Source organism: Astyanax mexicanus, chromosome 19 (genome assembly GCF_023375975.1).
Source record: "Astyanax mexicanus isolate ESR-SI-001 chromosome 19, AstMex3_surface, whole genome shotgun sequence".
Classification (NCBI taxonomy): Eukaryota; Metazoa; Chordata; class Actinopteri; order Characiformes; family Acestrorhamphidae; genus Astyanax; species Astyanax mexicanus.
The window spans coordinates 29,724,936-29,785,883 of NC_064426.1; the positions used below are offsets into that span (position 1 = coordinate 29,724,936).

The following is a 60,948-nucleotide window of genomic DNA, read 5'->3' on the forward strand; positions in this document are numbered from 1 at the left end:
TACTAGAATTACCACTGAATAACCAAACAAAACAGAAAACAAAGAATTAGGAATCTGACTGACAAAAAAGAGCAGAAACACACGAACTGTAAATACACATGGACAAACAGGAAACACCTGAGACAGGTTAACAAGAGGGCAGAGCTACAAATGAAACACAAGTGAAAACACATAAGGCGGAGACAAAGGATGTGTGCAAGGATGTGACAAATCGATTTGATTTATAGATTATTAAAGCAATACTCCTCTAAATAATAACCTGTTTTTACCTTCCTTGAATTTCTTGTGAGGGATTTAATCTAAAATCTCACATTGTCTTATGGTTTTGGCATATATTTTTTCTAATTCAGTAAATTTAGGTTTTATTAAGAAATAATAATGCTCAAAACAAGCAAAATAAAACACTTTTAGCAGATTAAAATAAATATTAAGATTAAAAAATAATAAATTAGAAATAAAGTAGAAAGAAATACTGACAATAATGCATTAGATGCAATAAAGTTTTAGATATTTAAACTAGATTTAAGAGGTACGTACAAAAGATTAACCTACGGCTCCCTCTGCTGGAAAAGGTTAAATATAACATTTATAATAGACCTTTATTATAAGAATTATATCCTTGTATAAAATGAGTGAAATAATAAAAAAAAAGCTTCATAATGTAATTTGTAATGCTTTGTTTTATTTTAAAAACAATTAATTAAATGATCACATGTTCAAATGAGGGGTGGGTTCAGGGAGGGCTGGATTCAGGGAAGGGTTCCTGTCCAATTCATTTTATCCACTTAAGCTCAGTACATTGGAGCTAGGAGCTCGTGCAAATCTGGAAAAGAAAGCATTAAATATATATATTTAATGAAATGTGATAGGTTTCGCACATGCACTGTAATCAACAACTTTACAAACATTACCCGGAGGAGCTGCATGTGTGAACACAAACATGTGTATCAATTGTACCAAACATTATCCTATCCTGACTTTATCCTAGAACAAATGAGTTCTTAAACAAATTGACAATTTTTTACATATGAATCAGAAATCATAATACATTTATACATTTCATTTCATGGCCTCTAATAATAATGCTCAAAACAAGCAACACAAACAACTTTCAGTAGATTAAAATACTTTTAACAAGGAAAAAATATAGATTTTTTTATGTTTCAGATATTTAAACTACATTTAGAAAGTGGGGAATGCTGATCCATATTGATGCGATTGAATCCTACAATTCCTAATTATTTTTTTAGGAATGTGATATTAAACATAACAAGCTATGTTTTGTTGAATAAGGCATTAGAATATGGGTAGATGGTTTTAAATATGCAATATTTCATTTTATGATCTCTGGGCTGAGCATTTTCACTAGTTGATAAGTGTGAGTGGTGGAAGGAAAGGTGAAACATGATAGTAACGTAATTCAAAAAATAAAAAGTAATATTTAAGAAACGGAGACAACTGAATTCTCATTATCAGACTACAAAAAAAAACAAAACAAAAAGAATTTCCTGATTTGAAAAAAAAAAAAAAAAAATAGTTACCTTTTTTCTTTTTTTTTTTTTTTGGTTCCCGTCAGGGTTCTGCTGCTGCTGAGTTTCAGCTGGTGATGGATCCAGTGATTCATTCAGTGTTAGTTCGGTTATTGACTGGTGCAGATCTGAAAAACATACAGGATATGGAAAAGCAAAAAAACATGATAGATTGAATGCAATGTGATTAGTTGAGATTACATGTTTAATAAGCACCTTTCATACATGTACCATAATCCAGAAAGTGTTCAGACATTACCCAGAAGAGTTGTATGTGTGAACGCAAATGTCTGTATCACTTTCTGTATGTGGACTTTATCTGAACTTTATGCTGCCAGCTCCCTGACACAAAGACCAGGTAATGTCTGAATGTGATACTGATGTGCAAGATTACAAAAAAACAAGAATTTATCTACTTTGTCTATTTATAAAACAAAAATGTACTGCTTTTCTCTGTTTTCCTCTGTGTTAACATCCGTCTCTCTGAGCCCTGCTGCTGAGGCTCAAAGGAATCAGTGAAATTATAATTACATCTACCTGTAATCTTCTCTACAGATCTGGAAAAAATTAAGAGACCACTTCAGTTTCTGAATCAGTTTTTCAGATTTTGCTATTTATAGGTATATTTTCGAGTAAAATGAACAATGTCATTTTATTCTATAAACTACAAACAACATTTCTCCCAAATTCCAAATAAAAATATTGTCATTTAGAGCATTTATTTGCAGAAATTGCAAAAAAAGGCTGAAATAATAATAATAAGGTTTTCAATTTGGTAAAATCAAAGAAACTCATCATTTTAAGTGATTTTTTCCAGAGCTGTATATCATGTAGCATTTTACCTTCTGTCTGAGTATTAAAAACACCTTCTGAAGTGGTCATAAGAGGTTCAGCCTCAGATGTAGGTCTCACGTCAGTCTCTGAAGATTTCAGGAGTCACAGAAAGACGAAGATGTAAAAATAAAGAAAAGTAAAAAAAAATAAAAATAAAAAATCAGTGAGTCAAGAGCAAATATAATTTAAAACAATCTACACTGTTAGAAATAGAGGTAACAAAAACTATTATTTGCTTTATTAGAGCCACTTTGCTTTATTTGGATATCACATAGACTTTTCAATTAGTGTTTTTTTTTTATCTACTTTTACATTAGAAAAACATTTTGAAAGCTCTAGAAAATTTCCTAAAATATGTATAGAACTTTTACATAGTGTTTATAGCTTTTAGCATGTTTTATAGTAACAAGACATCACTATTTAAAAAATAAATACACTGTTTTTCTCTGTTTTCTGTTTTCCTCTGTGTTAACATCCGTCTCTCTGAGTCCTGCTGCTGAGGCTCAAAGAAATCAGTGAAATTATAATTACATCTACCTGTTATCTTCTCTACAGATCTGGAAAAAATTAAGAGACCACTTCAGTTTCTGAATCAGTTTCCCTGATTTTGCTATTTATAGGTATATGTTTGAGTAAAATGAACAATGTCATTTTATTCTATAAACTACAGACAACATTTCTCCCAAATTCCAAATAAAAATATTGTCATTTAGAGAATTTATTTGCAGAAATTGCAAAAAAGGCTGAAATAATAAAAAAGATGCACCTCAAATAATGCAAAAAAAAAAAGTTCATAATCATAAAGGTTTAAGAGTTCAGAAACCAATATCTGGTAGAATAACCCTGTTTTTTTATCACAGTTTTCATGCATCTTGGCATGTTCTCCTCCACCAGTATTACACGCTGCTTTTGGATAACTTTATGCCTGGACTCCTGGTGCAAAAATTCAAACAGTTCAGCTTGGTTTGATGACTTGTGAACATCCATCTTCCTCTTGATTATACTTCAGAGGTTTTCAATTTGGTAAAATCAAAGAAACTCATCATTTTAAGTGATTTTTTTCCAGAGCTGTATATCATGTAGCATTTTACCTTCTGTCTGAGTATTAAAAACACCTTCTGAAGTGGTCATAAGAGGTTCAGCCTCAGATGTGGGCCTCACATCAGTCTCTGAAGATTTCAGGAGTCACAGGAAGACGAAGATGTAAAAAATAAAGAAAAAAAAAATCAGTGAGTCAAGAGCAAATATAATTTAAAACAATCTACACTGTTAGAAATAGAGGTAACAAAAACTATTATTTGCTTTATTAGAGCCACTTTGGATATCAAATAGAGTTTTCAATTGGTGTTTTTTTTTAATCTACTTTTACATTAGAAAAACATTTTGAAAGCTCTAGAAAATTTCCTAAAATATGTATAGAACTTTTATATAGTGTTTATAGCTTATAGCATGATTTATAGTAACAAGACATCACTACTGCAAGGGAACCAAGAGAAAATTGTTGATTTATTTATTTATTTATTTATTTTAATAAATGTTAATGGAAACAATAGCGTGTGCATCACTTTAAACGGTCCTGTTTATTTACAAATAAAATAACTTAAGTTGTTACGTAAGAACTGAAAATTATGATCAAGAATCGCTCTTATAAATTTGATGAATATTGAGATTATTTTTTTTCCAATATTCCCCTGCCCTAATTTTAGCTAAAAGAAGAAAAAAAATAGTACACAATATCAGCTGGATGTATAATTATATATAACAGAATAAACATTACAGAAATATATATATTTTTTATTCTTTTGATGAGGAAGTGAGAAAAGGGGGAAAAAATAATAATAAATCGGGAAGGTAGAGAAACAGGACAAATCAACATACATGAAGAAATGTTGAAATATATAAACAAATGTATGTATAGATAAATTAATAAATAAATGCAGAATTACATCAATCAATAAATAAATAAATAATTAATGTATTCATTTATTTATTTATCTATACAATTATGTATGGATGTATTTAATAATTATATATTTGTTTATTTATTTATTCATTTAGGTTACGTTATATGTGCATTTATTTATTAATTCTTATATCATTTTTCGTCCTCCAAATTCCACAGAAATATTTCTGGAAGGGTATTCAAACGACACATATAAAATACTTGTAAATACATTTCCTACATGCTTTAACAGTTATAATAATAACGTTTTTTTTAATAATAAGTCTTTTAGCCTGAGAATTTACATTTTTAGTATTAAATGTAACGTTATAAGATGTATTAACGTTATATGTGTGCGCTTATCTCTGTATTTTCGGAAAGAACAATAATGTTGGTTCCAACAATAAACAATATTTGTCCTTGAGCTCATCAATGATTAATAAATGTGTTTTAATGTTGTGTATAATTACAATAAAATAATAATTTGTATTTAAATAATTTGTAGCTGATTATCAGCTAAGTTATCTATAGGCTCGCTAACGGTTTTCTGCCCGCCATAAAATTGAAATTTACTACAGGAGGTTTAACCACAGATGACTGGTGATTTAAAATATGTTATAAAGTGAAAATGATCACATTTACCGTCTAATTACTATTAATTATATGAGTGTTTATTTTACTCTGTAGAAAATTGTTCTTACCGAGTGAAACTGTTTCCAAGCTGTCCATCCATTCACCCTCCTCCTCCTCCACCGCCTCTTTATCCTCCTCCTGCTGCTGTTCTTCTTCACTACTGCTCTCATCTGTCTCCTCCTGCATCTCATTTCTAACGAGAGCCTTTATCTCCTCCAGAAGATCCATGTTATCTGCTCTCCGTCCAGAAGAAACTTCACCAGCTGATCCTCGCACTTTCACACCGCTTAGAATAATAATGAGTTTCACAGCTATCCAGCCGTTACCGGGTTACCATAACGGTATACAGCTGTATCATTTAAATATAAACAAATCCATAATAACTGACTTGTTTTTATTTATTAAAAACTCTATTTTATTATTTATTTTTCTGTATTAGTATATTATATATGTATTTTTGTATGCAGACTACTGTAGAATACTGTAAACAATGTATTATTCTAATTAATCTTTAATACTGTATTTTAGCGAATATAGTCGCTGTCCAGTAAAAAAAAAAAAAGAAAAAATCCTAAAACAGCAACTTTACAGGAGAGATATAACCTTTTTAACTTTCAGTGGAGGTCCATGTAAAGAGTGATTAAGAACTTTTGACACAATATAAGGTATTATACAGTAAAACAGTAAAAAAAATCGACAAGAATTTATATTGGTTTTCATTAGACAGCGAAAATGTGTATATATTATTGCGTTAATTAGCAAAAACGGATAAACATATCTATATATGTGTTATATATATATATATATATATATATATATATATATATATATATATATATATATATATATATATATATGTTTGTGCCAATTAACGTTTCATATTATGCTTTTTATTTTTATTTTTTACTAATAACTGTATTCATTATTTTAATTTTAGCATAAGGTTGAGTAAAATATATATTTTTTCATTTTTCATATATTGTTATGTCCAGTGTTGAATGAAGTACACAAATCATGTACTGTACTTCAGTTAAAGCAGAGATATAAAAGGTAAAATTTTACTCCAGTAAAAGTAATTCTCCCTTGATTGAAACCTCCACTTGAGAGAAAAAGAATATGTCTGTATCTTTTAATAGAATATAATTCATTAGGTGACTACACATGGTTAATATAATTGTCTTGAACACAAACCACTGAAGGCAAACAATACAACTAAAAATGTTTAAAAAAAAACATGCAAACATTAAAACAGTGGGAGTGGGAGAGAAGGGACTGACGTTAATTAAGATATTTATTGACTCATATAAAAGGAACACCAACCGAGGTCTAATTTCTAGGATCTACTCATCGTTACAGCTGGAAAAGGGGTTTTCCACAATGTATGTCAAATCAAGATGGGAAAAAGAGGCTAACATAATGTTAACTGAGGATGATTGGACAAACATATGTAGGACATTGTCTACTACCTCTAGCGCAAGTCTGTGGAGGGAATTTACTTGGAAAAATGTTTTAAGAATTTTTATAACTCCAAATATCAAAAAGGTACAAAGCAACAATCCTGCATATGGTCAGTGCTGGAGGATGTGTGGCAATATGTCTGCTGGTCCTTTCCACATATTTTGGGATTGCCCAAACATTTCAGCATATTGGGTTGATGTGGTAAAGGAGATTAGATCAATACTCAATTACGAACTTGATTTCAATTTTAGTGTCATTTATCTGGGAAATGTACCAGACGAATTAAGAAACCAGGATAGGTATTTGTTACAAATACTATTAGCATGTAGTAAAAAAGCACTAACTAAAAAGTGGCTGAGTAAAGAATCCCCAACTCTTTCTGATTGGGTTGAAATTGTTCAGGAGATTTATGTCATGGAGAAAGTGACCTTTTCATTAAGACAATCAGCTAAAAGATTTAAAACATACTGTTGAAACTGGAAATCCTACCTGGCTCTGAGCTGATTTACATTTTAGACCTTCTTTTGTTATTGTGTCTTCAAATGATTTGCCTTTATTTCTTTGTCTACTTAATATAAATATATGTATAGCATTTAAATGTCCCTTTGAAGAACCTTGTCAAATGCCTGATCTGCCTTCTCTGTTGTTTTTTTGTTTGTTTGTTCTTTGTATGTTAAAAAAACAATAAAAAATAAAGTAAAAAAAAAACATGCACTGCACTGCAATTTTGTACTAATTACTAAAACTAGTTCAAGTTGTTTTAAGTATGTAATATAGGTAAAAGTTTATTATTTTGTGCACTGCTATATACCTTACAGTAGTAGAGTTTAGTATGCAATTGGGACACAACCCAAGACAGAAAGCCTTTGGATACATAAGGTTACTGATATTAAATAAAATTATTATAATACGGCAAACACCTAAACAACATTAAACACCTGTTACAGCCCAAGTCTATGCAAATTTGAAGTCTGAAGTCCTGTCATCCCTTCTGTCTTAAAGGAGAAATTTGATGTAAAAAAGACTTTTGTTGTAGTAAAACATGATAAAAAAAAGTACTTACTGTTAAAATTTCTGGACCTCGAAACGCTGTGGGAGAACGGAGGTGTGCTATTCATCAAAGGTAAATAATTTTTATCATGTTTTACTAAACCAAAATTCATTTTACACCGGAGTTCTCCTTTGATAAGTATTTGTACTTTGTAAAAACAGCTTTTGTACCTAAGTCAGCATAGCTGTCAGTTTTTAAAGTTATTCCCAAAAATATAAATAACTGAAGCAAATCAAAACTTCAAATGTTTATTTGTTTTTTTTTTCAGTCATACATACAACAGAACTGAGCAAACTCTTCTTCACTGAAGTGTTTAACAGATCAGACTACAGAACATAATCCAACTCAAATTATTATTAACTTAGAACACAGCTAATAAATTACAGATCAGCAATAGGCTTGTGTGGCCAGTATGGATACTTGGCCTTGTCGAGCTTCGTCTCTGGGAAAGTATGATTCAGGTCTTCAATGGTCATCTGATCGAACGGAATCATGTTATTGAACTTCCCAAGCTGTCAAAGACCATCAAGACAGAGAACATTAAAAATTATGATAAACATTGCAATACAAAAACAAACAAAGCTACTCAGCAAGCGCTTCAGACAGCAAGCTAAAAGGCAGAAACATTTAAATCCATATTCCCAAATTCCCCAATTAATGAGCAAAAATGTATTAACTTTTTAAAAACGTACAAAAAACTCCCCCCTGATACTTGCTAATATAAAAATTTCAGGATTTGTCTGGATGAGGTGCAGTTGAGAGGAGCATTTTCATAGATAACATGTCATGTAAACATGGATCTTAGGTCTTTACAAATATATGAGATCTCACAGTCTTAACTTCTTATATTAGGAATTAATCAGATTATTAATAGATCAGAACCAAAATCAGACAATTCCAATAATGATTAAACACCCTCAAAATGATCTTGTGCACTCCTGACTGCAGACTGCGGTATCTGTAAGATTACACACTACAATCAAAGAAGTTCAGTGGGCACTGCAAATCTTCACCTGCCAGTCTGGGCCATTATAAAACACAGCTGAGACACAGGTATATTCCTGCAATGTTGTACCTTTACTACTTTTTCTGTAATTTGGTACAGGATTTATCACAATTCCCAACAATAAAAAGAACAATAAAAAACTAATAATAAAAAGAAGAAATTTATTATATAAGAAAAATACAATTATGATAGAACTTACCTCCTGTTCGTACTGAACGATGCGAGCCTTGGAGGCCTGAATGTAATCTAAAGCGCTTTTGTTCTACAGCATGACGATATTCACATGGAAAACAGAAAAACAATCGTCACAAATAATGTGACAAAAAATACACACTGCAACAACAATTAACAAAACCTCTTCTCTGATATTTCTTGTCTTACCAAATACTGTTAGAGTAAGATGTCTAATTTTACTTGAATCCAAGTAAGCACAAAAAGTCACATATCAAGTTATTCAGATTTTTGTGTCCACATTTAAGCCAACAAATCAGTTCTGCTTGATAGAAGTCTTACTTCACTCATTTTGAGACTTTCAGACTACTTATATTAAGAAGCCTTACTAAAAATAGTTTGTTTACATTTTTTGGCTTAATGTAAGTTTATTGATCTCAATTTACATATATATTGTCTAGTTTTTGCAGATGGATTGTTTGCCGTGTGTTTACAGAAAACTTCTCATTTACACAGCTCTTATTACAATGAATTACATATTTGCAGAAGAACGAAAACTAAACAGTTCCTTTATTAATACAACTTTTGTGATTCAAAATATGATTTAAAATTAATTACAAAAAAAGCCTAACTTACAGACTCTTGCTCTTGGGTATTAATTTTAGCAGTCTGGGTGTCCACTGGTTCAGGAACAGTCAAAGCAGCAAACTGGTGAAACAATTGTGGGTTAGACATGAGAGAAGCATCAAACTAAAAGCTGAAGCATCAAAGCCTTTCTCTCTGAACTATGCTTCCCCATAATTACTTTCTCAGTACTGTAACACAGACATGCATCTACGCAGATATGTAAAACACTCTTTAAACAGTGTGTGTGTGTGTGTGTGTGAGACCAATCATACCTTCTTCTCAAACTCATCCACCATGCCTGCTTTAGCCACTGTCTTCCTGTAGTAACTCCAGTCGATGGAGGCTGGCTTCTCTGGCAGTGAGGCTAATCTGCAAAGAACAGCACATTATTTATGCCCAACAACTTCAGATAATAACTTCAGATGTACGCTCTTCAGGTGTATGTCCAGTTACCTTACAGAATTTCTAATTAAAAATTATACAATCAACTTGTCTCTGGCTCTGGTCTCAACATAAAGTGCAGTGAATAAAGTGCTCTCTTAATATTCCTTTAAACCTTTAAACCAACTTCTGCATCTCTTAAAGTCTTCATTAGATCAGAGACATAAATCATCTGCACACAGAACTCACTTAGCAGAGATGGCATCACTGCGGGTCTTCAGATTGTTGAACATCGCTTTCTGGTTGGGAGGGACCCTCTCGGCAAAGGCCACCCAATCAACAGCCTTTATGGCAGCTCTTCGCCCTGCCATCTCTCGGGTTCTGTCAAAATATTGTCATTTAGAACAGGATATCTGCAGGTATGAAGAAATCAAATTTAAAGGTGTCTTTCCACTGAAATCCACTCTTTCTTGTTCTTTGTGAAATACAGTAGGTCTCTCTGAGTTGTATAAGCATGCTGCACATAAAACCTTAACCTCCACTGTCTGCAGCAGATAGTAAAAGAAAATATTCAGAAAATTGAGTCAATCAGGAAAAGCAACCGTGTCTACGTCAACTTGTGAATTATTCATGGCCTGTGCAAATAACACATCAGTGCCAAGTAATTCAGAGCTAAGGAACAAATGGTCAGAATTTGTCTATGGAACACCACCAGCGAAGTACAACTGAAATAGGTAGGTGTGTATTTTTAAGTTAAAAGTAAAAATCCACCCTAGGGTTTTGTTCCAACTGCCTAGGTGTATTTTTACTTTCTGGACCTGGACTACGCATCTCTGTTTGGTTGTTTAAATAGGATCTCCAGTGGATTTGCCGTTTTACAGAGACTCCAAAACTAGGTCAGTGGCTGAACTGCACTTAGCATGGCATTACACATGTTGTAAAGTAACATGACATTGCAAAGACTGTTATTAGTGCAAAAATGTCTTAATTTATAAACTTATGTTAAACTGTTGTCCGTTTTGCTGCCTCCTGGTGTCGCAGTGCTGTTAGCCAATCAGAGGCAATATGTTTAAATATATGAATATTTATGAGCAAGAGCCGAAATCCTATCTTTCTCCCCTCTCATTTCTCCACCGGACTAAAGCAGTATAATACCATATCAATGTTTTTTTTTTTTTTCACAAAAAAACAGCTCACACGGCATTCATTCATACTAGAGACCACAACTGGACATTTTAACCTCCTAGGACCTGGCGTTCACATGAGTGGACATCACAAATTTGGGTGGTATATACACCCAAATATAATTTTTTATTTACAATGGCCTGGCTCTTATGAGGCCACTATACTGTCACCTTAACACGTTACAGTTTTGTTCAGAAATGTGAATGAATAGTAAATACAGTAATGTTTGTTTTATTACTTTGTTATGTTTTCGTGTTAAGGCAGCACTTCAAATGGGCACAATTGTAGTTTTTACTTTTGTTTCGCACTCAGGCAAAACATGCTGCTGTGTTTAAGCACAAAAAAAATGTTTTGAATATCATTACTAATTGAGACTTTTTTATTGTGTTCTATCGAATCATAAAACTAAATTCCTTATACGGGGACATCATTTTTCTCATAAACTACATCATGTAAAAATATAATTCTTTGTTTTTACAATAATCAGACGCTCATTAGAAACAGCAAAGAAAAATAAAAAATGCATGCCATGCAACAGTTCGGCCAATATTAAGTTTACAGACTTTATAGTTGGCTTGCGATTCATGCATTTTTAAATATGTATTTTCACGCATAAATTAACAGTTTTGCACAAAGTAAAACATAGTTATCTGTTTGTACTGTCAGGTACTGGTTAACACTCTAACAGTCAAGGTCAGAGTTTCTCCTCCAGACTGAGCCTCCTGTTCCCGCAAAGAGCTCCGGTCACTCCCATTCACTACAGTAATGCTGTATTTAATGGGTTTAATACAGTAATTCAGGTAAATAACTAAAATCTCAGTTATACTTACCTTCAAATACCAAACCGCTGCAGAGACAGACTAGCGAGGGCACCCAGACCGGAAACAGCGGCTGTTGCTCCAGAACCCGAACACAGCTCTCCGCGCTTACTGACACCTAGCGGACCGAACCGGAACCGCTGGGTGTTCTGTCGAGTTGTGCTACCGTGTCAAACCGTGCTACCCTAGTGTATATTTAACTGTAAAAATACAAAAGAAGCACAGTATTAGAGCTTGTTCTCAGTAGAAGTCGCAGTAGATGTTGGTTAGTATATTTGGATAGCATAAATCACATATAATAATACTTAATAGTAAAAAGTAATTACAAACTGCTTTTGTTATGAAATAATAATTATTGTGTATTATTATTAATTTAATTTCCATTTGTGTGCGATGACGAAGTCCAGGTTGTTTATTGTCTAAGAAAAAACAGATTTACTATAAAAAAACACGAAAAATAATAAAAAGGTGTAGGTCAGCGCATGCGCAGTGCCAGTAATCATTAGGTAGAAAAACATCGTTCAAACGCAGGGTAAATATTAAACAAGTAAAAAATATATTCAGACTGGGAGTGGCAAAATTCAATTCAATTTTACTTTTCTAAACGAACAAATAGTCTACGACAGTGAATGCCCATGGAACTCAATGTAGCTCAAGGTAACTTTTAAGGAACTAAGCCTTATACTCACATTGGCTACTGTTAATAATGTTTACTGTTTAATAAAGTTCACTGTGATCCACATGTCAAGTATGTGCACTGGGAACACATCATACAAGGCTTTAACACTAGAATTGTCCATACAAACAGACAAACAACTGTAGCAAAAGTTATGGGACACAAAACTAGATCATTTTAAATGACATTTGGCATGTCACTGTACATTAATCGCTTCCTCTCTGAAGCCATTGTTTGCTTATTACTATGAAACATGATGTTGTTGTAGTTGCTAGTCTGAGGAACTGAAGTGTCCACCCACAAACAGCCCCCTAGACTTTTAATGGTTAAATATGGATGTAGCAGAAAGTGTATAGTAAGAAACAATCTGTCTCTGCTATTATGTCTTCTAATCCCTGGGTTCTGTAGTCTAGTCATATGTGCTTTCTGAGAAAGCTGTGTACAGAAGGGTTCTCTTGGCTATTTTTAGGCTCTGCCATTACAACCTGTTCTGGTCTTGGATTTCACCAGCGATACTACCATGGCTCTGTATCCCAGTCCTATTTCTTATGGTATAATCCTGATCTGTGTGGTAAGATCCAAACCATGTTTAATTGCTAACTTTTCTAATCCATGTGAGAGCCATGCCTTATAGCACTGCTGGGCCACTACTAAAAATGTGCCCTTAAATGTATAGGCAGGAGTACGTTATGAATGTGGCACAATAAGGCAACCAATCAGAACAGAGAACCACCCAAATAATAAGATTAAAGAACAGGGTACAAAATAGGGATTATCAAATATGCAGAAAAAACCCCCACAAAGAATACAGTGGAGTGGAGCTGAAAAAAGGGAAAGTGAGTTTATATAGGTAATTTATATATTTTTATACTGAAATCAACATATTTACATATAAACATAAGCATGTTTATTTGGATTTTAAAAATGTAAACTATCTTTATATCTAGTAAAATAATTCCAGTTATTGGTTGTCCTTTCAGATGTTTAAAATGTACATGAAAATGTATGAAATGTATTCATTTTCAGATTTTTTTACATTGTAAATTTAATATTGAAGACCAATAACGCTATACAGGAACATCTGTGGAATTCTTTTGTAAACAAAGAGTGTTAAACAAACTAGAATATGTTTTATACTTAAGATTTATACTTAAGATAAAAGTAGCACATTTACAGTATCTTTGAGAACAGACTTGCACACTCTTAGTATTTTAATCTCAGTGTCTTCATGAGGGAGAATCACCTGGAATAGTTTTCTCAGCATCTTGAAGGAAGGAGTTCCTGGAGGTGCTGAACAATAGTTGTTGTTTTTCCTTTACGCTGTGAAGCTCCAGCTCATCTCAAATCACCTCAAATCACCATCTAAGTTTATCAGGTTTGACGGCAGATCTGCATAGTCTTGGTATTTTCATTTTTTTACTGTTTATTGTTTACTATGGCATGGCTATTGGCTTAGGTGTAAGCACGTTCACCTTCCAGCACTAGGGTCTTGGGTTCAAGTTCCTATCTGGGTGGAGTTTCTATGTTCTCAATGGTTTCATCCCACAGTTCACCAAAGTAAATTAAATAAAAACTAAATTTAATACTCCAAAATTACCCAGAGTGTGTGGTATGTATGTAAGTTTGTGTATGTGTGTAAATGTATGTTTAACTGTGTGCCCTGTCCTGGGTAAAATGCTGTAGTGCCCAATGCAGTGGACAGTTGTTTCCGTTTAAGAGTACACTCACTGTGCACTGTTGGCTGCCGCTTCTCACTGGTTGCTTCTCACCAGTGTAAAGAAAAAAGCTGAGTATAAATGGTTGTGTGTAAAAACGTGAATGTAAAGCGTCCTTGAGTTTCTAGAAAGGCACCATATAATTACATATTAATATTAATACACTGCCTGGCCAAAAACAATATTCAGCCAATTACCTGAATATACTGAATATAGACCAGGTTATTCCTTCAATGGATTTTTTATTACCTGATGGCACAGGCATATTCCAAGGAGACAATGTCAGGATTCATGGGGCTGGAATTGTGAGAGTGATTTAGGGAGCATGATATCATCATTTTCACACATGGATTGTGTCCAGATCTTAACCTCATTGAGAATCTTTGGGATGTGCTGGATGGAGAAGGCTTTGTGCAGCAGTCAGACTCTACCATCATCAATGCTGCAAAATCTTGGTGAAAAATTAATTATTAACACTGGATTGAATACATCTTGTGACATTGCAGAAGCTTATTAAAACAATGCCACAGTGAAACCTTTTTTTGTGGCAACTTTTTTTTGGCCAGGCAGTGTATTTTAATCTACAATGTAGATTTTTTTTTTTTAAAACTTAAAATTCACATATTACACCAGTGTGTTAATATAATGTTCTTCATCCAATTCAATGCATTTCTCATTGTATATACTGTATATAAATCTACAAATAGCAAACTGGTTCCACCTACTGTAGGCTACTGTATGGCTCAGAAAGTAAGAAAGGTCTCCCAGCAGTGTTAGGTATAGCAGTGTTCCTACTGACACCCACCGGTCACGGGTTGGCTCCCCCCTCTCTGGTCTCCAGCCTGGGTGGGCGGCACTTCGGGCTGTTCCTCCTCCAGAGCTCGGAGGAGACCCGAGCTGAGCAGAGCTGAGCTCAGCTGAGGAGAGGAACCGGCGGGGAGGAGCGGATTCAGCCACTTGATGTCGAGAGCAGATGCCGTCTTCATGCTGAGGTGAGGAGAACCAGAGCTCTGACTTTAAACAGAGAGAGATGGTATGAATGAGTTTCTGAACAAAACGTATGACTGATGGTGATTCTAGCGTTTCCTGACCCGCAGCAGCAGCCTAAGCTCTGTTGTGACTCATTATTACTCCGCTTCCATATCGTAAAATGTTTAAAACGATATGTCTCTATCGTGATTATCGCTGTTACATCGGCTGCTGTGCGAACAGGTGCTGCTCCTGCTGTTCCCCTGGATACCAATGCGCAAAAACACGAGACAAAGTGAGAGAACACACGAAGCAACCCGCCTTTAACGTCAAATCACGTCTCTCACATCTGCTCAACTATAACCCTGATGAAAAACCCTGCTTAAAAAAAACAGCTTCTGCTGACAGCTGGTTTTATTTGGTGTAAGCCAAATTTGTTGATGGTCAAGATGGTTAAAAAGCTGGTCATTGAGGTGAAAACATGTACTGGTTTCCAAGATGGTTAACCAGCTCTTGGCCAGTATTATTAATGTTGCACTTGATTTTGGTCATAATGGTTGACCGGCTTGGTCTTTCTGGTCTTGTTGGTCATGCTGGCCAACCAGATTCATCTTGCTGGTAATACTGATCAACCAACTTGGTCATGTTGGTCAACCAGGGTGTTCATCTCAGTTTTGCTGATCTTGCTGATCTTGGTAGTACAGCTTTGTCTTGCTAGTTTTAAGTATTGCTGGTTTTGTTGGATATGCTGGTTGACCAGCTTAGACTTGCTGGTCGAAAGTGGTTGGGAAGCTGGTCATCAAGTTACAAAGTATACTAGTTACAAAGCAAGTTAACCAGCTCTTGACCAATATTATTGTAAGTACGTTGCATTTGTTTTAGGTCATGTTGATTAAACAGAATAAAATTAAACACAAATCAAATTTAATTATATAGCAATTTTTAGAACTGATGTCACACAGCAGCTTTACAGAAAAAAGAATCTGACAAAACACTGAACATATAATAAAAAAATACCCAGTGAGTTTGTCATGCTGATCAACCAGCTTGGATCTTGCTGGACTTGCTGGTCAACCACATTGGTCATGTGTTGGTCAACTAGCTTGGTCATGGCAGTCATGCTGGTCAACCAGGGTGTACTTCTCAACTTTGGCTTGCTAGACAGGCTGGTTAGTCTTGCTGATCTTGTTGGACATGCTGGTTATCATTTCTGGTTGACCAGCTTGGTCTTGCTGGTCAAAGAGGTTGGGAATCTGATCATCAAAATATACTGGTAACCAAGCAAGTTAACCAGCTCTTGACCAGTATCAACAACCTAAAGTAACCAAAGTAAATAACAAGAACAGCAAGACCAAGCTTGTCAACCAACTTGACCAAAATCAAATTCAACATACATGAATTTGAATTGTTGTTGAATTTGATTTTGGTCAAGTTGGTTGACCAGCTTGGTCTTGCTGTTCTTGTTATTTACTTTGGTTACTTTAGGTTGTTGATACTGGTTGACTAGCATGATTTTACTGGTCAAACATCTTGTTCAAGCGAGATCCTACTGATTTTCTAGTTTGATCGGGTTCATTTTGTGTTTATAAACCAGCTAAACCATCAACCTTAAACAAACACGTACCCTAAGCTTGACAAAATATAAGATGGTCAAACACCCTTTCAAGCTTGACCAGCTTCAACTGGCCATTCAGGTTTTTCTGCAGGGTACAGTCAGCGAGAGACTTTGGGACTGTAATCCATCCTGAAGCAGATTAGCAGTGCTGGAAAAGCAGGGTCCATGCTGAGCTTTTGTTCTCCGCCCTGAATTGTAATAACTATAAACTCTGGAACTCTGTTCAAATAATGATAAAATAAACATGCTTCTTTCGTCAGGAACATACTTCAGCCTGTAACAGACTCAGCCTGTCTCCAACGTCCTCAGATGCTCCTATGCATTATTTAAAGCCCCCCTGTCTAAGTATGGCAGCAACATCCAGAGCTCTGCAACATCTTGGGGTCATTGTAGGTCTCTGGTAGCAGGAGAGCACTACCATGACAACACAGCCAAACATGGGCAGAACATTGGATAGGTAGGATCCAGTTGGGCATGGGCTCTGAGTGGGTTTGTCCAATCATTTGCAACCCAACTAATCTCAACTAGTCTCATCTGGAACCCATGTGCAGTGAACTACCCAGACGGTGCCCATGTTTAAATACTTCTGGTCCGTACAGTATGTGGGGCCAAATGTGTCTAAATTACCATCTTGATGATAAGCCCAGATGGTCGAGAAAGGCTCAAAAACCTTAAACATATGCATAACAAGGTCTTATCATGTCAAAGCATCATTCTCCAGGAATGGCCTCCATTGTCCACTATGGGTGGGACAAAATATTACTTTTGTGATATATTGTATGTTTTTTGTTTGCGATACATTATGGATATGTGGCATCAAATATAGACATTTTTGTTAAAACACAGGCACTATAATCAAATAAATAGGGTAAACATGCGGTAAAGAAATTGGTTGTAAAATTCTGTGAAATTGACACCAATAAATCACAGTATTGAGATACCATTGTTATCATGAACAAAATATTGTGATAATATCGTATCGAAAGATGCCCTGTAATTCCCACCCAAAAAAAATAACTTTACTTGGTCATTTTGATCCACACTCATTTATTTGTTGTTTAATCTTCATTCTTTACTACTCCTATTCACGTTTATTTATAAAAGCTTTGGGTTTTACATGCATGACAGCAAGCAAACAGCCATAATCCCTTTATGGCAAGACCCCTAGTTCTAATCTACAGTCATGCTGACCCTCACACACCTGTTTGTCATTTTTCTATCCCTCGTTATCCAATTTACTGCCATTTATTTTCACTGACGACCAAGTCTTAGAGTTTCTATGTCCCTTTAGCCACCTTTCTTCTTGTACTCCTTCAGGATAGATCCCCAATCTGATCTGTAAGCCACAGCCATACTGACACACACATTATTTCATCCCTCGTTCCTCATTCAGCGGTGCAATCATGCTGCGTTTCCTTTAGTTAATAACATCTTGTTATTAACCTCAGATGACCATGAAAGAAAGCACTCTGGGGGCTTCAAAAGATTAAAAAGGAGCACAAACAAGTTCTTATATCATGTTACAGTATCCCTCTCCAGGAATGCCCTCTAGTCTTTACACATCAGAGTATCTTTAAGAGGATGAAAAAAGGTTTTATGGTCTGTATTTGGTTTTACACCATGTAGAACAATTGTGAATAGACTGCACTCAATAGAGGAAACTAGCATGACACTCAGTCGGTTCACACTCCAGACCAGACCATTAAAAGCATCCTGATAACAGTATTCAGTATAACACCACGCTACAGTCAATCTCCAAGGCCAGAACAGTCATAGGAACACAGCTAAAGATAATATATTACATATCATTATGTGTGTCATTATTATGATGATTTAAAAGAATATCAGTTTGTAAAATTAGTAATATGAGTGCAGAAGGCTTTACAGTGTGATAAACTTCATAAAAGTATAAAGAGTACTGTCAGCACTTGCGTATTAACTTTAATGTGTTCATTTTTTGCGTATATTAATGTTACCAATTTTACAGAGAATAGTGATGTTTTAGCAGATTTATTTAACTATAAAAACATGACGTCGCTATTGTCAAATTCATAAGATAGCTAGATTACTTTGTATTTATGCTGAAATGATGTTGAATGGATAAAATCTCATAAGTAACACTCACTACCCCCCTCTCTCTCTGTTGCATACACAGATGCTACTTCTACATGTTTTCTCTCCTAAAGCTCTCCATTAAACGTTTACTCAGCACATTCACGGACTGTAATTTAAAAAAGCATCAAAGCTACCAAGATATATTATACTAAAGTAAGGAGGCACACCACACTACACTATTATTTTCTCTTCCTTTCAAGAATACAGAGAAATACCAGCATTTTATTAATGATTAATCACAGAATATTGTTGTAATTTATACAATTAATTTGTAATCGACTGACACCACTAATATGAATATTTCCATCTCCATGATTCATTTTGGCAAGCTTGCATTTATTCTTTTTTTATTTGCAATTAAATATCCATTATTGTGATCGCTCATCAGTAATCACTGATGATTCGCAGACGCCCAGCGAATATTTGGCATGCTTGATATCTGATCCAGTCAGTGACTGGGAGTCAAGAGAGCTGTTTATGAAGAGTCTGACCACTGTCTGTTTTCCTGTTATATTAGGAAATGACTGTTAAACACTAAAGGGAGCTTGTGAATGAATCCTCTAATAAAGTACCCATTTTTAAAAGCTTTAGTCTTATGAAAAAAAACGTAAAAAAGAGTTTAATTGGGATTAATCACAGAATATTAGTGAGATTAATTTGCATTATACTTTTAATCGATTGACACCACTTATGTGTATATTGTCTATCCATTTACACCTACTTTCCTACTTTCATTCTTTTTTATTAGCATTTAAATATCCATTATTTAACATATAGTCTTATAAGTTTAATCAGGATTAATCACAGAATGTTGTTGTGATTATTATTTTAATCGATTGATACCTCTAGTCTGACAGAAAACTAGATGTTTTCATTTACTGTCTTCACTTTTATTCTCCTCCATTCAGACAGCAGCTGGAACAGCAGCCCCCCCTCCAGCTGGCAGAATGACAGAGGGTGTAGAGGCCCCTCAGGGCCAGAGGGCCACATTAAACAGCAGGTCCAATGATCATCAGGCCAGATCCAGCCCTAATGCTTCAGATTCTTGGCCGGAACTGGTACAGAAAGGCAGCTGTGAACCGGAGGAGCAGGATGATCAGGAGGAGGAGCGGTGCAGTCAGTCTGAGGAGCTGCAGGATCCTGCTGAAGGAGCAGTAGAGAGGCGCAGTGGACAGCAGCTGGCTACAGATGGACAGTGGGGTTGGGTGGTGCTGGCAGCCACTGTCCTGGTCCTGGCACTGACGCTGGCCTTCCCCTCCTGCATCGGCATCTTTTACACAGACCTGCAAAACGAGTTCCAGTCCAGCAACACTGAGACGTCCTGGGTGCCGGCCATCATGACTGCGGTGCTACATGCTGGAGGTAGGAAGGGTAGTCCAGCTTTTTCTGCCCAGGCTTACAGTATTAAACCTTGTATTTCTTGAGGTAACTCAGTTGACTAAACTTCTGCAGAGACCCTCAGATGACACACAAAAAAAACAAAATAGCAAAAATGAATCAAATCATGGTAAAATCAGAGATGAGGCTTGACTTTGACTTGCACAAGAAGGCTTAAGGCTTCAAATCGCATCATGACTGGTCATAAACTCATACAAAGAGATTCCACAAATGGCAGGTCCACACTACATGATTTTAGCCCAGTTTTTTGTTGATCGCTGACTAAAAAACAGGGCTCTCATGGTGCTCGCTCAGTTGTGTAGTGTGAACTACTGAAAGACGCTCTCTCTCTCTAAGCCGTTGCTGAGTGATTGCTGACGAGTCGCAGATTTAACATGCTAAATATCTGATCCAGTCAGCGACTGGGAGACAAGAGCAGCGACTACCTACAGCCAATGGGATCAGGTTCAAAGATAACCACGGGTCCAAAACACATCTTCTGCAAGACCAGAGCTGGGTATGGAGAGTATGACCTCTTTCTGTTTCCTTTTTATATATTAGGAAATGACTGTTAACCCTTTCAGACCTGAATTATGTCCAAGTGATGGTAAGAATATTGTGTTCTGTAATCCACACAAAACAAGAATTAGTAAAGTATTTTGTAACATATAAAATATAAACATATTTTTGGAGTGCAGCCAGGTGGTCAGCGATTTCCCCACTGGGAAAAATTGTGTAATTCATGACCCGTGTTACCGATCAGTCATGTAGTGTGAAAATCTCCATAACTGAAGGACTTGTGATTACAGCACAACCAGTCATGTAGTGTGAATAGCACAACGACTGGCGACTCAAAAAGTCATTAAGTGTGAACCTAGCACAAATCTCACACTGCACACTCTCTTTCCACCATTCTTTTGGAGAACAGAGCCCTGAACTTTCTTCGTAATTAATCACTGAGACACAACTTCTCTGTCTCCACACCCTTATCTATTCTCCCACAGTGTTTGTTGTACTTCACGGCACAGCGGGTAGAACAAAATAGTTAGATAAGGTTCTTCAGTGGTGAGGACAGTTTGCTCACAGAGCTCATCACTGGAGTGTGAAGGAAGAATATATGCTTTCTGATCTTCTGTTGCCCTTTAGGAGAGCATCAAATTCATTCTGACAACAATGAGGGAGGCAGGAGGTGGTCTAACTGACTTTAAAACCCGTTGTTCTGTTGCAAGAGTGTGTATTTATCTTTCCATTACCTCTTAGCATTGTCTCTTCTGGAAAGATCAGAGCTAGAGAAGATTAAATGTAGATGTACATGTTTGTGTATAAATGTGAGCATTTGTTGGTGTATTCTCTTACCGGTACGAGCCAGATGTCATTGGATATCAGATAGCAGGAGAAGGCGTGGGAAGACCCACAGCTGTGTAAGTTGGTGTTATCTTGTAAGTGAGTTTGAACACTGCCCAGTGTGTTCAAGGCAAGGGAACGTGAATTATCGGAGTTTAAACGAGGACTGAAAAGGCGTGCCAGATGGATTGGACATTCTGGGCCCTATCTTAAACCCTGCACAAGGCGAGTCGTAATACTCGTTGCTATCTTATACCCCACCAACAGTCTATTTTTTACATCTATTGCCTGTAATGTTTAAATAGCAAAGATGCGTGCGAACATATCTACCCCCATAAGCGTGGTGGTCTGGAAGTGAGTTGTGTTCAGGTAAATTTCTGACATATTGCTATCTTGGCAGTGGAAAACACGGGTGCACCACTGACTGATTTGAACCCAGACAACAAACTCAGCTCCCATACACCCCCACTCAGAATAATAAATAAAATTGCGCTTCTCGTAAATTACCTTCTCACGCACTAGGGATGTAACTAATGATTATTTTGATAGTCGACTAATCTGATGATTATTTTTTCTGATTAGTCGATTAGTCAACGATTATTTCTGCCATGTTCTCTATCCATAAAAGCAATCGAAACAGCTGAACATGAGATTTAAAAGGCATTTAAATATCAAGATTTTGTAAAAAACATGGAAAGTACCAATATTTAGTGATTAAATATGGAATCTGTTCGGTTTGGGCACTTTTAGAAACACAGACTAACTGAGTGTAACCTGTGTGGGTGAGCCTTTTACCCATCTCCCATTGCGCTTCGGTCCCCAGCACTTTGTGTAATCTGTTACTGTTACAAATGAACGATTAGTCGACAATACAACTTATAGTTGACAAATTTAAATAATTGACATTGTCTATTATATTGACTAATCGTTGCAGCCCTATCACGCATCTTCACAGCGTGAATGAGGCGGTCAGTTTCCTCTGCTGAGAAGCGCAGAAGTGTTGCGCCGTTACAATAGCAATCTGCCAGTCAAAGAGCATCCGGCTCTTAAAGGAAATGTATGACAATTGACATACTTATTGGTTTATTTCACATTAAGCCCAAAACACACCCATGATTAATTAAGTGAAGTAGTACATGCCTTTTGCGCATTTTAAGCAGCATAAGGTGTACTTTTCCCGTCGTTACAATAGTAAAGACGCATTGACACGTCCTAAATCAATCTGCACGTGGCACAGTTTATGGCTCGCCTATAGAAATTTCTAAATAGGGCCCATAGACTAAATAATGATCTTAATAAAAAAAAAACTGCAGCCCCCCCCTACAGTAAAGTCTTTGCGAGTAATAAGACAGATCACTGAGAGAACAGTACACCGGTATGACATACACTAATCTTTCCTAAAATGTATGAAAATATAAAAATAATTGGAACATGTTCTTTCCCCACATCAAAGAGTCTTTGTAAAATCTTCGTATTAAAAGAGCTGCTTATTAATCTGATTGTCTACACCCTGCTTTGATTTGAAGGGATAAAGATTTTTCTTTTTTTTTTGTTGGTTTTAATCTGGCAGTCAGTACAGACCTGTGAAAAAAGCTTGTACAGGCTGATCTTTTGTGATCAGGACAGAGGATTTTTTTTTTTATCAAACGTTCATATCTCCAGTAGCAATACGCATTCATTGCTTTTACCCAGTAAATCTCCATATGTGTGGCTAACGCTAAAAGGGAATAATCTGTAATTCAAATATATCTATTGTATCTATCTATTATTAAAATTCACCCATTGTTTTCTCTGATTGTCAGTGTTTAGGCATTAGTGTTTGGGTGTGCTTTGTGTTGTCTATGTCCATTTCTTTTATCAGTGTTAGTATTACAATAACAGAGGTTTCGTTTTTTTTTTTTTGCAAGGTCCTGTGTGCAGCGCACTTGTGGAGTGCTATGGTTGCCGTGCAACGATAATGGTGGGTGGGATCCTGAGCGGACTGGGAATGGTGGCTAGCTCTTTCGCTCAGACCATGATGGACCTGTACATCGGGGCTGGAATCATCACAGGTTATTCTGGTTCATTGTACCCTGGTGCTTGGTGATTGGTAATTGGTGATTGATTCAATAGCGATTCTCATTGATCATCATCAATTTGTTACTTGCCATAATTTTATCCCTTGTTCTAAGTAGAATTGGAATCAGTAGGCTGAATCCCACTCACTTTTATGATTGGCCATACTTGTGAACATTGTAAATCCTAGTTTAGCCACAAACCCCAAGTATTCAGTTTTTACATTTTGACATCATTTTGACTTTGGAATAGAAAAATATTAAAGCTCCACTATGTAGGATTTCCTTGATTTTGAATCTTTTTAAAGAAGTACAATTACAGCTTGAAACTCACTGCAGAGCTGCATTGAGGTGTAATAGGAGGAATAGCGGTGCTCTCGTGTCTGTGCCGGAGCTCCTCTGAGCTCAAACCAGACTTTTCCGAGGCGGCCGCGACCATCGCTCGCAAGAACTGCGACCTGCTTTCCGACGTTTAGTTCTAACAGTTCTACAAGAACTACTGGTTTATTCTTTACAAACTAACATACAGACACTCTGGCAGAAGCTGGAAAGAGACCGAATATGTCTGTGAAAGCCAGAAAACGAGAAAGAGAAATTAATCCGCCTGAAACATTTATTACACTCTGCAACTGTAGGGGAGCCCACAAGCACAAAATCTTAATCCTACCTAGTGGAGCTTTAATGAGAGAAAATATATCTTTCGACTGACAACATACTGTATAGTCTAGCTTATAAAAGCCCTTACGAAGCTAAACATACAATGTAGTGTATATAATATATGTTAAACTCATCAACAACATAAGGAAGAAAATAAAATAACGCATAAAGAAAGAGTTGTTTAAATAGAATAAAACTGATATAATGATGATATAAGTTGGGAAAACTGTACATAGGTTGAAAACATTGACACAAGTGACACTGCAGTGATGTTACCAGAACATTTAAAAACATTAAATAAAAATGTTCTAAGAACCCCCAGAAAACTGGAAGAGAGATTATAGGAATGTTAACTTTAATGTTCAGAAAACTATCAAATAATCAAAAATGTTTAGCTGGGTTGGTGGATAAATGGTAAAAATAGGGTCTTTCACAATAAAAAATCCCAAATCGACGTAAGCCTTTTGAATACTTTGATAGTGACTTAGTATTTTAAACGTCTGTGGAACATTGAGAACCCCTGGGCTCGACTTCTTCCCCCAATCTAACAAATAAAAAGTGCCAGTATCTAGTGTAGTAGTTCTTTAAACTTTGTGTTCTTGTTTCTACCATCAAATATATATATAAGGTATATATACTGTATAATTGGCAAACGTACGAAATTAAAATATCTAGTTTAAAAATTGGTTAATTATAATATTTCTTTCCCTCTCCACAGGACTGGGATCTTGCTTGTGCTTCCAGCCGTCTGTCACCATGGTGGGCCACTACTTCGTCCGCCGTCGCGCCTTCGCCAACGCCCTTTCCTCCACAGGCACAGCGCTGGGTCTGAGCACCCTGCCCCTGTTGGCCAACTTCCTGCTCGGCCGCTTTGGCTGGCGCGGTAGCTTCTTGGTGCTGGGCGGGGTGCTGTTGAACTGCTGTGTCTGCGGGGCCGTGATGAGGCCTCTAGCCACAACGCCAAAGCCAAAGACAGTGCCAGTTCAGCTGCCTTCCCAAGCCACAGGACTTTACATTCAGCGAGAGGGGCTAAAGGGCCGCCTGCAGAGCGGCGTCTCTGGAATCATGCCCTTCCTGCGCAGGCACGTGGCTTTTGACCTGATGCGCACCCATCCTCGCTTCCGTGCCTATGCCGTGGGTGTGACGTGGATGATGCTGGGCTTCGTGGTGCCGTTGGTGTACCTGGTGCCCTACGCCATCGCTCAAGGTCTTGATCAGGATCAGGCTGCCCTGCTGATGTCCATCCTCGGCTTGGTGAACATTTCGGTCAGGCCGGCAGCGGCGCTGGTCTTCGGACTGCCGCGCTTCCGGGGCAGCCGGTGCTTCGTCTACGTGTTTTCAGGTGCTTTGCTGCTCAACGGCCTGAGCAACTGCATATGCGGGGTGGCCACAAGCTTCAACATGCTGCTGGCCTATGTCCTGACATTCGCCGCCTCCATGAGCATCGTGGGGACGCTGCTGTTTACTGTGCTGATGGAGACGGTGGAGATGAGCCGCTTCCCCCCCGCCCTGGGACTCATTAGTGTCATGGAGAGCATCACACTGCTGCTGGGTCCGCCACTGGCAGGTGAAGCTTAGCTACTTACTGTACTGTTTGTGTGATCAGATGAGTGTGTGTACAGTTAAAGTAATGGTTTGATGAGTTAAAGAAAGGATACCTTTCTTTCCTTTATCTAGAAACTAGAGCTTTACATGAAAAAAGTTTTTTCAGTAAAAAAAAATACACTAAACTGACATGACACATTCTCCTATCCCATAGCTCTTGTCCCTTGATTTTTGTCATTTCCCATGAAAGCTAAAGATCACTGCACTGGCCTGCAGTATATGGGAGTAGGGCTATTTACGCAAGATGCCACAAGTCACTATTACCACCCACTGTGCTGTCCACTGTGGGTAGTATTACCTTGTCTGTTGTATTCCCAATACACATGTGACACAGGGAATGTTAAATGCCAACAAAACGTAAAAAAATGGACTAAAAAACATAGACCGGAGTGTAATAATCTATAATCAATCATTTCTATAATTAGTATGTTTGTGTATGTTGTACAGGCCTGATAAAATCAGACAGCAGTGCTGCTGGAGTTTTTAAACACCTGTGTGCGGTGTGCTGGTGTTGCCAAAACAGGATTGGACTTCTGATGATTGACTGTAGTCAAGGTTCAAATCAGTTAGTGGCGCACTTGTTCCCGCTGGCTAGATAGCAATACACCAGAAGTATGCCTAAACACACTTAATTTTCTAGACCACCACGCCCATCGGCGTAGATACAGCTCTGTAAAAAATAAAGAGGCTGCTTCAGTTTTTGAATCTGTTTCTCTGATTTTGCTATTTATAGGTATATGTTTGAGTAAAATGAACATTTTGTTGTTTTATTCTATAAACTACCAACAACATTTCTCCCAAATTCCAAATAAAAATATTGTCAGTTAAAGCCTTTATTTGCAGAAAATGAGAAATGGCTGAAATAACAAAAAAGATACAGAGCTTTCAGCCTTTAAATAATGCAAAGAAAACAAGCATATTGACATGTTCTCCTCCACCAGTCTTAGACACTGCTTTTGGATAACTTCATGCCACTCCTGGTGCATAAATTCAAGCAGTTCAGCTTGGTTTGATGGCTTGTGATCATCCATCTTCCTCTTGATTATATTTCAGAGGTTTTTAACTTTCAAGTCTCTTATTTTTTCCAGAGCTGTATATTCATAAATGTCTTTGCTATTTAAACAACACAGGTGAAAGTGTAAACAAAAAAAATAGACTGTTTGCGGGGTGTAAGATAGGGATATCTACAAGGTGGAGCATCTAGCACCAATTATATGCTGTATGGATGTTTTCTTTTTTATCATACTGATATTATTGTGAATGATACGATATAACACACCCCTACTTAATACAGGAAAGTAAATATATTTTGAAATCTATGGGAAAAAAACAATAGTGAAAGTGGGGATTATCATTAAGGATCATGTGCCGTGTTCCTCAGGATGACCAGAGCTTTGCTCAGTCCTGACAGTACAGAGGAACACAGCGTGATCCTCTCAGGTTACCACTGCCATGGCAACTCAAAGGCCATATCTCCGTGTTCTGGCACAGATCTCAGCGCAGATCTCCCTGAGCACAATAAGATTAATATTTCAGCACCGGGGGGGCTTATCTCAGGCTAAATCTCATTGTTGTTGCTGTCTTGCAGGAGTACTGGTGGACTGCACTGGCCATTACGGCTACGTCTTCTTCGCCTGCAGTGTGTCCGTCTCCACGGCTGCTCTCTTCATCATGGTGTCTTTCTACTGGCTGGACAGACAGAGCGACACAGAGGAGAAGAAGAAGAAGAAGATGTCTTTATCTCCTGAAGAGACTGAGAGTCTAAAGCCCAGTATCAACATAGCTGCTGATGGTGAAAACTGCCAAGTGCCTTTAAAAAGAACATCCATCCAAGACTCTGACACTGTCACTGATGTTTGAAAAAAATAAATAAATAAATAAACAGAGAGATGCACCAGGTATACATTACAATGTTATGCCAAATGTCATGGGACAGGCACAAAAATCATGTCCCATGACTTTTGGCACATCCCATGAAGCTAAAGAAAGTTAAGTTGCACTGACCTGCAGGATGTAGATGTGATTTGCTTGGTTGCTTGTTCACATGGACGATTCGAACCAGACACAACCGGTCATGATCACGGTCACGCGCACAGCTTCAATAACTCCCATAATTCACGTTGCCTTGCCATGAGCACACTGACCACAGTACAGCCTTACTCACACATCAAGATAACACCTCACAACTTACACAGTAAACAAGTGTGGGCGTTCCCAAGCCATCCCCTGAGGTAACACCTCATGATCAATTTATATAGTGCTGTCCCATGACTTTTGCTCCATATGAACCCATTCATTCTGGTCTCACTCTGGAACACCCTTTAGTACAGAGCCCCTAATGGGACATATGTTTTTTTTTGGTGAAGAAGTGGTGAGCACCAGATACTATATGGTGAGCACCAGATACTATATGGTAAGCACAAGATATTAAGTGGTGATCCCCAGATACTAAGTAGTGAGCACCAGATACTAAGTGGTAAACACCAGATACTAAGTGGTGAACACCAGATACTAAATGGTGAGCACTAGATACTGTGGTAAGAAACCACATATTATGCGATGAGCACCAGCTACTAAGTGCTAAGCACCAGATACTATTTTGTGAGCAGTACATATTAAGTGGTAAACACCAGATACTAGGTGGTGAGCACCACATTCTAAGTGATGAGCACGAGATAGTATCTTTAATGGTCTGTTGTTTGATATTAAGATATTAAGTAGCGAGCACCACATACAAAGTGGTGAGCACCAGATATTAAGTAGTGAGCACCACATACAAAGTTGTGAGCACCATATTCTAAGTGGGGAGCACCACACACCACCTACTAAGAGTACCTTCACTGGTCTTTTTTAGGTAAAAGGTGGTGAGCACCAGCGACTATGTGGTGAGCACCAGATAGTAAGTGGTGAGCATCACAAATTTAGTGGTGAGCACCAGATACTAAGTAGTGAGCACCACATTCTAAGTGGCAAGCACAGACAGCATCTTAACTGTTCTGTACATGACTTCAGACTGCTGTGTTGTGCTGTGCTACTTAGTATATAGTGCTCATCACTTAGTATGTGGTGCCCAGCACTTTTTACCTAAAGAAAAAATACACTATGTCCCTCCAGGGGCTTTGTACGTTAATGCCTGGCAAATCTGGATTTTTTTTAGGGGTTATTTTCCACACGTTACCTCCCCTTATTTTATATTTTTTGTCCTCTGCTGCCCTCCTGTGGTGGAAGTTTAATTTGCACACAGACAGTTTTAGTGTTGGCAGGCATCTCCAAAAATCAGCAGAACATTTTTTTTATTTTATAAATTATAGATTATAAAAAGCTTTACCAAATAGCACAGAGCGAGGAACGGATATTATTCATTTTAATGAAAGAGAATGACTGTGTTTTTACAAACTCGTGCCATTAGATATGAGATACTGCTGTTTACTCGACGGAAAAGCTGACTAGAAATACTGAACATAATACCATAGTTTTCCTAATCACCAGAGGCCAGTTATAATGTATGATGACGTCACGCCTGCTGACCAAGATGTTTACTCTGGTGAATTCTGAGCACTGTTATTTTAGAGTACTGTGATACCATAGAGTAGCCTTGTGCAATAAAGTAGCTGCTTTATACTTTGTTTTAGATATATTTTTTTGTAGTTATTTTGATTTAAAACACAATAAAAGCCTTGATGGATTTTGGAGACAATGTTCCTACAAATCAGTAACATATTTATACATATTTATGCAAACTTATCTTTGTATTAAAATAAATAGATTTACGTTCATATTTGTTGTGAATGTTTGTTGGGTTATTTCTTTGGCGGCACTGCTTAGGGCATCTCTGATTATTGATTGCAGTGCCTGATCACTGCAAATTCATTATGCTCATATATTTTCAATATGATTCACTGTACGTATTAGTTTGTGTACTTTAGAGATCCCACTGCAAAACCCCATATTTAGTGTGATTTTTCAAGAAATATTTAATCACTGTTTCTAAGATAAAAGGCATTAGAAAATATAAATTTTAATATCTTAGATTAATTAAAATATTAATATAAGTATCAAAGTATTGCAATACTATCTCGAATCTCAAAAACACATTATTGATAATTAATGATTTTTTTTTTTTATTTGTAAACATTGGATTCACGCCACTAGAGGGCAGTGCTGTACTGTCTTCAGATTCCGAGCTTCTGATTGGATAAATAACTTTCTTTTTACCCAGGTTTTATGCACGATTGTGTGTTTAATGCTATACATGTTATTAAAATTTGATTTTAAAAAAAGGAATGTTGATAATATACAGTCATACTGGGAAGGTTCAGTTTAACTTCTATTCAGTGCATTTATTCTTTATGAGAAAATATGTTCTAGAAGATTTTACAGTAAGACTGATGCAAAAGCCTTTTTTCTCTAATTCTGTAACAGTTTATATTATTATTATTATTATATGGATCTGTGAGGACAAAACCAGAAGAATAAACTGCACACAGAAATGGAGATCTGCATCAATGATACTCAGCACTGTTATTAATCCTACTTTTGGTCAAAACTTAACATAATACTCATCTATCTAGAGATACAATATTCATATTAGAGTCTGTATGATACTATTTATATTCTGACGCCAATACAGAATACTGATGCTAATCCAATGTTTTATACTGCATTTCTGATAGACAACAAATCAAATCATTTACACAATCAAAACAGATCACCATTCAAATTCAAATTCGGTTTTTAACTTTTATTTGCACGTACTGAACAACCATTTTATAATTATATGATTTTTAAACCATGTACAATTTGTAAAACGCAATCCTCATCTCAAGACATGCCATAAAGTATCTTAAATAAATTAAATGAGCTGTAAGGCCCGATGTGGGTATGTACAAATTGCCTGGGCAAATAACTGAGAACGCATACAAACCTACAGTATATACATGTGGACAAAGCGAACAGTCAACAGAGTGCTCAATAACTTAATCATACACTGTGCAGAATCAAATGCTAAGGGGGGCAGAATATAAAAGCTAAAAGTGCTCCAAAACGTGTGGTGGTTTCAAAGTGCTGGTATACAAACACTCTCTTAAAAAATAAAGGTTCTATAAACTGTTCTTTATGGGATTCCACAAAAAAAAACCCAATCAGATTTGGTTATACGAGTTGGAACGAACTACGCAAACAATAGAGATATACAGCTCTGGAAAAAAAATGAGACCATTTAAAAATTATTTCTTAGATAGTTTCTTAGATTTTACTAAAATTAAACACCTCGGGAATATAATCAAGGGGGAGATGGATGATCACAAGCTATCAAACCAAACTGAACCGGCTTACATTTTTTGGGAGAAATGTTGTCTTTAGTTTATAGAATAAAACAACAATACTCATTTTACTCAAACATATACCTATAAATAGCAAAATCAGAGAAACTGATTCAGAAAGTGGTCTCTTAATTTTTTTCCAGAGCTGAATATTGCACCTTTAAAGAACACTCTTTATGCATTTTCTATTATAAGCAACTTGCCATTCTATGACATCATTCAAAGGACCATTTATAGCACCTTTTCTTTTAAGGAATGCACATGAGCTGAAATGAAAAACGTGGAAAACAAAAGGAGCACTGTGAGGAATATACAGCCCGACATTCAGCTCGAGAGAGTGACGCCAAACAAACAACGAATGTCAAACCCACCAGCGAAACCGAAAAAATAGCACATGAGACAGAGATGAGGTTCACACAGCCACTTACAGTTCATCAACCGATATACTTCAAGTGACAACGGTCACATTGCACCAAAAACAATTTACAATTGAACCAAAGAATAGAAAAAAAAATGTATCTTTTCCCTCCTACACAACAATTACCATTGTAAGGATGGACAGATGGCTGGACACATGGACGTAAACGTGTACTATTACTGTAGATAGTGGTTAATAGAATTTTTGTAGCGCACTGTATTCTAAAGATTGCATTATATCCCCTTTTTAAAACTGTCTAAAGCCAATACAACTGAAAAGATACACCAGTGACCATCCAGGTGAGGTGAAGCAGCTACAAGACAGAGAGAAAAGCTTGTTAGTATCATTAGTCAATAGGATGGGTCACTTATTAAGAGAGTTATTAATTTTATATTAATTTTAAAGACCCGACTTCACAACATTTTTGGTTAGCCATCCACTGTCCTTATACAGTACTGCATACAGTACCCCAATAATAACAACAACAACAGCTGGTACTCTGCAGCCTAGATCCAAAACCACATATACGGAATAATTCAGTCAATTCAGGCTATGAAAAGGATCCATATGTATACTGTGTGTGAAGGACTGGACAATAGTTCAGTATCAGTATATGTATTGCGATATAAACGGTATCAATTGTACGATTTTTGCGATATTTTAATATACATTGTCTATAGCAGCTGTCAATGGCTGGTGTTCTTTACAGGGAGCACTACAAATAAACTGGATACTTTTTCACATTTTTTTTTACGTAACGACGTAAAAAAAAAGGGATTTATTGTTTTATTGTTCACAGAATACATTAATTTTTGGCCATATTGTCCAGCCCTAACACATCTCTGATCCTTTCCATGACGCCTGCTTTTGTACACGTGTGTACACACCTCCTCAAGTATATTTCTGTTATAAGACAAAATCCCTTTTTTAAACATTTTCTAAAGCAATATTTTTTATTGTGCAACACATTAGAAAGAACAAAAAAACAAAAACAAAACAAAATATAAATAAAAAAAAAAAATGAAAAGAAGAAGAAGAGCAGCGGTCCATCTGGGCCCTTTGTCATTTAGCTGGTTTTAGGTAACAAGGGAAAAAAAAGAAAAAAAAAATGGCAAAAGGAAAGTGAGAAATGCAGAGACCTCTACAGAACAGAACTGGGCCCAACCAACACAAATGTGCTACCATGCCCGACATGAACCTGTCAGACACACGTACACACGTGAGGCACATCGTTTCTGCTGCCCAGCCTCTTTCTCTCTCTCTTTTGTTCTCGCTCTCGATCGGTCTCTCTCCCTCTCTCACACACACAGTCACACAGTCATGCACACAGAGCGGCAGGGTTTTCAAATGTCCTTCCGTTTATTTCCATGGTGTCTGGTTTCCATGTTGGTTGGTGTGGATGCAGCAGATGGATCTCTCACACGCTGAGGGGAAGCATGCCAGGAGGAGACACGGTTCGAGGGGATGCCATGGCGGTCAGGGCACCGGGGTCTAGGCCATTCACGGTCCTGCACACAAACACACAGCACATGAACCAATCAATATAAAACAGGGTTCTAGCACCATTTTAAAAGTCTAATTTAATGCATTTTTACACCCTTTTAAGACCTCAATAAATGCAATTTAAGAAATTGAGAACCACAGTTGTAAAATGCAGCTTAAAATTGTGTTATTATTTATTATAGTCTTAGTCAAGACTTATTTTGACGAGACACTTTATCATGTACTGCTCTAATTCCACAGTCATGCTGCTATAGCAAACTTGCACTCTGGACTTCATGTTGCTGCTGCTACCTGTCTACTCTACCTTTATTTATTTTTATTTTTTTGGGGGTATTTATCTTTATCTATTTTGTTTATTCTATTTTTTATTGTATTCTTTTATTTGTTATCTTATTTTATCTATATATCTATTTTAAAAACAGCTCTTGGGTGTAAACTGGATCTTGAGATCACAATTTCGTTCCACCTCATGTATCACGTGATGCGAATGACAATAGATCTCCTTGAATCCTTGAATTTTGACCTTTCAGTTAGCTAGCTCACCGCCAATGTTAGTATGTTAGCATATTAGCTAGCTCTCAGCTAACGTTAGTTATCTCCACAGCAATGTAGCTAAAACGCTGCTGATGATAGCATGTTAGCTAGCTTGCAGCTTATGTTAGCTAGCCCGCCGCTTACCTTTGTTCTCTCCTTGGTAACGTAGCTAACACGCCGGTAATGTTAGTATGCTAGCTAACTCTGCGCTAATGTTAGTATGTTAGCTAGCTCTCTGTTAAACTTAGTTCTCTCCCTGGTAACATTAGCTAGTTCGTCACTAACGTTAGTACGTTAGCTAGCTAATGTTAGTATGTTATCTAGCTTGCTGCTAACATTAGCTAGAGCTCTTTCCCAGGTAACCTAGCTAGCTTGCAGCTAACGTTTTTGGAAAATTAAAGGATTTTAAGTGCGCCTTACAGTGTAAAAAAAAAAAAAAAAAGTGTAAATCAATAAAGATGACTTTAACGTGTGTTGCTTGTATTACTCAAAGTTTTTATCGTTTGGTGGTCCTGGTTACCTTTATTTCCCTTTAGAATAGTGGGTGCAACTATCTTGAATCGTTGATGAGTGTATGATGATGATGATGAGTGTATGATATCAGACATACTGCTAGAACAAACCCACAAGGCTCCAGCTCTGAGCTAATGAGGTAAGAGTTGGAACTCACGCTTTGTCGAAGTATGTCGTGTGGAGGGAGTGAGAGAATTTGGTGGCGTTGCTGTTGATCAGGTTGCCATTTCCTGTACTGTAGTTTTTCCTCGCTGCCTGATCCTTGGCAAAGTTCCTACATGCTGCCAGCTTGGACTCCAGAGCCTGGGAAAGTGCAGAAATGCACACATGCGATTACTCCTGCCTACTGTGCGGACACCTGGCTTTTCTTTACAGCTCAGTGTAATGAAGAGAGAGGCACACAGTGGAATGTAAACAATGTGCATGCTTCAACGTGACGGAAAAAACTAGGAAAAATAAATAAATATTTACCCCAACTTTCCGTAAAAGATCACCAACAATATTGAGGGCAGAGATCCTGGCCGACGGGGTGAGCGGAGAGCTTCCACAACCGTTTGTCAATACTGAAACACAACAAACAAAAAAAGATAAGAAAAAATAAAAAAAAAAGTTTATCACAATATTACACAGACATGCCAAAAGCATACATAATAATATACTATACATAATCAACATACCTTTCTGACTCATAAAAGGATGTTCTATAGTCTTCCCCACTGGTGTAGCTGGGAGGGACAGGGAGGCCTGAACAGCCGTGTCCATTTTGTCTGTGTCCAGCGTCGGAGAGCTGGGTGCAGACATTCTGGTGACATCTGTTGTCCTTTCCCGCACGGCCAGCTCTTGTCTTAAGTCTTTAAAAAAAAAAAAAAGAGTTAATAGTTAAGCATAACCTCAGATAATACAGATCCAGTATTTAGCAGCACTACAGACAGAAGATCTATAAACTGCACTTTACCTCTGGCTTCGTCCTTCAGCCTCTGCACAGACACCAGCAACGACTCCTTCTCATCCAGCTCGCTCTCCAGGAAAGCATTCCTCTCGATGGCCTGGTTCAGCCGCTGCTCAAAGTCCTCTAGAGAGGTTATAGTCGCCCTGCGTTAGACAAAAAACGCATGAGTCAATGACAAAGATTTTCAATAGGGTAACTGCAAAATATTAAAACTTAAAAAAAATTAAAAATGATTAAGCGTATCATTTGCAATTGTTCAAACATTAAGAATGCTCTTCACTCTTATATTCAGATTACTTTTTTTAGATTAACTGATTGCAGTTTTTTTTTTATTTAGGCAAATTGGATGAGCCATTTAAAAATGTAATTTGGTGCAACCATAATTTATCTTAAAAACAATGAATTCCATTAAACATGCTTAACCTTATTTTTCTCACACAATCTCAGTAATGTTTTTATTATAAAAGTGTTTGCATTACATAATTGTAGAGTTGTCAATAATGTCAAAAAGGATTTATAAAATGTACTGCTATTATGGGTTGAACCACATTATATTTTGACACCTTAAAAATTACTAAAATGTCATTAACTTACATTTTACGTAAAAAAAAAAAATATATATAGATTATAAATAGAAAGATATAGGAGAGGTTCGACATATCTCTGTCCAATGAAAAACATGCATCTCCAAAACAGCAAGAGAGATATAGTCAATGTAAATAGTTTATTTCAGGTAATGTTTGGAGAATTTCTACTTTTTCCATTTTCTATTACATTTAATTCAGATTGTGTGCTCAAATTATGTTGAAAAATATTACATAAATGGAGATACTTGTTTTTTTAATGGACAGTGACGATACATCTCATCATTTTACACACTTAATTCTTTTTTTATCTGAAAATAATACAGTCGGACAGTTGTCCTGTCATTGACCTGTACATACAGGGTTGCATTAGTAGAAGCTGTCTTGTGAAGACTTAAGACAAGTTGCTGTCTTGACAGAAGACATCAACACTTATTGTGTCTCTACTTAAGAAAAGTACAGACTTTAAAAAGAAAGGACACAAAAGAAAAAAGAGTGCTGAAACAGCCAGTTGTGTACCTCTTGGCTCTTTCCAGGTCGTCATTGGCCTGCTCCAGCTCCCTGACATATTTGTGCAGCTGCTCCTTGATGCAGCGTGTCTGACCCAGGTCGTCCTCCAGCACAGAGATCTGCTTGTAGCTCTGTGCGTACTGCTGCTCCAGTTTCTCCTGCAAATCCCAGCCAAACACACACGAGAGCAAGACTTAGACTGCTGGCTGCCATTTGAAAGCACATGAGAATGTACTGTAAAGAGGGGTTAATAGGGATCTGGCAACCTAGACAAGTATTCTCAGCCAACTAACCTGCTTTCTTTTCTTAGTTTTATTTTTTCCCCACATCCCCTAAATCAATTTAGTGTTTTGTCGCAATACGTCTGACCCCGGTAAAAAGGTGCTCAAACTAATAATCTATGAAGCAAAAAAATTAGCACCCATATGTACATGACTTGTTTAGGCTACATTATGTCAAAAAATATGCAAAAAATGTGGATTTGAGTGCTGAACATCATAAAACACAATAGGTTTGCTGCACAGTTGAACAATCAGAAAAATCTGTGCTATTCCCCACTTACCTAAATACCTTCTTGAGCGCCTCCATACTTGAGAAAAGCTAAATCGAATGTTATATTATTATATAACTTGTTTAACAAAAGATAGGTGCCGGAAACAAACGAGGCGCATTTAAATGGGTAAAAATAAACCTGTCCAAATAAGGCTTAAGATAGGTTTAAGTATCAGCCATAATCAGGTAGCGTGTGAAAGTTTTTTTAAGCCAAGCTATAAGTTTTCTATTTTCTTCTACTTGATCCCTGACATCCAATTACAGTGCACTAAAGGATTACCTCTTTTTAGAGACTGTGTACTAGGCTTGCAGCCAGAATATACTGTTGGCCTATTCTTTTTCCAAAGCTGAGCTCAGGTACCATTTTACTTATTTCCTTTTAGGATGAAATAGTACTTAAAGGATTCTTTATATATATATAAAAAGGGATTTTAGATATGAATTCAGTTATATCCACTTATATGAAAACAAAACGCACAACCACAAGCACTACATACCTTCAAGTTGTCCACCTCACACTTCAGTCTCTGGTTCTCGGCCTGCAGGTCTCGGATGCGGTGCTCCGCCTGGCCCAGCTGGGCCTCCAGCTCGGCTTCCAGCTCACGACTGCCTTCTTGGAACTCCTGCAGCTCCTCCTGAGCATCATGGTAACTGCAGAGAGACACACAAATCCAAATCAGACACACTCAATACCCTGGAGGCAACACTGTGGCCCAGGCCATCTGGGACTTCATGTATTTAGCACTTTGACTACTGCACGCAAAACCAAACGCAGACAGACACAAAAGGAGGGGCACATGGTAATTTTGGTTCTGACAGCTGTTCCTACTGTGAATAATGAATTACAAATTACTCGTAGTCAGAGTCAGACCCAGTTCAGAGGGAAGGAGGGAGAGCTGATTAGTCACAGGGTAATACCCAACCCCACACCAACCCAAACAAGAAAACAGTTCAAATTAGTGATTGCTGCTGCTGTTATTTGCTCTAAAAGAGTGAAAGAGTGCACAGTCCTCATGTCAGGTCAACATGCCGGGTCAGAAAAAGCGCAGTCACGTAAAAAAAAAAAAATCACAGAATTAGCTGAATGTGCGGACGCAGTACGTGTCCAGTTGGTACACAGGCCTGCTGTTCTCTGTGACCCCCGAAGAGGTCGGAGTGAGAGGTCACAAAATGTGAATAAGGCAAGACTGGGGGAGGGGGTGTGACCTAGTGGGTGGCAAAAAAATTACCGGTACCTAAGTAATCTCACTGTATCAATAAATTAAACTTCTGGGTCAAACACAGTAAAATTAAACTTTTGTCCGAAAGCTGAATACTAAATATAGAATGTATATTTTTGTGCTAGTTGGCCATTTTTTTTATAATTTTTTGTTTTTCTATTTTACAATTTAAAAAAAAAATAAAAATAAAAATAGACAAAACCACAATTTTGAAACATTTACTGAACAACACAAAATGCATTTAACTTACCATTCCATTTTAATCACGAATATCATGAATCAACAGCTTTTTAAATCATTAATTTACCTCAGAAATGCTTTTTAAATAATTAATTTACATCAGAACTGCTTTTTAATAATTAATTTACCTCGGAACTGCTTTTTAAACCATTAATTTACCTCATTAATGTTTTTTAAATAAATAATTTACCTCAGAAATGCTTTTTAAATCATGAATTCACATCAGAACTGCATCATAACCATAAGTTAATCTCTGCACTGCTGTTCTATCACGAATTCACCATAGCAGTGCTATTTAAGTCACATGTATTTACCATTTACACAAGTGAAACGCAGAAAGATTTTTTTAAATCATGGATTTCCCTCAGAACTGCTTTTTAAATCATATTTTTACTTAACTTAAAATACTATCTCAGCTAATGTTACGATTGTAGCCCTGTACAGCATGATAAGGGATTTTGGACTGACGCTGAAAATCCTAAAATTATAGGAAACACTGCAGTATGATTTTAAATAAATTAGTCATTGTTCTGTATAAATTCTTCGGTCTTTTCCCTTATTCCATTTTCAGGCGACTAATTTTGGTTGTGCAATATTTAAGGCGTCCCTACTCACAGATGGTCTACACTACATAATAAACAGTTTTGGGAGTTTTCAGTCTCAAGTAGATCATGTGAACCAAATGTGTAAGGAAGGGATTTTTTCCTTCTTGGTTTTAGCTTGTGAACACGATCAGGAGATGCCTCGAGTCTGCACATTCCTGTCACAGCAGACTCATGGTATAACCCTCCTCAGCACAAATGGAAGTCAACAGGAAACAGCACAAGACTAAAACCTCACACTGATTTCCTACTATAACTTTGGTTCCTCATCAGCCTCATCTACATGCACCATTATAGTAACATACACTATGGTAAAGGCCTGAGATATATGGCCTGTCGCAGTGCAGAACTGCTGGGTAAGTGGCAAGAAAAACTTTAAACAGTAAAAACATTTAAAAACAATATTTTATATTGTGGCAGAACTCATCTTAATTTACAGCCAGCCATTTCCAATAAAACTGGGGGCATGCAGTATGTTTGGCACATTTGTGATTGCGGTGTTATTTTTCCCCCCATTGGTGGATGTTTTCCTTCTTCCTTAGCAGGACATTCCTGGGGTTTTAACACTTCCTGTGCTCCACCAGCGCTCAGAGGTGACAGACCTTTGAGGGTTTCAGCACATGATGAGAAGAAGTGTGTTTAAGGCCATTTCAAAACTGAACACAAGCCAGCAGCAGCTGACCTTAGACAGCCTGTCTGACCCAATACTAGTGCCAACTGCAACAGGGCACCAGCCACTCTCTACTAGGTCAGAGTTTCTTAAGGTCTTAAGGCTTAAGGAAAAGTGATGCTTCGCAGTGAAAGTGATTTAAACTTCTACAATCATTAAAGGAGAAATTCACCTCTGTTCTTTCCCAGCATTCAGAAATACAGTGCTTTTAGCCTATGCTCCCAACAGGTTTACAATGCTAGCAATGGGGTAGTCATAGCTCTCAAAATTAACTCATGCATGAGTTCAAGCTGTTGCTGAAATTGCCTCTATTATATTCATGCATTTCCACAGAATTGATTTAGCAATTTGTTACCCTATTCTAAGTATTCATTTGTCAACTTATCGTGACTCAATTTTAAAACAGCAACGCCTGGATAACTACTAGGATGTTGTGTTTACTGTATAAACAGTGTTTTTAATAATCTACATGTGCACTTTCAAAGCTCTCAGGGCCCATTTTTAAATGTCAGGACCTTCAGAATTCTCCCAATGAAGTTTGAAGCTACTTTTAGCTTGTTAATGGTGTAAAAATAGTGATTTCTTGGAATGGGCAATGCTATGCCCCTTTCGCTAGCATTGTACGCCCTTTGGGAGCATCGGCTTAGAGCTCTGTATTACACAATGCTGGGAGAAAACAGAGGTTGTACTCGTTATCAAGTTTTACTCCAACTTTTACACAAATTTCTCCTTTAAGGTCCATCCAGAGTTCAAAACAATTTAAAGGCATGTACACAAAATTATTTTTTAATTATTTACTACAGCTAATAGTCCAATCAAAGCCAATCTCTAGAATACTCAAGGATTACACAACAGCTTATCAAAGGTTAATGAAAATGGCTATGCACTGCTCTTTCAGAAATCAGCCTGATGTATTTTTGCTTATTAACATGTGATGGATGTCGTCTGGGTGGGACAAAGATATCCGGCCTGATTAGGTGGGCACTGCTTGTCCTGTGTGGGATCTCAGAAATGACTGCAAACATAACTCTCACATAACTGTAGTGGATAAAAACATGACCTGTTTGGCATTCTTCTGCTGAAAGTTTTACAATTGTACATACTTTTTTTTTTAAAAGGTATCAGTCTATCTTTTTTTCATTCATTTTAAAATGTCTAGTTGTGGTCTCAGTGCAGTGCAGTTTAGCCACTGACCTAGTCTTAGAGTCTCTGTAAAACGCCAATTCCACCAGAGATCCTATGTAAACCTAGTTACTTACACACAGAGGTGGGTAGTCCAGGTCCAGAAAGGGTTTTGTGGGCTGAGCCACAGCAGAGATACTCAGGCAGGGCAGATTTTTACTTTCTGGACCTGGACTACCCACCTCTGCTTACACAAGATGGCTAGCTAGCTAAGTAACTAGTGTAAACAGAACTGTTCTAAAAATACACTTACCTTAATCTAACTCAATTGTACCTGTTTCTAGTGCTGTTAGCTCCTATCTGACAAGACTGTGTCGCTGCCCAGCTTCAGCTCTGCCTGTGGGCGGTCGCGAACCATGAATACTAATTCATGGGTTGATGTAGACACGGTGCTTTTTCAGATCGATTCGTTTTTTTGAATATTTTCTTTTACCAACTACTGCTGACAATAGAGGTTGAGTTTTTTTTTTTTCATGTGCAGCATGTATATACCACTCAAAAAGATGTAATGTATTTCACAAAGAACAAGAATAAGTGGATTTTAGTGGAAGGACACCTTTAAATGTTTGCATGGAAACCTCGCTGAAGCAATAGCGAATGAAAGAGAGAGACAGTGAAAGCGAGAGAGACAGTGACACAAAGTGAGAGGGAGACAGAAATAGCTACTACAGGTAACATAAGGTTTGTAAGATAAAACCTTGGTGTTCTGCCAGAATGCCAAACATGACCAAAATCATCACATCTAGCTTTACTTCCTTTCAAATTACACAAGCTTTTAAAATACACCCCCCCGGGGCTTAAATATTCCTCGGCAGAACATGAGAAAAGGGCACAGAACACAATAGCAGGTCATATGACACTTCTAGAATGACATAACTCCATTTGTGTTTACAGTCAAAAACTGTGTGCGGTCATACAGGTCTTTATTTAACCCTTTTCATGTGGAAACACTACGCACACTTGCATACACACTGACGCTGAATAACATCACACACAATGTCTTTGCTAGAGTCAACAATGTTCAAAAGCACAGCATTTGTTTTGTTTCTTTTTGTTCAATACAAAGTTACCATGCATGGTAAAACCCCAGATCTTCCCCATGTATATGTTACATCCTATAGATATATGGGTCATTAAAGCTCATTTATAGATCAGTTGGACATTCACTGGAATGATTTTAGACTATTTCTTTTTAGGGACAGCCACTGCCAACAGCACAGTCATCACAAAGACAAGCTAATCCTTACAAAGAACAGTAAAGCACACTAAATTAAAAAAAGGATAAAGTAGCAAAGTTTAAGCCACTATCGACCTAATCAAGTACATGCATTATTCACAGTAGTCATTAAAAAACAAATACAGGCAAACAAGTATATGCCTACCTTTTCTTGTACTTGAGAGACAAATTCTTCCAGTATTCGATTTCCTCGTCTTTTGAGGTGAATTTTGGCATCATCTCTGTGTCCATGTCAGATATCTGTAGGGAGAAAAAAGATACGTCATACACTTTTCGCTGACAAAGCCAGAAAGTATGTCCCTAATTAACCCACCCTACTGATTTACAACAGCCAGCACAGGGTGAATGTCCTCATCTGGCCTGAGTACAGAGTCTTCTTGGTTCATTTAAATTCAGAACAGAACAACTGTCTGTTTTTTATTGTTTTTTTAGACACGTAAAGCACAGATATGTATTAAAATAGGGCTGCATGATTCTGACAAAAATGGATATTGCAATATTCTTTTCCTGTGTGTATGTATATATATATATATATATATATATATATATATATATATATATATATATATATATATATATATATATATATATATATATATATATATATATATATATATAGTGAAACTAATGTTAACCTTAACATTCTTTAATCATCCAACATGTCACAATATAAATGATTCCCTCCGTTCAAGTGAAATAAATGATATTACCCAGTAGGGGTGGGCAATATGGCTCTAAAATAAGATCACGATATTTCATGGTATTTTCATGATAACGATACTTTTGGCTATATGAAAAAACGCTGAATTAGAAAAAATATTTAGAATTTTATTATTGCATCCAATTATGATATGGCTAACTGAGATATTTAAAAAAATTATTTTATCAGATTTGTGACAGAAGTCATTGATCCAGAATGTCATGATACTAGTAATGCACTCCATATATTTCCAAATATCCAGGATTAAAGTAAAGTAAATGATACTGGACAGATATAGTCTGTCTCTAGTAGATATATAATGGGGAATGAGAACAGTGTAAATTTTTCTTTTGCTAGAAACGGCAAAAAAAATTATACTCTGATGTGATAATTAGTTAATTATGGGTGGACACGATATTTCAGGGTATAATATCGCTCACGATATTAAAATTTTTGGGCGATATTATCACGTACGATACAATATAGCACACCCCTATTACCCAGATATAATCTCTAACTCTCTGATAGAGAACAGTAGATTTTCCTTTTGTATCCACTGCATACGCCCACACTGCGATGACGATGTTCAAACTATAAGTTGTGCAACATTTTTTTAAGTAATTTTTAAAAATATTTGACTTTGGACTGCAAACACACAGAATACCAATATCAGCTTATCTCTATACTGTAGACTCTCACAGGGAACTTCACAAAACTTCAGTGTTTAGAATTGGCTCAGGGTTCATAAAATATTTCTCTGGCTGCTAATGGACTCCTCATTAACATTCTTCACCACATCTGCATGACGGGTTGGGAACACGCACAAAAAAAAAACAAGCGAGTTTCTGCATGATTCTACTTTATGCACTAGAATGCTCTAAACCTACAGAGCTGAGGACACAAGCAAAAATCAGTGATCATCAACAGCAGGCCTGTCATGATAATTACACTATCGACTTATCGTACAATAATCGTCATGTCATCTATTGTGTTTTATTTGTATGTTTGTTTACATATATAACAGTGAACAGTATTTTAGACAGTCGAATAATGCTTCAACACCTGCAATTACATACACACACAAACACAAAATAAACATTCTGTTGTCTTTAAAAGGGCATAACTGCTTTGTTACGCTATTCTATTATCATTATGTCAATGACATTTAAATGGTCTTAAAAAAACAACAAAATCCTTAATTGTAAAAATGTCTATGACAACATACCAACCACAAAAAAATAATAATATTGTGACAGGCCTATTTATTTCATCATTAATTGCACATTTTGTACAGGCAAAAAAGTCACCCAATAGCTACCAAAGACTACAAAAAACAGCATCTATGAATAATGTGTTGATGGTGCTGCAGCCAATATGACCCCCCTGGGGTGGGGTGGTTCATCAAACATCCTGACCTCACTAATGCTTGTCAATTTGTCAATGAATGCAATCAAATCCTCAGTTCAAAACCTATTGGAATGATTTTCCTGAAAGTTCATTCTTCAGTGGCCTTTGACATGTTAATACGTCTGTTAGCATCAGTATGCTGTGTTTTATAGTAAATACAGCCAAAATATGCTGCAATTTTAATGTCCCAGGTTAGACTTTTAGCCGTTCCAGTTAATACATTGCATTATATCAGGGTTCTTGCACCATTTTAAATTAAATTAATAGTCAAATATAACGTTTAAGACCTTTTTAAGACCTCAATAAATATAATTTATGAGCCAAAAAATGTAGTCATAATTTCTTTGGTAGAAAATATATATATTTTTTTATTGTATTGGAAATCAAAACTTAATGTTACCTGTTAACTAGCTCTCTGTTAACCTTAGTTCTCTCCCTGGTAATGTTGGATTGCTCACTGCTAATGTTGATATGTTAGCTAGCTCACCGCTAATGTTAGCTAGTTCTCCGCTCATCTTTGTTCTCTCCCCGGTAATGTTGGATAGCTCACTGCTAATGTTGATATGTTAGCTAGCTCACCGCTAATGTTAGCTAGTTCTCCGCTCATCTTTGTTCTCTCCCCGGTAATGTTGGATAGCTCACTGCTAATGTTGATGTTAGCTAGCTCACAGCTAATGTTGATATGTTAGCTAGCTCTCCGCTAACCTTAGTTTTCTTCCCAGATTAGATTTACTGTAAACCTCTGTGTTTTCCCAACGGAATTAAACGCACTGTCTGAAAATGTAATACCTACACCAAATTTACAGTAAATCTGAAACCTTAATTACCCGGATTATATATTTGAGATATTTTAACACTTTTTAAAGGCCTGTGAGAACCCTGTATACAATATTCTGTGTATCCAAACACTATGTAAATTTGTCCATAGATAGAAGTTGGACAGTATTGTGTGTATGACTGATATAATGAGGCACAAATAGACAGAAGTGTAAAAACTGCAAAACTGTATAAAACAAATGCTTTTACTGCTGGTAATGCGTGCTAGTTGTGGGGGTGTTCAAATTGAAATGTCCTATTAATACTAGCAAAACCCAACTTCTTAGTTCAAATAAACCACAGCATTTCTACCTTACTGCCTTTTAAGACAGACTTTTAAAAAGGTCTTAAGCTGAGAGTCTGGATCTTGTTCTATGCCTACAGCTCTGGCTAACACATGGGCTAATAAAGGCCCATCAATCCTTGAGAAAAATGTGGCACATATGTTTTCTGACTTTACAAGTAGGCCTGAGTGTAGCAGCACCTCCATATAAACCAAAATGCACCATCTTCAAGGGACACTAAAAATTAGCCAAGAATGATTCATACACCAAATCTAAATGATTACTTTAGCCTGTCAGAAGAGCTATGCTTGCAAATGCTACCAAGACACTGCAGAGTGACTGTCACCATAAACACAGTGCAGCTGAACACACAGCATGGCACAGCCTTCGTTTCCAAAACACATTAGACAGGCAAAGCAATTAATCCAGAAATAGAAACCACTGAATTTCTAAAAGGAACAGGCAGGATTCTTTCCCTTTCCTCGTGACTGCTTCAAACTTTCCAGCCTTTGGTTTTGGTTTGTTATAATAATATGAAAAATAATCTGTACTATAGAGACTAAATCAAAGTAAAAAATAATAAGAACATATAAGGATCCAGATAGTTTTCTGTTACATCAATCATTTCGGTTAGTCTAAAGATAAGTGTTTTTAAATTCCACTCAGTTCCAGACCTATTAGTATTATGACATATGTAAATGTTGATTTACTAAGGATTTTTAATCAAAAAGGGACCCAATCTGGGTAGGGTTGTGTGTGGCATGACGCCGATAAAATGATACAGGTCACAATATGGCGGTTACAATTCAATATATTGTGATTCTGTGAAACCTGCAAAAACCCATGTTTGGTTTGGTTCGATGCTGATACATATTAATAAAATCCAGACACTGTCTGCTACTAGATCCTCTGCGATCAGACTGACAGAGTAATGCAATATGCAATATGTTTCCAGAGAGGAAATCCAATAAAATGCAGACAGATCTTAACACAGCAGTCCAGCTTTACATTTACATGACATTAAATAAATAGGCCTAATAAATAAATCCATACCTGTAGATAAAGATCTGATTTTAATAATTTCATGCTATTATGCATCAACACATATGACACCTATGCATTCGAAACATAAGGTTAGGCTCTGGCAGCACTGGGAATATTTTGCATCCTTGGTTGCACCTCATGTTTTGTTTTTTATTAGTCTGTAGTAGGAATGCACCAAGCGAAAATTTCTGTTCCACCACCAAATAAATTAGGTAGCCAAAATGTATGTTTGTTTTGCTTTTTAAATAAAAGTAAATTACAAAATTACAATTGAAAAGTATTTCTTGAACACTGATAAAAAAGAAAATCCAGCAGATATATCAAACAAGACACAATGTGTCTTTAAATAAATGAGTGGTGTATATATTATTCTATTTTTTATAGTTGTTTGCTATGGTGGTATTTTGTAATTTCCATTACTGGCTTTCACGAATCTTCCAGCCAGAACCTTACAACATTAAATGAAGAGGATAAGGACAATGAAGCTTTATTACAGCCCTCAGACAAGTCCTTTGTGGTGCCAGCTGTCCTTTACCACAACAATTCTCTCTTGTTTTACATTTTCAACGGCTGCTTTTGGCTCATCGTTTCAGGGAACAACCCCAAAATATGAAATGAAAATATCAAAAATATTAAATATTTAAATACTTTTAGTGTGTCCAAATGCCGGACAAGGAACATGGCTACAATATTAAATCGAAAATAACAGCAATATCCAGTCCTGACATCTCTGTAGCCAGTTTTACTACAAATTTACCTAAAATTCAGTTTTACTTCAGGGTCTTTTTTCTGGTTCGCTGAGAGCAGAAGGCCTACTCAGGAAAGGAAAGTGGGAAGTTGCTGTTCACTTTTCTCTAGATTCGCTCATCCGCTTCTCAGTCAGTGACTGTGCTGGAGAAGGGGGGGCTTTCTGAGGAAAGGCCAGATTCTTTGGCTATTACATGATTTCCTGGAACACAACCCAACGACAACACAGCAGACACTGGCTGCATCCTGAGGCTGAGCCGTCAGAGGAGGAGACCTCTGTCTGCGTTCAAAAATAGCATTTCTAAAAGAGCTTGAAAATATACTCAACTCATAAACACACTGACCTGTAGTGGTTTAAATTTAAAAATATATTTATCTAACCAGGGTTCACTGCTGTTTACTGCAGCTAAGAAGTTAAACAGCTCGAAGGACCGACAAAGATTAACAACAACCCACCCTGAAGCAAATCTTTAAAAAAGAAAAATCTTTAGAGGAGCTGATCCCAGACTCTGTTTAAATCGTCATTACATTTGTGAGCAGATGTATGTGAGCGTTTAGCTAGCTACTTAAAACTGATGACAGCAGTGATACAAATCTAAACTCAGTTGTTTTAAGTAGCAGAATCTCTTATTTCAGAGATCAGCTATAGATGTTCACTAGTAATAAAATAATCAGAACTACAGATCTATGAATCTATTCTGACAAGTCATATTACCAGAACCAGTTTGCTATTTATAGATATGTTTAAGCAAAATTAACATTGTTGTTTTATTCTATAAACAACAGACGTTTCTCCCAAATTCCAAATAAAAATATTGTCTATTAGAGCATTTATTTATTTGCAGAAAATGAGAAATGGCTGAAAAAAAATATGCAGATCTTTTAGACCTCAAATAATAAAATTAAAACAAGTTCATATTCGGAAAATTTTAAGAGCTTAAAAATCAATATTTGGTGGAATAACCCTGGTTTTTAATCACATCACAGTTTAGTTCCTCCACCAGTCTTACACACCGCTTTTGGATAACTTTATGCCACTCCTGGTGCAAACATTCAAGCAGTTCAGCTTGGTTTGTTGTCGTGTGATCGCCCATCTTCCTATTGATTATATATCAGACGATTTCAATTTGTTAAATTTAAAGATTCATAATTTTTAAGTGGTCTCTCATTTTTTTTCAAAGTTGTTTATATAGACACACACACACATTACAACTACTCAAAAAACTGAAATGGCATTTTCTACCACAAAAAATGTATATGAATATTTACTAGTAAAACGTAATTATAAATATTTACTAGCTAAAATGTAATTATGGCTAAGAGAGATTGAAATTACATGAAAATCAGTGGGAACACGTGACTACAGCTAAAAACAAAATAGCTAACGCTATTCTGTAACTAACGTTATATTCTATAGCTATTCTAAATCTGACATTATTACTAGTAGCCAAATTCTTAATAGCTGCTATATGAAGTAACTATACAAGTAAAACCTGCATCATGGAAATCCTAAATTTGCGTTTTTAACCAGTAAAATTCGAGAAAACGTTATAAAAAGGTTTATATTAACCTGTGTTTGATTCTATCGAGCTAACGGTGGACTAGCTTTAGATTTACTTACAGTCAACGCCTAGCTAACCTAACAGTTAACGTTACCCCAGCTAGGTTAACGTTATTCTGACATTTAATTAACATAGCTAGCTAAACAGCTAACTGCCTCGCTGATCCACAATAAACGCCATACAGTGTCAGTAACAACAAAAATGTGCCAAAACAGCTACACAACTAAACACTGAATAATAATAATATTAGCTAAGCTAAGCTACATGTTGAGCGCTTGACAGGTCAAACAGACGCCCAGTGAAGGAGATCTTCAACCGGGCCGAGCTAGCCGGCTGATCCGCTCAGCAGCTCGGTTAGCATACGAGCTAAAATCAACCCAGCGTTTAAACGTACAAAACAAATACAAGCTAAACATCACAACTAACCTCTTATATCATTAATAAATCTTATGATTTACCTCAACATGCCCAGTCCGCGAAGCCAGTCAGCTCCCTGTGCCTAAATCCTGAGCTCTTCGCCCGGCCGACTCGCCTCCTACTGACCAACAGCGACGCCTGACTCTCGAATGAATCGTTCTTATAAACCGGTTCTTTTCAGTAAGCCCACCGAGATGATTCATAAGATTCGAGTGATTCGAATTATTTTGCTGGGGCTAGTAATCGTAAGAAGTTTATGATAGTAATAGGCAGAATATTTATTAAAAATAAATAAATAAATACATAATTTCTAAAAATATATAATTTCTAAAATATAATCTGTATATCGTCACTGTCCAATAAGAAAAATGTATCTCCAAAACAGCTTTAGAGGAGAGAGAAAAAACCTTCTAAAATTTCAATGGAAAAAAATAGTTTATTTCAAGTCATTTTAAAGTATTTGTATTGGTCCGTTCATCAACAAAAACAGAGATACTTGTTTTTCATTGGACATCGACGATTGGACGAGTTGATCTTAATATTGCCCATTATGTTTTAAATAAAATTAGTGTACAAAAATACAGTGTTTCTCTTTGTTTTTTTAACAGGATAACTGCTTTGTTATGCTATTCTATTATATTAGTTATTTGTCTTATATTTACATTATATTATATTAATGGACCAAAATTCCAATATTATTGTTGAAGTGTAATGGGCTCGTCATTATAAAGAGGCGCTGACCTTACCAGTATCGGAGAAGGCATGTGCTAGTCTTCACCCTCCTGGTGTTCATACGTCGTATGAAGGCAAATTTCATAACTTATATTTTAACTTTTATTTTTTAGAAATCAGGATAACACTAGTTATATGGAACGTAATACATTTAACTAAAGCATTTAAAGTGTGAAAATGGTTGTAACAGAGCTATAGAAACTAAAAATACATGTTAAAAAAGCTAGTTTTATTTCCAGTACTAATACAGCCCTTTAAGATTCTGTAAATAAGGTGAGATGAACAAACATACTTAACCTGGCGAGTCTGAACTAAATTATTTAGTTATAACGCAGCCTACTACCCGCCACATGAACAACATGAATCGATTCATTGAAGCGGACATTTAGAATGAATACATGAATCGGTTCGCGTCACTGAACCAACTGAATCAAACTCCCATGGCTACAGTCGAAGCGCCAACGCGGCTCGAGAGAGAGGAGGAGGAGGCATGATTTCCGGTAAGATGACGATTTTACGCAATGACATCACTACTGACGAGATTTCCGTCAGAGATGTCTCATCGCAGACATACTTCTCATTTTTCATAAAAAATTATGTTTTTTTAACATAGAAAACACTATGGAAGCCCATTTCCGCCACCTGAAGAAAAAAAACGTTCTCAACTAAGTCATAATTATGAGATAGAAAAGTCATAATTATGGGATAGTAAGTCATAATTATGAGATAGTAAGTCATAATCATGGGCGTGGTAGTGGGGGGAAAAGTGGACCTGACTACCCAGGGCCCGAGTAGGGAGAGGGGCCCATGAAAATCCTGATTTTTTTTTCGCTCACTTTCCTTTGTTTACTGGCATGGATAGGGGCCCATTAACATAGAGGGTGTACAGGGCCCAGAATTTGCTGCTACGCCCCTGGTCATAATTATGAGATACTAAGTCATAATTATGAGATACTAAGTCATAATTATGAGATAGTAAGTCAACTCATAATTATGACTTTCTATCTCATAATTATGACTTAGTATCTCATAATTATGACTTTCTATCTCATAATTATGACTTAGTATCTCATAATTATGACTTTTTATCTCATAATTATGACTTACTATCTCATAATTATGACTTAGTATCTCATAATTATGACTTACTATCTCATAATTATGACTTACTATCCCATAATTATGACTTAGTTGAGGACGTTTTTTTTCTTCAGGTGGCGGAAATGGGCTTCCATAAAACACAGCACATTTAAAAAAAGACCCTCATGATTTTACAGTGTCTCTCTAATTTGAGGCCTGTTGTAACAAAACAAAGGGGATGGATGGTAATATATGCCTATATTTTCATCAGTGATGTCAGTAACGCGTTACTCTAATCTGACCCCTTATTTAAGTCACTGTGCGTTACTCTCTCTCTCTCTCTCCACATCATCTCCTCCACACACACACACACACACACACACACAAACACACCGCTCCCTTACCCATTCCCCCTCCGCTCTTCCCCAATCACACGCGTCTCGCTTTCTCCCCTGTCTCTCTCTCTCGCGCTCGGCGTGTCTTTAGTTTCCGTCCGTTTTCGTTTTTCGCCAGTTCTCGGCGCAGTTTTTTGCGGCCGCGTCCCAATTCACTAGCCAGGGCAGCGGTCTGCCACAAATTTGATTGGCAGAGGAGAGCATTTAAAGATTTTACACCACACGTGATTGGAAGTTCACTGCGCGTATACCGTAAAGACAAGAAAAGTTCCGGTGCTTTAAATGAACACTGTCAGAATTAAATCCTTCTCAGTAGTTGGGTCCGGTATGGGTCCGTATTGGACAACGTCTGGGTCCGGACCCGGACCCCAGTCTGCAAATATGTGATCCCTGGTCTAGACCATATACACGGCTCTGTTTTATAAAACCACTCCTTGCTGCCCTGCAGAGAACAACAAGTTCAGTGTTCAGTTTTACAGTGTTAAATATGTCAGGTCAAGAAAGACTTTCTTAATTTTATATATTTTTTATAAAAACAAGTATTTATGTTTAGTAAAATCAAGAAAGACCATATTTTATTTTTTATTAAAAAAAATATTTATGTTAATTTTTTTATTTTTATACAAAAAAACGTATTTTTTTTAGGAAATCGTTCAACTTAATAGAGATAAATTGTTGCTGTTAAAAATGCATTTTCCAATAAAGGGAATATTGGCAAAACTGGTTATAATGTTTATGTTAAGGCTGCGGGAGGTGGTGTCTGCAGCTGCTGAAAGTAACTAATAAAGTAACTTGTAAAGTAACTTAGTTACTTTTAAAATCAAGTAATCCATAAAGTAACTAAGTTACTTTTTAAAGGAGTAATCAGTAATCAGTAATCGGATTACTTTTTCAAAGTAACTATACCATCACTGATTTTCATACACAGTAAATACAGCAGTTTCATATTGTATTAAGCAGGCCAAGTAAAAAAAAACTACATTTACTGACATTATTATGAGAAGATACATTCATTATGCATTGTAGAATAATAGCAAAGTCATTCAAACTATGAAGGAAAAATATTTAATTGTTTAGCAAACGAAAATGAAAAATGAAAAAATGAACAAAACAAAATATGTTTTATATTTTAAATTCTACAAATTAGAACCTCTTGCTTAGATGACTTTAGCTTTGCACATCTTGTCTGGATTTTCTCATTCAACTTTATGAAGTAGAGTCACCTGGAATTCAGGCTTTCAGTTAACAGCTGTGCTGAATTCATCAAGAGTTAATTACTTCAATTTCTTTTCTCTTAATGTGTTTGAGAGCATCAGTTGTAAAGCTGTGATGAGATAGAGTTAGTATACAGTAAATAAATAAATAGCCCTATTTGAGTAATGTTCTTATTTATATTATGGCAAGAACTACTCAACTAAGTAAAGAAAAAAGAGACATTTCTGAACATTTCGAAAACTTTAAAAAGGATCCTCAAGTGCAGTCAATAAGAAAATAACACTCTTCAGGAAAATGTATTATTGCGTGTGATTCTCATTAATAGCAGTAAGCTAACTCAGACACAAGAGGGCGCCTCAGTCTACAGCTGTTCTAATAAAGAAGACAAAAAAGGTGGAGGATGCATTTGATCATATTTATTCATGATAGTGTACATTTAATCATACATAATAATTAACATTTATGGCATTTGGCTGACACCTTTATCCAGAACAATATCTACCTATTTTTTTTTTTCACAGGTAGGCTAATACAAGATTAGTTAACTTATCTTGACATAGAGTCTTATCAGTTTAATGTGAAGTGCTTACCTGGCCAGGTAACCAAAGTCCAGTCTGCCATAGAGAAGGTGGTGTTGTTACCCATAACACTACACCAGCATTGTAAACATAAACAACAACAACAACAACAACAATAGCAATCACAATAATAACAATAGCCTGCTTAGAGAAATCCAAAACTAGTAAAGCTACCAATAGGCTTTGGTGATTTTGTAATAGTGTCCAGAAATCTGTAACAATTTACAACAATTTGGCAAAAATATATATTTTAATTTAAGAAATTAAATTATTTAATTGAATTCAAAATATTTCAAGATCTTTGAAAGTGCAGAAACTGGCTCTCATCAGGACCGCTCCAATAAAGGAAGAGCAAGAGTTTCTTATGTTGCACAATAGATGTTACGTGCTCCTCACTCTAATGATCATGACTTTACTTAAAGATGGCCACACCCGGAGATGTAGGTTACACTACGGGTTGTATAGTGGTTTTTAATAAACTTCTTTTGCACATTTAAAGTGCTTAATGCCTCATTTCAAATGTCAGGGCTCTCCAGATTCTATCAATGAGGTGTGGAGCTACTTTAATCCTGGATATCAGTGTAACAAGACATGTATCTGCAGGGGCAAAATATGCACCGTTAAAACCCATTTTAGCCTTTCTGTACAAACTGCACAAAATTTGTGGATCTCGGAAAGCTGCGGGAGAGCAGGGTTGGGCAATTCAACACAGGTTAGTTCTCTTTATCATGTTTAACTACACCCAAAGTCAATTTCACACTGGAGTTCTCCTTTAACCCTTGTATGGTGTTCGGGAGTAGCACTTTTTAAAAGAAATGTAACATAAGAAAGGTAAAGGGCATATATTAACCATGTAAGCTGTTTATATTGCTAGCAATTTAGGTGAAGCAAGCATGTGTAAAGCATTTTAATGTAAAATTGCTTAATTTTGCTGAATTAAATACAAGTAACAAAGTAAACGAGTAACAAAAATATGAACACCACACAAGGGTTAAGTATACTTCATTTTCACAAGCGTAGTCCACACAGTGGTCAGTGTACCTCCTAAACAAAACAGACTACCTCACCTGGCCACGTGCTCCTCCTCATTCACTTTTTTTTGTTAGACACTTAGCCAGTCATCGAAACTGGTGTGTCAGGCTGTGTGTGTGCGTGTGTGTGTCTTAACCCCTGACTCTGCAGCTCATCCAGTCAGACTGCATTCTGTCCTTCTGACACAGAGAGAGAGAGAGAGAGAGAGACTCAGTTTACGCAACCTCAACAGTCAATTTTCATCAAACCTGCTCCTGCTACACTAACTAACCATCCAAGCTCCACGCGCTCCAGAATTCCCAGTACTGGAACTTTACTGGGATACTGGGACTGAACTCTTCCCAGTTCCAGCAGTTCCACCAGTCCTGAAGTGTTTCTGCCGGGTCTTCCCCTCTCAGGGCTAACCCCTCCGGCCGAGGATGGAGGAGGATGAGGCGCAGGACAGCGAGTGCCCGGTCTGCTACGAGAATCTGCTGGACAGCGCGCGGACGCTGAGCTGCGGTCACGCCTTCTGCCACGACTGCCTGGTCCGCACGCTGGTCAGCGTGAGCCGGGAGGGCGCGCTCACGCGGGACAGCATCGTCTGCCCGGTCTGCAGACACCTCACCTTCATCACCAAGCTCCAGGGGCTCGTGGGGCGCGCGGGCGAGAAGGAGCAGAAGATCCTGGAAGTGCCGTCTACGTTCGTCGCGCGCCCGGGCAGCGGTACCGGCGAGCGGCTCCGGTGGATCCGTCCGTGTGTACGGTGGGTTCTGTCCAGGCTGGGGCGGCAGAGACTGGTCTGTCCCAAAGACTCGCTGCAGGTGTTTATTATAAGCGATATGGGGCGACCCATGGCTGAAGATGATGTTATAGACGTTGGGACCAACGTGGGGGTCCAGGAGAACACTGGTGGGGTTGGTGGTGGTGGTCATGGATGGACGGTGTGCACCACCTCCCACTGCCTGCTGATCCTTCTTATAGCTTTTACTGTGCTGGCACTGGTGGCTGCAACGCTGCCATGGGTTCTGCTGGCCTAGAGCTGATTATATAGAGCACTTCATGGTTCTTCATGGACCTTCATGGATCTTTATGGACCATTGTGGATCTGTCTGTCTGGTTTTTGGTCTGTATTGAAGTTTCATGACCTGTAAACCAAGGTGAAATGTGAAACGTGGCCTATACGTGGGCTTCAGGTGGGCATGAGTGGGCTCTGAATGGGTTTGTACTAGGGGTTGCATGACTACTGGTACTAAATGTTTACTATTCTACTATTTTGACAACTTTTAACATTACATTGCATTACATTACATTTGGCAAAGCGACTTTTAATGATGCACATTTTGCAATAGATGACACAACAGGGGGGCAATAGTGGGATAGAGAAGGAAAGGAAGGGAATGAAAGAAGGAAATGAGGTTAGAAGTAGTTAAGTTAGTTTTGTTAGAGGTGTTAGGAGAGTATGTGGTCTTTAAAGAGCTCTGTTAGGGTTACTCCTATTCTGGTATTAGTAAGTAGCTTGTTCCACCATTGGGGAACTTGGTAGAAGAACAGTCTGGATTGCTTTATGTGCAACTTGTAGTCGATTACTCATGATTTCCATTGGTAAAGCAAAAATATAGCAAAGCAAACTCAGAGGGCAGCTATTTTTAGTTTAGAAAAATAGCAGAAAGTCAAATTTCAGAATGCGTTCTGTCATACTACCACAGATGTACCACGCATAGCACTGAATGCTTTAAGCATTTTAAGCTGATTATGCTCCTTCTGACCTGTCGACCACTCCCTACTGCTGCTTCAAGTTGATGTTCTGGTTAATCAACTAATCACTTAGTCAATGCAACCCCTAATGTACCTTTTTTTACTAGGACCAAACAGGGCTTTTCAAATGAGCCCCATCATTACAACCCACCTTAATCTCACATGTGTCCCATCTAGGCCTAGGTGTGCAGGGTAGAAGGTAGAACCCAGGGTAGAAGGTGGAACCTGTGGAAGAAACTTTCTGGATCCGAGTTTGCCTATTCGTACAGGCCCCACATGGCATGTTATCTGGGTCTGGCTTTAGTCTGTTTTGAAACAACATGAACTGTAATATGACCATTTTCAAAAACCAGAAACTGTCGAGGTTTCTTCAAGTAAAGATTTTAAGAAGAAAAGTATTTCCTGAAGGGTTCCTGAAAGCATATCTCCTTAAGGAACTCATGTTGCAAAGAAAGATTCATGTTGCAAAGAAAGATACTTTTGCAAATGGAAAGATGCTTATTGTAAATGTTAGAAATATATATATTTTAATTTACTTATTATTAAACTGATCTATGATTATTCGGCCTGTTTTAATTCTTTCCTACCTGAATTATGTTCCAGTGATGGAAAAAAAATAAGAATATAAGAATGTTGTTTTATTCTGTAATAAAACAAAAAAAACAGGACTGTAATATTTAGCATTTTTATTTTATATTTGATACTGACCTTTTTATGTCACCAACCATCTCTAAACAGTAAAATATAGATAATAAAAAGAGTTTTAAACCACATAAAATTAGTAAAAAAAAAAAATTTTATTGTGTGGTTCATGGTCTATTCTGATGGACAACAGGCCGTCAATAAGTACCATTATGTGCAACAAAACATAAAAATAAATAATTGTAATGGACACAGGGTCTGATAGGGTTAAGAGGTTGGTAGAGCAGCCTTAAGCCATATTCAGCAAACACTGTTATGTTATGTCAATGTTGTAACATCCTGTTATTTTGGACAATATAAAAGTCCTTCAAGGACCTCATGGTCTGTTTTAAAGCTTTATGTCCTGTAAACCCAAAAAAAGCTGCTCATCCGAGCAAAACATACCTACTCTATGGTGGCAAGCTAGCTGGCTAACTAGCGCTTAACTAGCATACTGTATGTTACTGGTTAGAATCTAAGCTGGTTGACCATTTCAACCAGCTTGAGCTGAAAATGCTTTTTTTCCACCAGGGAAATGACCACTTTTGAAAACGATTCAAGTTGTGCATAGCAAATAAAGTATTTTTAAGTGGTTTCAATCGATCACAATTAATTGTGCCTTTTCTTCTTCTTAAGCTTAAACTTTTATTACTGGATATTGAAATGAAATTATATTTAAATTAGAGGTATCAATTGCTTAAAAAATTTGGTGACGTGATCAATTTGCAACAAAAAGAATAATGTATAAGGGGCTCTGAGTGGTCCAATTGGCCTTGCTCTCTCTGGATGGGTAGATGGGTGATGTCACTCCGCACGAGGCATCTATGAGCTGATGTGTCAGTACTGAGTCGCTGCGCTTTTCTCGGAGGGCGCTGTGATGCTACTCGGTAATGCTGCATCAGCAACAGTTAGAAAAGAGGCGGTGGATGACTTCACATGTGTTAGAGGGGGCAGAAAATAAAGAAATAAATTTTAAAAAGGTTAATGTATTTCTTTCATTTGTAAAAACAAAGGTGCTGTCAAACTTTAATATGTTAATGTGTTATTGTTGACAGCACTGGTATTCTTACAAATGAAAGAAATATAATTATTTTTCATTCAAATTAATCACGCAAGCAAAAGATACTCAAAATTTATTTCATGTTATTATACTAATCCAAGTTTATTCTGCCTGTTTCAAGAGGTTAGGGCAAATCAACCTCAATTCATACCCAGCAAACACAGTTATACTGTGAGAACTTTATGAAATTCTGTTGTTTTGGTCAGTGATGATTCAACAGTCTGTTGGGGCCCAAAGCAAAAATCCACTGAGCTAATTAAAGCGCTTTATAGGCCGCATGTCTGGTTTTGGTCTGTTGTGAAATTTCATGACCTGTAAAATGACCACTTTCCAAAAAAAAAACGAATTCTTGAAACTCACTATATGTAAGTATATGGTGCAAAAAAAAGGTATGTTTGCAAATGGGTGTAGCCCCGAGAAAAGAACATTTCTTTCTACAAAAATAGCCAGCACTTCTATTTACCATCTCTCTGCATCCTTTAGAATAAAATGTTGTTATTTTATCTTTACTTCTGATGTACTGTATGTAAACATGTGCTGTTCTGATTAGCTCCTTATAACTTAAAAAAATGCTGTAGGCTAAACATGCATCTTAAAATATATGTAACTAACTGATATATAAAAGGCTACACTCTAATATTTTGTTGGACCGCCTTTAGCTTTTGATAGCTTCTGCAATATCACAAGATTTATTTCAATCCAGCGTTGCATTAATATTTCACCAAGATATTGCAGCATTGATGATGGTAGAGTCTGAGCGCAAAGTCTTCTCCAGCCCAAAGATTCTCAATGAGGTTAAGGTCTGAACTCTGTGGTGAACTCTCAATCCATGTGTGAAAATGATGATCTCATGCTCCCAATTCTGACATTGTCATCTTGGAATATGGTCGTGTCATCAGGGAAGAAAAAATCCATTGATGGAATAACCTGGTCTATATTCAGTATATTCAGGTAGTCAGCTGACCTCATTCTTTCAGCACATACTGTTGCTGAACCTAAACCTGCAGACCAACTGCAGCATCAACCCCACATCATTTACTTACGTAAATTCAGGCAGTGTATAATAAATCTCTGTAATTAAAGCTGTAATTAAATCTATTTAATACTGTAGACATTAAAGTTGAGACAACTTTAATTTGTAAATATAACCTTTATCTTACAGTATATTAAGAGTTTTGACAGCCTCAGTTCACAAGCCCTGTGACACTTTCTACATTTCACCACATCTTCCTTCACCTCCCAGAGCCACAGAAAAACCCATAACTTGAAGCTGAATCAAGAGCCTGAGCCAGTTCTGCCTGAGAGGACCTCTCTCACCAAATTATTCATGTGAAGGAAGGATCGTTTGAACGAGCCGGGCTGTCAGGAGAAGACGAGCTTGGCAGGCGGTGTGGTGCTGTGAAAGGGGAGATGTGTGTGGGATGGAGTTACAGCTCTTCAGACATGGAGATTCTGAGAAAGTGGCTCGGTGTCTGTGTGAGTCGGTTGTTGGTGTTGCTTTATGCTTCTTAAATACCTGCGTGCAGCTCCTCTGCTGGGCACACCCTTGCTCTTCAGGCAGTTCTCGTCCTGCAGGTTCAGGTCCTTACACCCCCCCCCCCTCATCCCGTTTCACCTACTGACCACAGCTGGGTGAGACAGTTGAGATGCTATCTAAGCCTGGATATATTCATATCACATTTACTTTAAGCTTTATTTCCATATCCATACTGAATTAAGTTGAGATTTAGGTTGGATTTTTGTTGGATTATTGATTAATACTACACTAATAAAACACTTTCTCTAGGGGTATATAAAATAATTAAAACCTTAAATTTGCCAATTGGGCTCATGTACAGTAGAGCAACCCACTACCACAACTGCTGGTGTGATGATCTGGAGAGCCATTGCGAGGCCCAGTTAGTCAGTCAGTCACCCCTAGTAGTGATACAAGGGACACTAACAGCTCATATCCATATGTCCATATGTGGATATTGAACTTGATTGCCAAAGTAGATTTATTGCGAATCAAGATTTATCACCAATCAAGATTTATGGCCAATTAAGATTAAGCGCCAATTGAGTTTTAGCACCAAATGAGATTTATCCCCAAACAAAACTTATTGCCAATCAAAATTGATTGCAATCGAGATTTGTCGCTAATCACGATTTAACTGCATTTGAGATTCATTACAAATCAAGAATTATCACTAATCAACATTTTTGCCAATCAAGATTAATCACAAATCGAAATGTATTGCCAATTGAAATTTAGTGCCAATTAAGATTTATTGCCAAATAAGATTTATCGGTAATTGAGATTTAATTGCCAATTTAGTGGCCATCAAGGTTTATTGCCAAACAAGATTTATCGCCAATTGATTTTTATAGTTTATCGAGATTTTATTGCCAATCAGAATTTATTGCAAATCAGAATTTAGTGGCAATCAAGATTTATCGGCAATTGATATTTATAGTTTATTGAGATTTTACTGCCAATCAGAATTTAGTGGCAAACAAGATCTATCGCCAAACAAGATTTAGTGCCAAACGAGATTTATTAGCAATCGAAATTTCATTGCCAATCAAAATGTAGTGCCAATCAATATTTATCATTAAACAAGATTTATCCCCAATCGAGATTTATGGCCAAAAGAGACTTATCCTTAATTGAGATTTTATTGCCAATCAAAATTTAGTGGCAATCAAGATTTATCACCAATCGAGCAATTACAGAACTGGCTAGGAAACCAACTTCAGCAACCTACTTGTGTAGAGCAGCATCTACAGGCCCAGCTGCAACATCTGTGGGCAAATGTACTATAGTATGCCATATAGAACCTTCCACCAATAAACACATCTTTCTTGGTGTTTTTTATTCATTTATTATTTTTTATCAATCAATATATTTTGGGTAAACACGCTGAACAAACCACTCAGACCAGAAGTATTAAAAATGTAGAGTTTAATATATATATCTATTTCTGACATTCTGATCAGGATTGCGGTAGGCTTCACAGTACAGACTGTGTTGTTCCACTGATATGCTAAGCTGAGGAGAGGGGAGAGGTGGGGGAGGGAGGGGAAAAGTGACTTACAGGCAAGTTTGTACATAAGTTATGAATGCAGGGGAGGGGCTGTACATCAATGGACATTGTGCACTCATACATAAACCCATAAATTTTTTTTTTCTTAAGCAGTTCTTCACATATACCTAATATTTCAGCCCCCCTCCCCAGTTTACCCAGAACATTTATCAGTTTTAAAAAGAAGAACGGGACAAGAATCATCATGAATTATCAGAAGAGACTAAGTGCATGCATTGCATTGTCACATCCACTCTCTGATCTTAAGAGAAAAACAAAAACGAAATAAATAAAAAGAGTAAAATGGCATTGTCAACTGACAGCCAGCTTTCTGGGCTCCAAACAGGTGACGTTTGGTTGTTTTGATTGTATATGCAGCAAAGCCTGACTTGTTTTTTTTCATCTTGTGTCATTTTTGATACGCTTTCCAGAATACACTTTTCAACATTTCTCTCTCTTTAAGGACTTGTGAGACTTGTAAGTGTTGCAAGTGCTGCCAAAGCCAAAGTCATAGTCATTAAACTAGCAAAGGAAAAGTCACTGTTTATGATGGGATATTTGTGACTGATGCTTTGGATGCCATGTTGAACATTTTAGAG

At 36.9% G+C, this 60,948-nt stretch overlaps 4 protein-coding genes across 4 annotated transcripts; 2 read left to right on the forward strand and 2 right to left on the reverse strand.

Annotated features, from left to right (window-relative positions):
* Positions 1-7,681: 7,681 nt before the first annotated feature.
* Positions 7,682-11,791, reverse strand: atp5pd (ATP synthase peripheral stalk subunit d). Its single transcript, XM_007234897.4, has 6 exons — positions 11,648-11,791; positions 9,882-10,013; positions 9,524-9,620; positions 9,261-9,332; positions 8,653-8,715; positions 7,682-7,959 (listed from the first exon to the last, which is right to left on the reverse strand). The coding sequence occupies exons 2-6, from the start codon at positions 10,001-10,003 to the stop codon at positions 7,828-7,830; spliced, it is 486 nt and encodes a 161-aa protein (XP_007234959.2). The 5' UTR covers positions 10,004-10,013; positions 11,648-11,791; the 3' UTR covers positions 7,682-7,827.
* A 3,026-nt stretch (positions 11,792-14,817) lies between these two features.
* On the forward strand, positions 14,818-29,540 carry slc16a5b (solute carrier family 16 member 5b). Its single transcript, XM_007234896.4, has 5 exons — positions 14,818-15,018; positions 19,634-20,087; positions 23,354-23,497; positions 24,876-25,724; positions 27,351-29,540. The coding sequence occupies exons 2-5, from the start codon at positions 19,673-19,675 to the stop codon at positions 27,620-27,622; spliced, it is 1,680 nt and encodes a 559-aa protein (XP_007234958.3). The 5' UTR covers positions 14,818-15,018; positions 19,634-19,672; the 3' UTR covers positions 27,623-29,540.
* A 948-nt stretch (positions 29,541-30,488) lies between these two features.
* Positions 30,489-48,932, reverse strand: ndel1b (nudE neurodevelopment protein 1-like 1b). Its single transcript, XM_022673527.2, has 9 exons — positions 48,816-48,932; positions 41,943-42,037; positions 37,144-37,297; positions 36,104-36,252; positions 35,007-35,143; positions 34,729-34,902; positions 34,523-34,614; positions 34,209-34,354; positions 30,489-33,009 (listed from the first exon to the last, which is right to left on the reverse strand). Exons 2-9 carry the CDS (start codon positions 42,026-42,028, stop codon positions 32,919-32,921), a joined length of 1,029 nt encoding a protein of 342 aa, XP_022529248.1. The 5' UTR covers positions 42,029-42,037; positions 48,816-48,932; the 3' UTR covers positions 30,489-32,918.
* A 4,577-nt stretch (positions 48,933-53,509) lies between these two features.
* Positions 53,510-56,827, forward strand: LOC103047417 (RING finger protein 222). The gene has a single exon (XM_007234911.4). It carries the CDS (start codon positions 54,226-54,228, stop codon positions 54,823-54,825), a length of 600 nt encoding a protein of 199 aa, XP_007234973.1. The 5' UTR covers positions 53,510-54,225; the 3' UTR covers positions 54,826-56,827.
* Positions 56,828-60,948: the final 4,121 nt, after the last annotated feature.

What these genes read in the sequence shown, in the direction of transcription:
- atp5pd (XM_007234897.4), bottom strand. Translation starts at nt 10,003, where the DNA reads ATGGCAGGGCGAAGAGCTGCCATAAAGGCTGTTGATTGGGTGGCCTTT. An exon ending in ATACCCAAGAGCAAGAGTCT is followed by an intron (nt 8,716 to 9,260) that starts GTAAGTTAGGCT and finishes GTCATGCTGTAG; the next exon opens with AACAAAAGCGCTTTAGATTA. An exon ending in TCGTTCAGTACGAACAGGAG is followed by an intron (nt 7,960 to 8,652) that starts GTAAGTTCTATC and finishes GGTCTTTGACAG; the next exon opens with CTTGGGAAGTTCAATAACAT.
- slc16a5b (XM_007234896.4), top strand. Translation starts at nt 19,673, where the DNA reads ATGACAGAGGGTGTAGAGGCCCCTCAGGGCCAGAGGGCCACATTAAAC. An exon ending in TGCGGTGCTACATGCTGGAG is followed by an intron (nt 20,088 to 23,353) that starts GTAGGAAGGGTA and finishes TTTTTTTGCAAG; the next exon opens with GTCCTGTGTGCAGCGCACTT. An exon ending in CGGGGCTGGAATCATCACAG is followed by an intron (nt 23,498 to 24,875) that starts GTTATTCTGGTT and finishes CCCTCTCCACAG; the next exon opens with GACTGGGATCTTGCTTGTGC.
- ndel1b (XM_022673527.2), bottom strand. Translation starts at nt 42,028, where the DNA reads ATGGACACAGAGATGATGCCAAAATTCACCTCAAAAGACGAGGAAATC. An exon ending in TCTCTCAAGTACAAGAAAAG is followed by an intron (nt 37,298 to 41,942) that starts GTAGGCATATAC and finishes GTCTCTCTGCAG; the next exon opens with TTACCATGATGCTCAGGAGG. An exon ending in TCCTTTTATGAGTCAGAAAG is followed by an intron (nt 34,615 to 34,728) that starts GTATGTTGATTA and finishes GTTGTGTTTCAG; the next exon opens with TATTGACAAACGGTTGTGGA.
- LOC103047417 (XM_007234911.4), top strand. Translation starts at nt 54,226, where the DNA reads ATGGAGGAGGATGAGGCGCAGGACAGCGAGTGCCCGGTCTGCTACGAG.